General features: G+C 33.2%; 1 long non-coding RNA gene across 1 annotated transcript; it reads left to right on the top strand.

Moving 5' to 3' along the window:
- The first annotated feature begins 23,523 nt into the window (after positions 1-23,523).
- LOC145293356 (uncharacterized) lies at positions 23,524-50,370 on the top strand. Its single transcript, XR_013869719.1, has 3 exons — positions 23,524-25,020; positions 49,092-49,180; positions 50,263-50,370. It is a non-coding gene; the product is annotated as an uncharacterized LOC145293356 (long non-coding RNA).
- Positions 50,371-72,089: the final 21,719 nt, after the last annotated feature.

Genomic DNA, 72,089 nt, shown 5'->3' with positions numbered 1-72,089 from the left:
TCCTCTCTCCTCTTCCCTCTCTTTCAACCCTACTGTCTTCTATTTACTATACCTTCCTAAAAAATCTCTACTGTCTATATTCATAAACCATGCACCCTCCTTTTTCTTTCAATGTATAATCCACCCCGGATATTTCTTTATACAGAATACGAATTGAATAATGATTCTCGGTTCAATAATTTTCTTTCTTTGGTCTGTCGAGGTGGATCTCTTTAAATAAGGGCGCTACTGAAACATGTTTGCACATATATAACAAATAATGTTTGTATAATAAACAGACTATATATATATGTATACGTTTTATTTTTTATTACCGTATCTTTCTGTTAAGTTACATTATTGTTTCGGCTACACGGCCGTATTTTGGCGGTCTGTAGCGTCCTCAGACTTTTACAGAAATGTTCGCTATTTTAGGATGAAAGAGTGGAAGAGTGAATTAGGTCGGGGGGGGAGGGGTTGTGTAACCGAAACAATAATGTAACTTAACAGAAAGATACGGTAATAAAAAATAAAACGCGTATTTGCTCTACAACAGTATTGCCCACTTTCTTCAGTTTTTATTAATTACTATCTCCACTACACACACACACACACACACACACACACACACATATATATATATATATAAATGTAAAGTTGGTTCGTTCTAAACGAATAAAACCATATTTCTACGTTACCAATTTATTTGAAATTTTCAGACAACCCATCTTTAGAGTAAAGGTATGTTTTTATGTTATTAAAATAAATTTACCTCGCGAATTATAAAAATATTAAAATATTAAATAAAAGAAATATATTTTTTTTAACCGTTACTGCGAATCTGTTCTGTTGAAAAAACTGAACTTCCGGTTCGAGTCATTTCACAGCCACGAATTGACGAAAGATTTCATTTTCTGTTAACTCGATAAGTAAAAAAAAAAACAAAAAAAAACATAATTCATTTGTTTATCTTCCAAATTTTTTAATTTACACATTTTTTCTTTATTATATAAGGCCAAAAAACAAGTTTGTCGATTGCTTTTTGAGTTTTTTTTTGTTGCACCGCCAAAAATGGCCGAAAAGTCAAGTTGTTGTTGCTTTTTAAAACGAAATTACATTTATTAAAATCCATTATTTCTGAGTAGCTTTTTTTTCCAGAAAGATAAAACGCTTACTGTTATCATATAGAAAACAGAACAATGTAAAAATCTTTCTACTATTTTTACTTAAATTTTAAATGGTGTTCATTCCGAAAGCCGTTTTAACATGAGGAAGTTAGGGTGTTTATAATATGCTGGGGCGAGTCGTAAAATTAACGAAGTTGCTATCTATTATTTATTGCAAAAATTGCTTGAAATTTATTTATTTGACAAAAACGAATTACATTTTGGTACTCCTTGGGCGTTGAGCTCCATGGCGATCAGCAGAAAAAAAATAATAGTCGCTCCCTTAGTCCCCCACCTCACCCCGCACGTAACATATTTTATTTACTGACGTTGCCGTAACTAAACGATTATTTGTCACATTTACAAACATTTATTTATTTATTTATTTATTTTGAAAAAAGTTTTACTTTTTATGAATATTAAAATAAAAATGGGTACTCATGCAGAAAGTGATCCATGCTGAAATAATAACGTTATTATTTAAAAAGCCATTCTTAACATGGGGAGGGGAGGGTGTTTTGTACCTATTCTGTACTTTAACCTTGCAATTGAATAAAAAAAAACACGATTTAAAATATAGCGCGGATCACTCTCTGCATTAGCACCGAAAAATGTTACTAAACATTTATTAATAATTTCTCACTTTTAGAAACATTTGATTTTAAATTTCTTTTTAAATGACGACTTCTATCGACTTTAAAAAAAATATATCCCCCCCCAAATGGTGTTTATTCCGAAATCCGTTGTTAACATGGAGAGGTTGTGGGTGCTTATTCTGAAAGCCGCTCTTAACATTTGTGGAGGTGGACCTAATGTAATAAATAAATAAATAAATAAATAAATAAAAAATAATTTACTGATAACTTCTCACTTTTACAAATATTTTTAATTTACATGCGCGGGTGAACAAATTGTTGAATAGTGCGAAAACAAAACGTTTTTGCAATAAACTTCGGGATAATTTTTTTGGTAAATATTTACATTTAGGTCCACCTCCACAAATTTCTTTTTTAAATGACGACTTTTATTGATAAATTAATTTACTTCTCCGCAACTTTCATTGATAAATAAATCTACTTCTCTGCCACGGGCACTGAACCCCTCCTTCTTTTAAATAGTATTTTCGGGTGGGTATGCTGACAACAAAAATCACTTAAATTCTTAAAATAGCCCCCCTCCAAAAGTGGTGTTTAATCCGGAAGCTGTTCTTAAGATGAAGAGGTTGGGGGGGGTGATTCCAAGGTGGACCTAATCTAAAAAAAAACAAAAAAAAAACAAGTTTTTTATGCGCACATAAGCAACTATATTTTATTAACTTTTTTTTTACTTTTTTATTTAAAAATTAGTAAATTTCAATGAATAGAATAATAAATCATTTATCATTAATATGTGTTTTTGGTTTTGTGTTGAATGAAACTCTTTTTTTCATTACAACAATAATGAACCAATTTAAATCATCCGGCATGCGTTTAAGGGTTACGAAATTATCAATAAATCGTTTAGTTACTAAGCCAACGTCAGTAAATAAAAAAATGTTACGTGCGCATGCATTAGCCTTGACTAGGGGGGGTAAGGGAGCGACCATTAAATAATTATGCTGGTCGCCATGGAATTCAACGCCCAAGGAGTACCTAAAGTGGCACTTATGCACTTATGTTATCGTGTTGTTTTTTAAAATAGTATTTTCATGTTAAATTCAAATTTTACAATATGTTTTTCTTTTATTAATTTGTTAAGTGAAAGTACAGATAACCCGGTCGGTTTCTAATGTGAGGAAAATCTACCCCCCCAAAAAAAGGGGTACTCTGGATAATAACAAAAGATTAAAATTGCCTCAGTCTCGAAAGATTTCTTCTCTACTGAACGAGGAAAAAAACGGTGAAGTGCAGTTCACCGTCTGTTTCTCTCCCCCTCTCTCTTCCTCTCTTAATATCTCTCTCTATCCATCTCTCCCTTTCCCTTTCTCAATCTATCTTTCTGTCTATATCACCCTCTCCATCTCTCTTTGAACCCCTTTCTCTCTCTAACTCCCTCTATCTCTCTACTTTCCTCTGCCTCATCCGTCTCTGTTTCTAACTCTCCCCCTCTCTCTGTTTATCTATCAATCCCTTTATCTCTCTATCTCCTTCTCTTTCTCTATTTTCCTCTCACTTTCTCTATTCTATCTATATATCTTCCTCTCTATCTGTCCATCTCTAATCACTCATCCTATTTTAGTCTCCTAAATAAATTACAGTGAATAAGGCATTGTCAAAACATGGATAAATCCTATTTTAGTCACCTTATTTACTGACTGTGAGAATAGAAGTTATTTGGAAATTACTGCTACCTTGAACAGCACCAGAAGTAACTGGTAAAACCTTTCTAATTAAATTGATTTTGGCAGCCATTTGGTAACAAAATGACATAGCCTTAGCCCTTGCTGCATGAGGAATACCTGCAACCTTGCTGCCAAGTAGAAGAATTATTTATTCTACTTTAAAACATTCAATTTTTCAAAAATCTCATGTTCGACATCTCCAAAACATCCAATATGGGGAAAAATATTGCAAAAATGCAAACTTATTGTTTAGGATCAATGCACAATGGTACGCAAAAAATCACTTGAGGCTCTTGCTCGATCCTTGCAAGATTTGCGTGGCAATGTCAGACCATTTGGGAATGCAGTAATATTGCTTGCAGGAGATTTCAGACAAATGTTACCTGTTATTCTTCAATCAACACCAGCAGATGAAATAAATGCTTGCCTCAAATGCTCTACCTTTTTGTTCCATGTGAATACATTAAACTTAACTCAAAATATGCATATCCAGTTGCAGACTGTTCGATCCGCACAAAAACTTTTGCATCACTTGTGGGAAATTGGGTACGAAAATGTGCCAGCTGATCAGAGTTAAGGGCAAAATTCTTTGACTTTTAACTTCTGTAATTTCTGTAATTTTATTTCATCAAAAGAAGAGTTAGTTTAAAAGGTTTTTGCAGATATTCAAATTATAAGAATTCCATTTGACTGAGTGAATGAGCTATTCTTGCAGGTCAATACAAAGATTCCCATGAACTTAACGCTATTATTTAATGTAAAATTCCAAGTGAGGTAGTCAAATACAAATCCATCGACACTGTTGTGACAGCAGATAAAGTGGTTAATTATCCAACAGCTATATTTGCCAGGGATGCCACTACATGTATTGCAACTGTAATTTGGTGTACTAATTATCATGTTATGAAATATAAACCAATCCAAGCTTTGCAATGGCACATAGCTTGCAGTAAAAAAAATTAACAAACAATATCATAGAAACAACAATCTTAACAGGACCTTTCACAGATGAATATAGCTTCATTCCATGCATTCCTATGATTCTACCGGATACATCATTACACTTTAAGAAATTGAACTTTCCAATTTTATTGTCATTTGCAATAACCATCAACAAAGCACAGGGAACAATCTTTACAATTGTGGGCCTTACAGTTACACACTGACTGTTTTTTTACATGGACAAATTATATTACGTATTCAAGAGTCACCAAACCGGAAAATCTCTATATCAGCCAAGAAAATGGAACAACAAAAACTGTGTACCCATGCAAAATGGAAAATTAAACCTATAAGAAACATGCTTTTTCTCATTTTGGAACTTTTTCCATTGCGCCAATTTGAGCCACAGCGACGCGTGGCAGGGTACAGCTGGTATATATATATATATATATATATATATATATATATATATATATATATATATATATATATATACGTATATGTGTGTGTATGCATATGAATATATATATATATATATATGACTACTTCATTTAATCACATAAATTTATATACGAAAGTATTATTTTATGCGTAAACTTTAAGAATTTACTTCAACAATGCTAAATACATAGATAGAACTAGGTAGTAAGTTATAAAAATATATATGACCATTAAGCTACACAGAATATTCCGCGTCTCATCCACGCTAGGATTCGTCAGGATTATGCGAAGAGTTGCGCTTGAGACAAGCGCAACTCTTCGCATAAGCCTGACGAATCCTACCGTGGATGAAATGCGGAGTATATTGTGTAGCTTAATTGCCATATATATATATATATATATATATATATATATATATATATATATATCAGATGTTTACAAATTTTGTAATACTAATACTATAGTGTGCATGCTAAAGTAAGTTATTTCAAAGGATAGTAAATTAGCTTCAATTGTTTTTATTACCGGCTGTTGTTGAATAATATTAATATCTTCACTTGTATCTTGACTAGAAAATCTCCTGTTCGTTAGTTTAAAAACTAATATATAGCTGTGAATTATATACGAAACATGTTTTTATGGAAAAATGTTAAAGATATTGTGTTAATGGTTCGCACTGAATACGGCGAGTTTTAATATATATATATATATATATATATGTACATATTCTTATATGTACAAAAATAAATATTAGCCTCATATTAGAACCTATTGTGCTAATAAAAAGCTTAATACTAGTATATATTATATAGCGCAGTAAAACAAATGACGTAGTGAAAATAAAAATTGAATTATAATATTCATTAATTTATCGAAAATTTTATAATATGAATTAAAAGAAATATAAATAATTTTCTGTTTGAAAGTTAGGGAATAAAATAACATATCAGAAACTGCTAATGTTGAGTGTAGCATAAAAATTATTCATATTTGATAGAAAAACAGGATGATTATGAAGAAACATACAATTATTGCGTAGCAAAATTGTAAGCAGATGTCTAAAAATAATAATATTGAAAAATGTATTTTTTGCATACAGTAATCAAGAATATGAACATTTCTACTAGAAAATCCTTTGCGCTACCTGTTAGGACGTTACATTACAGAGAGGAAATCAGTAGTGACTTGTAGTAGTAGTAGTAGTAGTAGTAGTAGTAATTGATATCTCATGAGATTTCTTTTTCAGTGTCGCACGTGCGAATCATCTCATACTTTTATAGGAAATGCGTTGGAGTATTTTGTATGTATAAGTGTATACTGGCAGAGATTGCCGTAAAACAAATTTAAATTCCAAATAATGATGTGCTGCTATTGTTTAAAACCGCCTTCATTAATCATAACAGACCAGTAACGAAAAACAATTGCCGAGAGAAGGAATTACTGTTACGGATCATTAATTCAACGAGACTTCAACTTTCTAAGTAATGATTCGCACAGATAATCTGATGAGATGCAATACTTTCAAATTGACGTACTATAAAGTAATAAATATTCCATATTTTTCATATATATATATACATATATATACATATATATATATATATATATATGAAAATTCTTAAATGAAATGTTTTTACTATAGGCTTTAAAATAAAGGTACATCATTCTATTTGAAATTTATTTATCTTCAAAGTGCACGTTTATAAATTTTACAAAGTAAGGTATAAAAATTTAATTTAAATTGAATCAAAAAATTACCTTGGATTTATTTTATGTAATGTACATTCTGTTGCACTTTAAAAAAATCATTGATGTAAATTTTATATTTATATCATTAATTACTAGATGAAAGATAATATTTTTAAATTGCAACAAAATGTACATTACATGAAATAAATCCAAGGTAATTTTTGGATTCAATTTAAATTAAATTTTTATACCTTACTTTGTAAAATTTATAAAACTGCACTTTGAAGATAAATAAATTTCAGATTGAATCGCGTACCTTTATTTTTAAAGCCTATAGTAAAAACATTTTGTTTAACAATTTTCATGCCTTGGATAGCTTTTCTAACTTGCATCTTATCTGTTTAAGATTATATTTTAAAACTCTCCTCTCTATTTCAGTTTGTATTTCTCCTCACACCACCACTCATTTTTTCAACCTCCTCTTTGTATTATTACAGGTCTGAATATTCTCTCTGTTTCAGTTTGTGTCTCTCCTCACACCACAACTCATTTTTGCAACCCCGTCTTTGTATTATTACAGGTCTGAATGTTCTCTCTGTTTCAGTTCGTATTTCTCCTTACACCACAACTCATTTTTTGCAACTCTCTCTTTGTAATACAGGTCTGAATAATGTGAACATCTGATTTTTTTAACAAAAACTTTAAAATAACGTTTTTAGATTAAATTTTTTAAAAACTTCTTTCAGAATAGAAAATCTTTAAAATTTAATAAGGAACATATTTCATATAGGTTTCATTAACAAATATTCAGTACATAACGAGAAAAATAGAGATGAACATTTCAAAAGGACTGCATAACTGGTTACGGCCAATAGTAGTCCTCGTCAGCGAAAGTATTTGTTATTGTTATTCTATTATTATTATTATTATTATTTAAAACATTTTGTGTCCTGCTCGAGGACTAATATATATATATATATATATATATATATATATATATATATATATATATATATATATATACATATATATATATATATTCTCTCTTCTCCTTCACTCATTTTTAAATTACACCTCGGCAGCCGAGTTTATCACATATCTTATTTTTCTTTTAATAATATTATTGGATTTCTTTCCTCTTTCTCTTGTACCTATTTGTGATTTATTCCACAGATTTTGGCATTTGGATTATTTTGTCTTTTGGATTATTTTGTCCTACTTCCAATTACGCGATTTTCTTGGATTTTACTTGTGCGAATGGAAATTTACTTAATTTTCTTGGATTTACATTTTTGGATTTTACCGTCATTGAATACTTTACCTTTCACCAGATTATCCATTCACGAGAAATCACCTTTTTCTCCACCCTGCTTCACTTTTTGTTATTAAGTAAGATCTTTGACTTGCTTGTAGTTTCATCAAATACTTTTACAAGCCAAATCCGATCCCGCATTTTGCTAATTCCTACCCTCTGATGAGAAGGAAAGTATTTCTTCGAAACTCCGCGGATTAAGGACAATCCACTTATTTAGTGTTTCCTTTTCTAAATTAAATATGTTTTTAACTCTTTTTCAAAGTGTTTTTTTAACAGGTTTTAACTATTTACTCTTATATATATATATATATATACACACACACACACACATATATATATATAATGATGAGCTCTCTTGTCTATTTCGAAATGAGCTTCTGCCACAATTTTTAAGTTTTTCGATAATCCACACAGATGATTTGTTTATAGTGGTGAAGGTTTTGCGTAGAACCAACCACATTTTTGATATTACTGCTAATCTTTGTCGATGAAGCCGACTGCCGCAAGACAAAGCATGCAGTACAACACGGGTTTATGCATCAGTTTCCTGGTCCTAGATGCATGTCTAACTAAAACTGGGGGCGCATCGACCTCAGTGAATTAATGCGCTTCCAGATAACAACCTGGAAATTTCTACGGATCGGCACGGTACATACAGCGCTTAGTCTTATCAAATAGTCACCCATCTGGCACTAGGCGGGCTCATCCTTGCTTAACTTCGGTGATCTGCTTAAATCCAGTATGTCAACGTGATTGTGTCGTATCATAGTACTTCTAGAATAAACTCGATGATATTGTTAAGAAAATACATAACTAAAATAAACTTATGTCAACGTGATTGTGTCGTATTATAGTACTTCTAGAATAAACTCGATAATATTGTTAAGAAAATAAATAAATAAAATAAACTTTTATCGTAAACGCTGATAAAACTAGTAATTTCTATAGCCTTAATATATATATATATATATATATATATATATATATATATATATATATATATATATATATATATATATATATATATATAAGGAATGAAAAAATATACCAGCGGTGGTTGACGTTATGTATAAAGAAAAAATAGAAAAAACCGAATGAAATTATTAAAAAATCAACGTTTCGTCCTTGTTTCAGAGGACATCTTCAGGATAAATGAAATAAAAATGTGATAAAAGAAAAAGTCATAGATCGTGCGAAAAAAGACAGTTTTTTAAAATCCAACCCATGTCGGGAAAGGACGAATATGTGTGCGTCTATTGAATTAAATCTATTCTCGTCTATTTTTATTTCAATTATCCTGAAGATGTCCTCTGAAACAAGGACGAAACGTTGATTTTTTAATAATTTCATTCGGTTTTTTCTATTTTTTCTTTATACATATATATATATATGTGTGTGTGTGTATAGTGGAAATGACAATTAATAAAAACTGAAGAAAATGCTCAATACTGTTGTAGAGCAAATATGCGTTTTATTTTTTATTACCGTATCTTTCTGTTAAGTTACGTATGAGGAAGCTACAGACGGCAAAAAACGGCCGAGTAGCTGAAACAATAATGTAACTTAACAGAAAGATACGGTAAAAAATAAGACGTATATATATATATATATATATATATATATATATATATGTGTGTGTGTGTGTGTGTGTGTGTATATATCTTTATATATAGAGAGAGAGAGATAGACAGAGACAGAGACAGAGAGAGAAAATAAGAGAGAGGAAAGAGAACCAACCTTTGTAGATAAGTTTTTGATTCAAACAATTGAACCCTCTTTAAGAAACCCCCAAGAAACATTTCATGCAACTACATCAAACCTATTTAACAACTTCAGATTTTGTACACTATTTTTTGCTTAACATTCTATAATCGGTCAGTTTATTCCTAAGTCAAATTTTCTAAATAACATAATAACGTATCTACAATACTAATCTAACTATTCATATTCTGCGGAAGTATTGGCTTTTGCGTTTTTACAGCGGTGGAATATTAAAGAATATAATGAGCTAGTACACATAAATAATTAATATCGTTTGGATTAACATCATCAGAAAAGATAAGTCGTTTCTAATTGGGGAAATGAATGAAGCGGTCATTTTTAAAAGATAATAATCCGTATTAATTTGCGTGAAAGAAAATGGCGCTCCGGAAAAGTCTCATTAATGAGCACCGAAATCTCTATATAAGTCGCAGCTATGTTTCTCGTTTTTATGGGACGGACACTTTTACATTCGAAAGGAAACAAATCAAATGGAATAAAATATAATACAACGAAAGATACAGTGTATTGTAACACTAAGGAAAGAAACGAACAACTACGCACGAAAAAGTCAATTATTCCATTTATCTTTATTTAACATAAGAAAAAATATATAAATTATATAGAGCTCCTTTGTCTAGTCTCAATCGTTATTTCACATTGAAGTTTATTTGAATATCCAAAAAGCTAAACACTCAAAGAGCTACAGCCACTAGTTTAATTAAAACTGTGAGTGTCATATACGGAACAAAACTTCCCTGTGATAGGTTTACTTTAAAAAACTGCTCCAATTGCATATGGTTGCTTTTTAGCTGAATATGTTTTTATAATTCTGATGTTAATAACATTTTTTCCAACGTCATCGTCTCCAAACCTTAGAGTGTTGTCTCTACCATCCAGTTGACAAATACATATAATCAAGTGGGTTTTGAACTCTATTGATGGTGATTTTTTAGTACAAAACATTTAAACACATTATTTCACAGACACAAGTTAAAAGAAACGCTAAGTCTATCTTACTCAGATATAACATACACATGTTGCATTAAAATATTAGAGTTGATTGTATATTGAAAAATAGTTATGCAACTATATTACGAGGGGCGTGCAATAAGTAATGCCCCTGACATACTTCTCATAGCAGTAGAGCAACAAAACTTGGCACAGTTATTAGTCTTTCTCTACATAGGAACCACCCAGAGTTATGCATTTCTCCCATCGTTTGATGCAGCTCTGGAGACCGTTTTTGTAGAACACCCCAGGTTGATCCTACAACCACGGCGTTACTTCAGAAATCAAGCGGCATCATCTGGGAAACACTTTCCTTTCAAAAACATCTTCATGACTGGAAAGAGATGAAAGTCAGAGGGTGCAAGATCAGGAGAGTAGGGAGGATGGGAGATATTTCATGACAACACGCCCGTGCTTCTGATCTGGCGACATGCGGGTTGTTGAACGGAGCGTTGCTACCAGGAGGAGCTATTTTTGCTGATCTTGCCCTGCCTCTTGATGTTGATAGCTTCCCTTAATTTCCTCAAAGGTGAAGCATAATAGGCTCCTGTAATTTTGGTACCCTTTGCCAGGAAATCTGTCACCACTATTCCGTCCTGGTCCCAGAAGACTGTGAGCATGATCTTGCCAGCGGAGGGCTGAACCCTTGCCTCCTTTGGACGTGATGAGTCCAAGTGCTTCCACTGCATTGACTGGGCTTTGGTCTCTAGATCATAGTGATGGACCCAGATTTCATCCTGCGTAATCAGCCTTTTGAAAAACTTTGACTCATCTTCTTGGCACATCTGCAAATTCATTCTCGAGCACTCGACGCGTTCTCGCTTCTGGAATGGTGTGAGCAACCTGGGAATCCATCTGGGAGACACCTTATGCATATGCAAATGGTCAGGAATGATAGTTTCCACAGATCCTGTACTAATCTTGACATCTTGGGCTATTTGGCGAATAGTAATGCGCCGATCTTCCAAAATGGCAGCCTCAACTTGATGGACAGATGCCTCATCAATGGCAGAAGGGGGCGACCAGGTCTGGAAGCTGTTTCCACCGACTTTCGGCCATGTTTGAATTGACGATGCCAGCTTTTTACAAGGTCATATGATGAGGCATTATCACCATAAGTTTCTTTCATTTCATCAAAAGTCTCCTGTGGTGTGCATCCTTTCAAATACAAAACCCGGATCATTGCTCGACATTCATCAGGCTCCATTTCAAACCTGACTCAGTTCAAACACCTGTAAAACAGAAACCCCAATTATTTCAGAGTTGTAATTTGCCACATAACCCGGGGAGATATAAATCTTTGCACATGCAAAATTTCAACTAGATCAGACCACTATATTTGAAAGTCAACACCAAAATCTGATGATTCCCTGATAAAATTAGGTGGCAGCTAGCAGACTATGGGTGTGATAGCAGGACTCTGCGCCGGCCCACAAGTCCAAATAGACTCAGGCTTTGCTTCAGAAAGCGTGCTATGACTTTGTACCCTACTTTCACTTCCTCCCTTTCTCCCCCGACCTGAACCCGTTCGACTATTTCGTTTGGCTTTGCGTCGACAACATCATCAACATGATGTTACACAACACCAAAAACAGCCTGATCGTCGCCATCTGCCGACTATTCACAGAACTCCATTTATCGTTCCACTCTGTAAATAATTTAATGATTTGAAGTAAACTTTAAAGGGGTTTTCTAAAATATTTTCCTTTTAGATTTATTTTCAGGTGTGTCCACACTCACAGCAATGCCTATAACCTTTGTCAATATAAAACAAGCACGGTCTGTATGACCTTTTATTGTAATATCTGGTATCTACACCTGGATTTGGTGGTTCAGTTAACTGGACAATAATCCTCTAAAAGTTTTATTAAATAATCCTTGTGGAGAGTGAAACATTTTTGTTAGTTTTTGGCTCGGCCTCGTGGCTTCGTTTTGATGCTTTCTGCACGATCGACAACCGACTTTCTTGTATTTTCATTAGAAGCTTTTATTCTTGCTACAACACACATAAAACTTCATGATATTCAGAAACTTTGCAAATATAGCGATTCGCATCAATTAGTGTTGTCTCATATTTACTTGTTTATACCTTTCTTTTCCCCTCGTTTCTTCGTGATTGTTTGTAAAAATATTGTTTATAAAATTGAAAACTTCATTTTAAATTGATTCTTTTGGTTTTAATTTTAATGAATTAGTTTAAAAATTGAATTGTTGTTTTTTTTTGATTGGATGCCTAAGTTTGTTATTTAAATGCATAAGTTTTTAAATTAAATGCATACATTTTAAAATTAAATGCATAAGTTTTTAAATTAAATGCATTAGTTTTAAAATTAAATGCCTAAGTTTTAAATTAAATGCATTAGTTTTAAAATTAAATGCATAAGTTTTAAAATTAAATGCATAAGTTTTTAAATTAAATGCATTAGTTTCTAAATTAAATGCGTAGGTTTTAAAATTAAATGCATAAGTTTTTAAATTAAATGCATTAGTTTCTAAATTAAATGCATTAGTTTTAAAATTAAATGCATTAGTTTTAAATTAAATGCATTAAGTTTTTAATTTAATGCATTATTTAAATTAAATTCATACATTTTTAAGTTACATTCATACATTTTTAAATTAAATGCATTAGTTTTTAAATTAAATACATAAGTTTTTTTAATTTAATGCATACGTTTTTAAATTAAATGCATACGTTTTTAAATTAAATGCATAAGTCTTTAAATTAAATTCATAAGTTTTTAAAGTAAATGCATTAGTTTTTAATTTAAATGCATTAGTTTTTAAATTAAATGCATACATTTTTAAATTAAATGCATACATTTTAAAATTAAATGCATTAGTTTTTAAATAAAATGCATTAGTTTTAAAATTAAATGCATAAGTCTTTAATTAGATGCATACATTTAAAAATTAAATGCATGAGTTTTTAAATTAAATGCATAAGCTTTTAAATTAAATGCATACATTCTAAAATTAAATGCATAAGTTTTTAAATAAAATGCATTAGTTTTAAAATTAAATGCATAAGTCTTTAATTAGATGCATACATGTAAAAATTAAATGCATAAGTTTTTAAATTAAATGCATAAGCTTTTAAATTAAATGCATAAGCTTTTAATTGCTGTAGTTTTGAAATTAAATACATTAGTTTTTAAAGTAAATGCATTAGTTTTAAAATTAAATGCATAAGTGTTTAAATTTAATGCATAAGTTTTGAAATTAAATACATTAGTTTTTAAATTAAATGCATTAGTTTTTAAATTAAATGCATTAGTTTTTAAATTAAATGCATACGTTTTTAATTTAAATGCATACGTTTTTAAATTAAATGGATACAGTTTTAAATTAAATGCATACATTTTAAAATTAAATGTATAAGTTTTTAAATTAAATGCATTAGTTTTTAAATTAAATGCACTAGTTTTGAAATTAAATGCATTAGTTTTTAAATTAAATGCATAAGTTTTTAAATTAAATGCATAAGTTTTAAATTAAATACATTAGTTTTTAAATTAAATTCATACATTTTTAAATTAAATGCATTAGTTTTTAAATTAAATGCATTAGTTTTTAATTCAAGTGCATTAGTTTTGAAATTAAATACATTAGTTTTGAAATTAAATGCATAAGTTTTTAAATTAAATGCATAAGTTTTTAAATTAAATGCATTAGTTTTTAATTTGAATGCATTGGTTTTTAATTTAAATGCGTTAGTTTTTAATTTAAATGCATTTTTTTTTAATTTCATCGACAAAAGGTGTAGAAATTTATTGAAAATAAAGTAAAAAAGACAATGCATATTTGTCTATATGTCGTTAAAATAAAAGAAAAAAAGTAACGGAATACCCACAGCTTCAATTTTATGATTCGATATAATTTGGTTGTGTGTGTGTGTTTTTGTAGAATCCGTTCAAAATTTTTATTCGCAGACGATAAGTATTTTTTTAAAAGGAGTTTAATTTTTGCTGGAAGTCTTACACAACTGGGGACACATTTGAATGAAACAGTCCATTCTTTTCTTTTCTTTTATAAATTTTTCACGGCCGAGGACAAACACAGGAAACACTTTCTTATTTAAAGGATGACTGGAAATCTTTGGCAATTCTCGAGTTCATGCGTGATTCTCTTTTTTTTACCTATTTAATAAAGTAATAAATAATAGAATATTACTTGAGACATTTAAAGTGAAAATATGTATATCTTATCCTAAATTTGATAATATATTATTTTTCTAAAATAATCCTTTATTTCTGTAGTAAAGACAGAAAAATTTATGGGCTGCAGACATTGAATTAAATATACAAAGACACTATATATTTTTTTATTCGTCAATCGTTTGAATAAACGAATGTTAATTTTTGATGACACTTTAAATAATGTGACTAAAATACAAACATTCAGATTATTTTCCGATATTTTCAATAAATATTAAGAGTTTCTCAAAGTATAATTACAAATAATGACTTTTCGTCAAATATTCTTTTTTTCCATCTCTCGGATTCGTTCCAAAATAAATTCAATATAACTGTCTTCAATCCCTCCAAATAAAACATTGACTCTCTATCAACATATATTTTCTTGATTCTCAGATTTCTTCTAAGAAGTGAATTCGTATTCGACTTCACAATTTTTTTTATCTAATATATAAAACGCTATATGTCTGTCTGTCTATCTGTCTGTCTGTTTCTACATTTTCAAACTCTATCCCCGCCAAAACTAAAAGTCACAAAGTGGGACTAGGACCTTCAAGTGATTGGATTTTTTACGGACCGTTTTATTTTTTTTTGTGGGGGGGGGTTAAGCCGGTTAAAATAGTTTTTAAGGGGTCACAATAGGTCAAAATTAAAAAAAATCGTTATAAATTTAGTACATTCATCTTAGTTTATTTTTAATTTTTAATTTGTAATCAGTTTATGTTCCTGTCACGGTGGTACAGTCGTAGCGTCACCTGCTTTGAATGCTACAGTTTGGTTTTCGGTTCTCACTGATGACACCTAAACACTTTTTTTTACTTTTGAAATCACGATTGTATAATAATATATACGAAATCTGGACGAATTAAAATGTCGTATTAAAACATAGTTTACGCACGAGGAAAGCCGCCTTCTCCCGCTAGTAGCTTATAAACAACTTAAAATTACGTAATAAGAGATCATTTGTCTCAACTATTTTATATATTACAAGATATAACAAAACAAAGTGAATTCCGATATCTTATTGACATACTTATATCGAGTTCTCATAAAGAGAGAACACCTAATTTATTTACAAAAACACAATATACATAACATAAGAAAACTGTATTCACGGTCGTCAATAATACGTTGTTGATTGTTCAATATGAAAATTTCATCTGAGAAAAGAGCCGCTGAAAACTTCAAATTTATCTTCTGCCACTGTCTACAATTTAAAAACTGTCGCGTGATACAAATCAACCAATGAAATGGTGACAGAGATACAATCGTTCTAACATGAACAACAAATCGCCTGCCCATTATTTTCAAATGAAATCCAATAACATTTTGAAAGCGTTAAAAACACACATTTTACAAACTTTATTTAACCTGAGCTTTTTATTTTAAATTATATAAGACCATTAAAAATATATTTTGAAAATGTTCATGAATAAGTCAATTCCTTCTAAATTTTCCTTTCGTTAGTCAACCTGGGAATAATTGTGAGATATGTTTATATTTCAACTATTAAATAAATTATATTATGTATGCAGATCATTTGTTAATTAGTTTTTTTGTAGTTGCATATGTGTATCCCTTTTACATTGTTTATTGACGGTTTTGAATTATCTTTTTAAACACAATAACCAAGTTTCATTACATAACATTATAAATAGTGAATAATATTGTATTATATTTGATTGACAATCAACTTATTAAAATCGGACAAAACTAGTTAATAATGTCAAAACCAAAATGACATTACTTAAACTAATTCACTATTCAGTTTTATCTACACAGGATTAAAGTGCTTCTTTTTATCAAAATACAAATGTTGTATTGTGACGTCATAATGGTTTTGTCTTTTAATCCTAGATAGAAACATGCATTGAAACAAAACAAATTCTCCAAAATTTCCTACCGCGTTTACATATGATATGTATAGACACGCAATGACATTTGCAAGAAGTAGATACGCTAGAAAGATATTCTTTCGCAATAAAAAAGTCGACAGACTGCTGTCCCAATCATTATTACAGAGTCGAACGATAAAATATTGTCGTCATAGAGAAACATGACGTTATTCGATTTCCGTTTGATGTAAACCGGTTTTCGTTTTTTTTTTGTTGCAGACCATCAACTAGTTGGGCAGTTGTGTATAAATCCCAACAGCGATAGGAGCCTTCGATCATGTCTGAAAGCGACATAATGTTCAACGAGCGAGATCGAAGATGCGATGCTGTACAACTTATACTCTCTACTGATCCAAGGCATGAGAGCAGAACTATTGCAAGCACTATCAAAATGCAAACCCGAATGGTTCAACACTTAAGTGCAGAGCTCAGTAAAGTTTCCGGCCTCCGTTATGGGCTTTGGTGTGGTTTCAAGTGAGGACCACATCATGCCAACTCACATCTTCGAAGTCGGCTTGAAAGTCAACACCAAAATGTACCTGGATGTGCTGAAGAATGTGGTGATTCCCTGGTGCAATCAGGTGGCAGCAGAATTCGCGATTGGCCCACAAGTCCAAAGAGACCCATACTTTGCTTCGGAAGACTGTGTTGGATAAATACACGATAATCAAAATATGCTCTTGTCATAGCCCTACTAATAAACAAAGATATGATAATTAAAATGTACTGTCAACATAATGCTTGTTAACATCTTTATCCAATCGGATTATGCTTTTTATGAATTGATGTTATTCAAGTAAATTACTATTGTAAATTTTCTAAAAAAATAGAACATCTAAATTTACATGTGAATAAAATATTTATTCTGATGGCAAAAAATACTATCCAAGTAAATCAATTACATGATAATTGTTATTAGTACTCTGATCGGTCGAAAACAACGTTTAAAAATTGAGTAGTGGCTGTCTGAATTGTTGACAACGAAAATATCTGAAAGTGATACAATGTTTAACGAGCGAGATCAGAGATGCGCCGCTGTACAACTCATGCTCTTTAACGATCCAAGCTATGACAACAGGACTATTGCAAACACCATCAAATGGCATCACTGGATTGCTGTTACATTAAAAGGGCTGTCCCGTTTCATGTAAGTAAAAAAAAAGAGAATTAGTTAAATGAAAATGATACCAGATAAAACGAGGCTCGAACCCTGTCGATAAGTTTTAAAGAACAATAGGTTTTAAATGGAATGCCCAGTTAAATTGTTAATTCTTTTCAAATATTTTATAAATAAAATTTGGCTGGAAAATATATTCACATTCTTAGAAAGAATGCATAATAAAAATATCAGTTAGAAGATTAAATTCCTTTGTAAAACAAAGAGAATGGGAAATTTCCTGGTCGCCAGAAATGCTTTCAAAACGTGAAAATCGCGCATGTTTGAAACATGTGAGTAACAATACATGCTTAAACACGGAGGCATGTCATGCCATGTGTCTAATATGCACGTGTTGGTCATGAAATGACGTCATGGGTCTCAATATAGTCAGTCAAAAAAAAAACTCAGTCGGACGGACACAGTCAGGGGAGAAGAGAGGAGTCAGAGACAGAGCTGATAGAACCTTGGAAGAAGCGGAGGTTAGAAGAAGAATCATGTAAGACTTGAATTCCTTGATGCAAAACCATTGACCGGTGGAAATGGAATAAACAAACAACTTCATCTTTTTGTATCTGCTTCTTCGTGTTATGCATTCAACAGAAAAGGTATTGTCCATTTATATTATAAGAACTTGTGAAAATCATCATCTCAAAAATAGGTAAGAAATACATGTGGCAATGTTTATAGAAACACTTCCATTCACAGAACTGTCAAACGTAAATGCCAAACGCACTACCTCTCGGTCTATCTATTAATATATCATAAATCTCCTCTCATTGAATTACATGCTCCGCTCTCCTGTATTATCCTGTACCCTAACTCTTTATATATAAGACTGCTTCTATCTCATAATATGTCTCCTTATATATACAGAACTGTCTCTCTCTTTATATATACGCGATATATCTGCACACAACATGACCCTCTAAGACTCCTTACTAATACGTAACATTGCCACGAATTGCAGAGACGTGGCCAGGCTGATGAAAACAAGGTTTCATGTCACAGTTATGGTCGTTTGTTTGATTTCAAGTGAGTGCCATATTATGCCTTCTCACATCTTCTAAGTCAGCAATAAAATGTACATAGACGTGCTGAAGAATCTTTGATGCAACCAGGTGGCAGCCGGACTCGGCGCCAGCCCACAAGTCCAAAGAGACCCAGGCTTGGCTTCAAAAAGAGTGCTACGACTTTTCTACCCTTCTCTTACTGGTTTCTCTCCTCCCACAACCGTAACCGTTGGACTTCTTCGTTTGGTCATACGTCGAGAACATCACTAATATGATCTTTCACAACATCAAAGCCAGACTGATCGCCGCCATCCGCCGAAGTTTCTCCGCGCTTACGCCAGCGCGTGGAAAATACATGCTCCCAGTTCCGGACCTGTATCGCGGCGGAGATTGAGGTTAAAGGCGGCTACATTAATAGATGTCAGCTCTGCTCATGTTACTTGAATTGATTTTTGCAATACAAATTAAAAAAAAAAAAGCTGTAGTAATATTTTCTTTGGGGCGACAAATTAATCGTTTTAGCTTGTATAATTATTATTGCTATTATTTTTAGTATTAAAATATTTACGCAGAAAACCAGTAGACATTTGAGATATGGTTTTAGAAAATAAGCAGTATTTATTTAGGGAATGTAGACATCTCCTTGTTTGTTTTTAAACTTCGAACTTGATTGGGGGGGGGGCAACGTAAATATTTACGTAGATCAATAATACGTAGAGTCCAACAATGCCCCAAAGGAATAGAGTTTTTGTTTAAGTCAGAATTACTTATAAAAAGAAGCCAAAATGACTAGAGTGAAATATGAAGAGAGATAAAAAGACAGAACATATGTGCGGTTAGACATCTCTGTGGGTATCTGATTTTCACTTAGATGTTATATATAAAGTTCGTACACAACCAGCCATATATATACTAGTAGGATCTGTGTCCCAGTTTAACCCGGGTGGATTATACGTGCCACAAGGTTAAAGCAAAATATAGTTTAAAATTAGTTGGTTTATTTTACACAGACAAAACATGTCCATCTTACTCAGTGAATTTTTCATCATTCATTAATTTTCACTATTTCAAAATATAATACCGGTTTTATTAATTATTATTATTATTATTACTGAATACGTTACATCAACAGAATATATCTCTCTATATAATAAAATGGAAACGCTTTTTCCCCTGCCATTTTCAATAGTATGTAGTTATAAAGTAATCACTTTCTTTTGCGTTCATCACTTGTAGTTACTACTAAAGCGTGTTCCTGACCCACAATATATAATTTTGTCCCTCTTTTACATTGCCGGACGTCTCAAATACGCATGACCACTAAGAAAATAGCAAAGGCTTTCACTGCAATGGAAATTTCTTTTTTTCCGTGATTCAAATTCACCGCTTCCTTTCCATTTTTTGTATGTAGCCGATTTATTATTTGCTTTTCAGCATTTTACTATTTCATACATAATACATTAACGATTACAGATTCATATGATATATACTCGCTTATTCGTAATCGTTTATTAGAATAACAGTTTAAGCCAAACCTACCAGCTCACTATACTTGTTACGATTGCATACAATTAGTTTTAGGAATAGCAGAGGGTCACAAAAACGAACAACCCAACTTGCACCAATATGCCCGACTTTGCATACAAATAGCATGAAAACAAACTGTTTTGCAATATCGTCCTACTAGATTGCCTCCTTTAACTCGATTTCACAATGCCTTTAAAAAAGCTTACAAAATAATCCTTGCCCATACGTACACTACGAATACGTGAAGATTCTATTCGTATGCTTCTAAATACGAGCACACCTACTATACGGTGACAAGTAAGGTAGCCCAAACGAATCAAAATACTGTCTACCGGATCTCTTCGCTTCCACACGACTACACAGTGAATTTGGGTGTCTACAGATAACCTTGCACATTCACCAATAATGTATAAAACCGGGAACATGCTATATGATTCAGTAGAGAATTTACAAATTGCATTACATTTTTGGCAGTATTTTTCTTTATTACCTTGTTAGATTAACGTGCGCATTATGTTTCCATAAATAACGAAGAACAATGCTTTTTTTCCTGTATATCATATTAAGTTGAATTGATTTTTCATGATATTTTGATTTTGATCAGTTTAGTCCCATAAAACCAAAAAATGCTGCTAGGAATCTCCCAACTAAAACATTTATCTATGTAGGTAGAACAGTAATATATCTTGCCTTTGTTAACATTCATTTGTTGTATAGTTTTGTAACTTCTTCAATTGGCACACTTTGTTTCGTTTATTGTTAGCTGAAAGTACACATCTTTTGGCTATGACAGTTCTTCTATTTCCATAACAGCTTTCGAGACCATATCGTTATTTTTTTTAGAACGCTACGTCATCAATTAGAAAAGTATTTTTTATTTGAAACAAAACAAATAATATTTATTTTTTTCTGCCTAGCCGTTTTTTAGCCGTTCTCATATTGCGTTAATTTAATATACGTAATCAATTACTCACTATTTATTATTTTTTCATACTTACTTCTTGGAAAATCATTTAAAAGCTGGTGAGACGTACTAACCAACAAATAGTAGATTTGGATTTTTTAGGTGGGTGTAACACAATTTTAAAGGATTTTCCAGAATCTCCGGAATCTACTTTAATAGTACTTGTGTTCGCTACATAGTTATACAAAATTTCAGAATATACAAGTAGAAGAGTAACTTGTCTTGCCTTTAGTAACATTTTTTATAGGAAAGGGGGCAATATACTCAAACTTTACCTTTTTGGTGAGGGTTACGATTTTAAAGTTAACTTAATTTTTATCAGTAGTCGTATTCATTAAATTGTTAGATGAAAGTGCAAAATAGATAATTATGGAAAACCTTCACATGGTAAGAATATATTTTTAAATAATAACGTTATTTTAACATTGTCTGCCTATGAGACTAAATTATGAATAAGGTCGGATTATATATGATATTCTAGCTGAAGACCCTGGTAGTGTTAATTAGTGTCTCTAGCTCCATTTCGGTCCTAGCAAAAAGTTTCAAATCGTCCATGCACAGCAGGTGGTGGTGGTGGTGGTGGTTGTTGTTGTTGTTGTTGTTATTATTATTATTATTATTATTATTATTATTATTATTATTATGATGATGATGATGATGAATTTTTTTTACTTTGGAAACGTTTGCTGTGCTATCCCCGTCATTATTATTATTATTATTTTTTTTTTTTTTAAATTATTTACGCCTTTTTAAGAGATTATCTTGATTAAATGAAATACTATTCTTTTGGTAAATGTTACCCCGTACTCTTTCCAAGGGGAGGGGGTAGACTGAACTTTTTCCAAAGTAAAAAAATCGCAAATACATAATAATAATAATAATAATAATAATAATAATAATAATAATAGCAGTGATGGGGAGGGGGACTGAAGAACTCAAGGTCAAAACGAGGCTATCGTAAATTAGTTCAAGAAATGAGGGGTCGATATCATACAAGGCTGCATTTGAAATTGAACCTCCTTTCAAATCTTTAAATATTGATTTTTTTTTCAATAGTTTTTATAATCTGATAGCTTAGTGTCCAATCGATAATAATCCTCAGAAATATTTGAAAAACAGAAGAAGATGAAAACGATAAAATTTGAGGGGGTCGCAGAAAGTTCACATGAACTCCCCCCCCCCCCAATTTTTACTATCTGCTGCCTCGCGTCTCTTTGTGCTCATTCGGTATAATCCGTCGGTTTCCGTCGTTCGCCGGACGTTGCCGAGCGAAACTCACGGAAAAACGGACTTTAAACTGCAGAAGTTCTTCAACATTTTCCAATACTACTTTGCTATCATTTCATATTTGCATTGATAGAAAATAAGAGGATTCGGAAAAGTATTTTTACAAGTTGTGCTTCCTCTCCTCGTATTTTATTTAATAAAGTCTAAATAAAAAATTACAATTCTTCCGAATTTGAACAATATCTATGCTCAAGTAATTTTTTTATCCGTTAATAAACAATGCTTATAAACTGCTTCATAAAATTCGATCCAAATGATGACGTCACCGATGCTATAGCAAACATTAGAAGATCACTTAATACAACCGATTATAATTTTATTCATTTACGAGACTCAAAGAAGAATCAAACAGAAATAAGGGTCATAAAACATTTGGAGCATACATCTATATTGTTGAGAATTTTTTTTCGCTCTGACATTGATATTAAAAGCCTATTCAAAAACAAGTAAAAGAAACTCCTTAATATACTCAGTCATAAATAAGCGAGCAACAACATTAAGACGAATTAATTTGCATATCCTTTTAAAAAACGAACGTTAATTAATTACTTATTCAGTTTTTATGGTTTCTTAAGAGATGATTCGTTTCATTTTACTATTAATTTGAAATCTACGTATGCATAGATTCTAAATTTTGCAGAATTGCGTAGTATTTATGATGAAAAATTCCAGCACACGATAATATATATATATATGTATATATATATATATATATATATATATATATATATATGTATATATATATATATATATATATATATATATATATATATATATATATATATATATATATATATATGCCTTTCTGTCTACCTGTGTATAAAATTACTTTTCGGTCTATATGCAAAAAGTCTCTACTAAACTGTTCTCTGGATATTTGGTCAAAGAGTTGAAATTTGATATATAGTATATTAGGACGTGTACCATACTTTCGATTCGATTTTTAGTCGGGAAAATTGCTTAGGGGTCCAAATCCAAAACGAAACCGTTGAATTTGGCAGTAGTAGTCGACTAAACTTGTTTACACGCACATTCAGAAGTTAACCAGACTTATTTCTAACTGGTAAATAACCCCAGGACATTCTGTTATCAAACTTTTTTACGTATGGTCTACTGTATATATTTAAACATTCCAGACTGTACGATATACGAGTCGTAATCAATTCTGAAACTGCATAAATAAACAATTTATACACTGTTAAAAATGCTATTATTTCATACATCGATTTTCGTACAGCAGTTCAGTAAGCGCAACTGATATATCTAGGCCTCATATTTTCTGTTGCAAATAAACATGGTAATTATTGAAAAAGCTACATAGAACACCTGCGAGGGAAACAGAGTTTCTATGACTCCAATCATTAGGTTCGCGCCTCGTTGACCAGGACATTTACGACATCGTCGCAAAAAGCAGACTTATCAAAAAGGTTTATTTGATCGCAATGACAGTGCGAAGCGTAGGCTGGCTCCGGAAATTGGATATAAAATTGGAAGCTGATAGATTTTGCCATCCGGGAGACAACTGGGATGGGTGAACCGAGAGATGACTGCAAAACACACGCCATCTTTTAATAAGTATACGTTTCCGCCTCAACTGTTTGGTGCGCAAAACTCATTTTTCACATCTGCAAATTGCGTTCGTCGAACTCGGAAACTAAATAGAAAATATTCAATAATTTTCTCCAGCTTCCTCGGGAGAAATTACAGAGATTAAATTATCGATTCATCGGAACACGAATAAATTAACGAAGATGTATGGATAATTGTGATGATTCTGAATGTTCGTGGGAGTTGATCGAATCAATTATTTCCATTACGAATCATAAAAAGAAAAGATGTAAGTTCAAATAATTGGAGTTCAATCTGAATTTTGCGCAATAATAACAAAGCCGTAAGGTGCTTTTAACATCGCATAAACAGGCGGTGCCGGTAAAGTAGATACCTTGGCGTGGCAAGTTCGATTTCTACACAAATGTTGAAACTCTTCATGTTGTCTTTATTGTTGTAAATGTCTGTAAGAAAATGTAGTAGGCAAAAATCAGGAACAAAGATAGGAAATAGTCAGTTTCGCCTTGCACCGCCCACCTCTTGAAGAGAGGGATGTCTCGCAGATCCGTGGTTCGTCACAAAGAAGAATCCAACCGCCAGAACCATCTACGCACAATCTGCAAAACGCTCTCTGTCTGCTTCCCAGCGTCCTGCCTTTATAGCGGCCAGGAATTAGATATTTGCATAATCGCGCGAGAGCATACGCGATTCTGCGCGAATGGCATGGGGTCAAAGCCAATAAAAACCCATGGACGCCATCTTGGAAGTCTCTTCCGCTCGGCCTGCAACACAACAAGAGACGTATCCTAGGTAAGCTCTTTATTTCGCTCCATTTCGCTTATTGCCAATTCAGTTACAGTATCTGATTCTAGAAGGAACCAAAAACTATAATATCGAGAGCCGACTCGGGCCGCTATTTACTTGATCTTACAACGATTAGAGTTAGAGACAAGGTCGGTTGGAGAAAATCCAACTCCTCTAAAATGTCTATTCTGCATTGGCATAAAATCAAAAAGTGCCATTAGTTTATATATTTATCCGTCGCCACCTGATTACATAAGAAAGTAAAGCGCAGCATCAAATATTTTATTTAAAAATTATTCATCGTTCGATTATAACCTATTTGTTTAATCACTTAATTTATAATTCAGTTTTTGCTATAATTGGATGAGGTTCTTTTGTCATTTTATAAATAAAATTGTAAGTAAAATACAAAATATAAGCCGTAATAATCCATGAAACAACGAAATGTTTATTTTGTTTCATGCAAAAATAACATACATTAGCTTTGTTTTGAATTAATTTTTGTTTTTCTTTTAATATTGGATAATTTTCATTTTAGTATCATTGTTTCCCTTATTTTCTCCTTTTCAGTTTATTTTGTAATTTTTTCTATTTCTTTTGTAAAATCTCTCATTCATTATCGCCACTGATTGTTCGACAGATCCTGCTTCGTATACCTTACCTATGACGTCATTTTCCAGTGTCCAGGCCTGTTTTAGGATGACAGTCATAGATGTTGCCATGTTTATCGCCAGAAAAATTCGTAATTATTATGATGTAAATAAGAGTTATATGCCTAGTACACACTGTATGCTAATTACTATCATTGTTATTATTATTATTATTATTATTATTATTATTATTATTATTATTATTATTATTATTATCATTATTATTATTATTATCATTATTATTATCATTATTATTATTATCATTATCATTATTATTATTATTATTATTATTATCATTATTATTATCATTACTATTATTATTATCATTATCATTATTATTATCATTATTATTATCATTATTATTATTATTATTATTATTATTATTATTATTACTTACTAACTAGGTGTAGTCACATAATTCATCATAAAAGATTACTCTTTGAGAATAACTTGTTGTGTGTCCGAGGTCTGAGTGATAACAAGCCTCCAAAGATTTCCAGTACTCTTCACCCCTTTCAATAACCTTTGCAAAAGGATTTGCTTTATAGCAACAACCGTTTACCATTGCTTTCTCCTTAGCGGAGACCATTGGTTTTGACTGGTATTTTGGTGGCAATAAGCCACCCAAGGTCCCTGTCTTCTTTGCATTCATCCAGCAGAGGGCTTGCTAGTGCTTTCGCTCCTCGGTAATTCCAGCCTCCTTGACCCTCATTATTTGGTATGGTGCCCGTTCGTTGTGACATTTACAAAAACATAGGGGCTAGAGCGGCAAAATCTACAATCTGATAGGACTTTTCATTCTTATTATGACATCCCGTGTTCTTGCTTGGATGGGTTATCCGTTTGTATATCCATATCTCATAGAGCACTGTGACTTTCATTTCCGAGTACTGCTGCCTGTTATAATTTTTACCATCTGTTTGAGTGTTCCAGATGCAATTGTTTGCATAATTGAGAATGTACTGCCTCCCCCCCCCCAACTTGATCGTGTCTATTTTACAATCCTTTTTGGGCTAGTTTGCTGCATACACTTATGTTGCTTATTGTTTCATCCATTTTCCCACATAGTCTGCATTTGCTGTTTTCTTGTGTCTTGTCGATACTTGCTTTGATGTGGTTGGTTCTAAGTGTGTTATCTTGCGCAGCTGTTATTAGTGATTCAGTTTCCTGTTAAGGTTTCTTTTTTTTGTAGCCCTTTCCAAGTGTTTTCGTTATCCTCCTCTTTTGTCATCGTTATGAATCGTCCGTGTAGCTGGTTCCCTTCCTATTCCTTATTCCTTGTCTTATTCCTCGTCCCTTTTTTCATCTAGTTTTTTTCCTGGTCTCTTGCTGCAGTAATTATTCTTTCGACGTTATTTTTCTATTTGTGTTATTTATACATTCTTCTATACTGATAAGCCTTCTTTCTTTGTCTTTCATTTTCACATATAGTCGGTCAGCATCATCATTCGGGTGCATTGTGGATCGTCATGAGTTTCCTGGTCCTCTGATCGGCGATTCCTTCGTTATTCTTTGGTCCACCTTATAAACGGTACAGTGTATCTTATTAGTCAAACTGCTTACGTGTTTATTCCTTTAAGTAGGTTTCGACTGTTAATTTAGTTTCGAGGAATTTTCTTTTTCCTATTTTTTCTTTCGTTTCCGTTGCTTTGATGGTGTCTGCTTCCAGCAATCCTAAGTATTTTTATCTATCATGTCCAGATAGTGCTTTCATTTCTGTTTGATTGGGCAGTACAATGCCTCCTGTTGCTTCTAATTTCCCCTCCTCATGGGCAGCATTGCGCACTTTTTCTTACCGAATTCACTTTGGATATTCTGGTCGTTTTTACTAGTGTGTCTAGTGCTGTCTTTATTTTTTCAAACAGTTTCAGGTCATCCATGTGCATTAGGTGGTTCTTTTTTATCTGTATTAATAACTTGAAATTAGGAATGGAATTTCCTTAGGATGTTTTTCAAGGGCATCAAGACTATAATGAGAAGTAATGGTGATAAGGAATTACCTTGGAAGATCCCTCTTATATTTTAATTTCAGTTATGTCAGGTCTCCGTGTTTTCATTGCATTTTCTATCAGATTGGTTATATTACCGGTATTTTGTACATTCTTAGACATTTTATTATCCATGCTTGCGGGATTCTATCACATGCTTTCTTATAGTATATCCAGGCCAAGGCTAGTTTCTTTTTCTTATTTTTGAGCGAATTCAGAATCCTTTAATCTATGTATAATAGGTTGTGTGTTCATCCTTTTCCTTTTTCGCATCCTTGCTGTTCCCTTGGGAGTAGGCTGCGGTTATGACTGATAAATTTGTTCTCTCAGTTGAGGAGTAAGTATTTTCCACATTGTCGGTAAGCAGGTGATAGGTCTGTAGTTGCTGGAGGTGGTCCCCTTTACTGTGACTTTTTGCAATACTCTGCTCATCCATTCTGGTACATGTGTTTCGTTGATGTATCATTCCAATTGCTGAACTAGCCTTTCCTGAAGTGTTTGAATTTCTTGAGCCAATAAGTATTCTGCCATGGCCTCGTGTTCTCCAGTTGGCCATATTTCATAGGTTGTCTTCAGGGCTTTCTTCCTGATTTCATCAACTGTTCTATCTTCAATTTGCCTTGACTCTTCTTTCATTTCTTTTAAACATTTTGCTAATCTATCATAACTATTTCGTTCTTCCTATATCTGGCTCTAATAGCGTTTTATTCCAGCCGAGTTCGGTTGTTCTATTGTTGTTTTCATTCTGGTAGAATACGCTTTCGTTATTTTAAAATTTATCGAATATTTCTTAGTTTTATACTCGGAGGTATCTGAAATTGTTCGAAGAGTTCTACCATTTCACTGTTGACTTAGCATAAAACTGAAGGAAACTAACACAGTCCACATTATTAACATACATCTTTTTGCTAGAATTTATAATTATTGTTTAATGCGTTACGAATTTTATCTTGTATATACAAGTATGGATTGCGATATTATGGTGTTCTAATTTACTACTGATGACAATTGCTTTTATATAGTACCAATTCAAGTATTAGCTCTATGTTTCCGAATCTGACACAATGATATTCAATACTGTAAAGATGCACTTGATGTCGGCCCCAACTTATATAGATGGGAAATGCTGTGATTAATATAAACATGATGACAATATTCACCCAACTAGTCTCAATAACACATAAAAGAAAACCGTATATATATATATATATATATATATATATATATATATATATATATATATATATATACCGGCATTTTACATTGATTTAGAGTCTTGAAAATTCTGTATGTTGTTGCTATACATCTTATGAGATAACAGACCAAATTTTTTTCTGATTTCAGGTTCAAATAGATAGTTGCAGTAAAAAAGGGAATACGCCTGATTATCACAGCTGGTAAATTTAAAAAATGCTATCCGGACGTTAGGCCACTTTAGGAGAACGATATGCAATAGAATTCTGTTTGAAACTTGGAAAAGATGCCACAAAACGGTAAAAATGTTACAGACTGCATTTGGACCAGCTTGCATGACCCGGGAATCAGTTTCTGAGTGATACAAGAGATTTTAGGACAGCAGGGAGTCTTAAGGAATGATGAGAGACGTGGGAGGAGTAAGGAAGTCAGAAAATCAGAGTTGATTGGTCATATAAAGAATTTCATAGATAAGGACCGTCCTGTTTTTATAGAGACAATAAATGCACAGTTGATATCAGTGCGAGAACCGTATACACGCAATTATTCGTGAGGAACTGAAGATGCAGAAGATTTGCGCAAAGTTTGTCCCAAGTGTGCTCGGAGAAAACTAGAAATAAAGACGTTGTCATGACCTAGATGATCACCCTCTCTATATTCCGTTCCTTGATCCCTGTGAGTTTTGGAGTCTCTATTCCGATAGCCGTTCTTAACATGGGGAGGTTGGGGTGTCTAACTCGAAAGCTGTTCTTAACATGGGGAGGTAGGGGATATCCATTTCGAAAGTCGTTCTTTACTGTGTCTATTTCGAAACGGGTCCTGCTAGTTATTTTATAAATGACAGCAATCTAAGTGTTGCGCATTTCGAAACCATCTGAATGAAGTTTATTAATACAGAATTGTATTCTGATTTGGTAATATACAGTTCCAGCAAAGCAGTTGCGTGATAAGTATCATTTGGATTTTTGCATGATCCGAAACAAGGATTACAAGATGGTGTGTAACCCTACGGGCAAAAATTGTTCTATATATGGACATTACGCTATTAGCTACAGATTACGGCAACTAATATGATTTTCGAAAGCATTTAATTAAGTGTATGTCAGAACGGCCTGGCGGCGGGCGGCAATAAACCAGAATATCCAGCGAGAGATAGAGTCAATGGTTAACTTCCTAGACAGAATACGTTAGGAAAAAAATGTCGGTTTGTTTGATGGAAATTGCGTCATATATTCACCACAGAGATTTCAAGCAGTTTTGTGTCAACGAAGCCACGGGTTATCATGTGTCGAAAATGTAAGAAACCCAAGTGAAGTTCCTTCGATACCTGTACTTTCGTCGACCAATTATAAATTTAAGAAAGAAAATAAGTATATTAATATTTTATAAAGGTTTAATTTTCTAGTCTCTCAGCGCGGTAAAATCTCTTCGCAATAAAATCTTTAATTCTCCAACAAGTACCGTTGTGCTTCCATGCATGCATTTTTTCCTCCTGAGTTTACAGATGATTAAACACCACTGGATGATTTAACAGTACAGAAAAACGGTCATACATACATACATATCAGAAGGTGACGACCATTGAATCAGGACCAAGCAGTATATAGAAACGACTTTATAAATTTGGGTTTCTTGATTGATCCCCTTCGATAACTAACAGGTTATACGCGTTTGTTGCAACGCACAGATGTGTTTCTACGTCGGCATCAGAGGTCACCATCTGAAACCATGTTTACAGTAAACTAAGTAAGGAGTTAAGATGCAAATGTCTGTTCGCATTATATTATACCTTCTGCATGTTAGTAGACTCAGAGAAAATAAAACGGGGGTGATTTTTAAAGTTTAGCAATGTGAGACAAAAAGATCATAACGTGAAAATCATTTATATATCAAGCGATTTCAAAAGTGAAGAGGCGAACTTTTACTACTTGACTAGTCAGCAATATATCGCGAGGAGTCAAGTCCTATGAGTTCATTAAGGCACATTCCATTACAGTACTTGTAAAATAGGCGCAGATGAGGAGCATTGCGGCGATGAGACAGAGTTTCGAGCTTGTGGCCGTTATTGTATATTGAAACAGGCAGCTCTCGGTAATTAATTGTATTAAGTTCGAGGAAAATTATTATTAAAGGAAAATGCGTGAATCGGACTCGGTATTAAAAGTTAAAAGTTAAAAAGAATACATAAGATGCGGTTCCAGAAATGCAGTTAATTGTCTATTATAATAGAAATAACTATACGAATAAGTTATGTCAGAGCAGGTAGAATTGGAAAATGGAAATTAAGGAATGTTCATTGTATTGCCAGAACACGTGGTGGAAGCATATGCAATGTCCATATAGATCTCATTCAAATTTTTTCCACTTCTGACGTCACAAAACATATGGATTCAATATATACAGTTAAGTTAGGGTCCGAAATCAGTAAGAGTTGAGAGAGTAAGAGTTGGTAGTTGAGAGAGGAGAGAGAGTTTTCCTGAGCTCCTTCATGAAGAGGAGAGGAGGAGATAGAATGTAGAAGGGGGAAGACAAAATGTAGTAATATAACACGTCATCAGATTCTCATCATTCCCATCACCAGCTGAACATAAATGACTTCATATTGTTGTGTAAGCCTTTGTCTTTGTTTGTCATCAACCGCAAGGTCATGTGTTTTTGTCTTCGTTTGCCATGAACCGCAAGGTAATGTGTTTTTGTCTTCAGCGTCTTGTATAATGAACTTAATATAAAACTTCTTCAAAAGTGTTGAATATACCCCCTCATCAACAATATATATCCTTAAAGTTTAAAGAATTTCCATTATCTATTCACATATATCAGCCTCCTATTATGAATCTGAAATCCCCCAAGTTATTGGGTCGCTGTGTACCCTATTACATTACGTATCATCTGCCCCCCCCAGTATGAAACAGCCGTTTCTTTTTTATTGTGTTCTTACAGTTCTAACCTCTCGAACCCACACACTGTCTGGTACCGTTGAAAAGGAACAAACAAGTAAAACAAGAAAGAAATAAAAATCCGACTCTGAATTTCTTCAAGTGCAAATGAAATGCATTTATTTGTGCTCTTCCAAAACAACGCACTTTATTATATTTGCAATTTTTTTTATACACAAACATGTGCATGTTATTCTCCTCGCCACCTCATATTAGCGTTAGTCATCGCTTTCTCGCACTCGTATTTAGACGCCTATCTTCTCAGGCTCGCACTTTACCTCTCTCCTTGACCACGTGGTGTATTTTTTCTCTTTTTCTTTTAATTTGCTAATTTCGATACGTGCTTTAACAGCTGCTAATATTTACGCTAGCCAGCTAATATACAACTTCTGCTGATTTTCTCACACGCGCTTGTAAGCGCTCTGTTAAGAGTTCAGATATTATATGATTACACACCCTTTTAAACCTTGTGTAAGAGGGACCAAGAATTGATAGATGCACCAGCCCAGATTTGTCAAAGACATTTTATCCATTTGTGAATAGTGGCTTTGTGAAGATATAAGATACACCTTAGTATGAGTAAGTTTCTAGCACGGTATAGAGAGCCTACCTTTTTTGCAGCAGCTTTGGCAATGTTCTCATTGTCCGTGTTATTTTTTAACATTTATCAATATTATTATAATTCAAAATTTGAAAGAAATTTTACTCTTGTGTAAGCCTTAATTAAATTATAGAGGTTTATTAAGAATTATAATCATAATCGTCAACCCAACAAATACTTATTTTTTCGCATATAACTATCGATAATCATTAAGATTTATTAATAAAAAAACGTATGTTTATTAATAAAAACGTAAGACTTATTTTAATTGTTGCAGAAAAAACTAAGTAATAAATAATATTGAAAAAAAGCAAAGTATTCATTCGGAAATTTTTATACAAACCGGCGTCTCGAATTTCCTCTACAAAACAAACGCGAACATTAAAAGAAAAGGGGAAGCAAAAACGAAAGATATTGAACCGAATAAAAGAGTCTAAGTACTCACTAGCATGAATCAATCTCGTTGGTTTTCTTGCGGTAAACAGAATATTGGATTAAGAAGCCGGATGAAAGGAAAACAGTTAGAAGACTTCATCTTTCGCACAGGAAAAACCTAATGAGAATAAAGATATTCCGATGTCTTTCATAAATACTTAATGTAAAAAAATAATCGTGCTTGTCGCATCCAATCTCTATCAAATAGAGACAAATCAGAAACTGTTGATTATCATAAGTTGCAGATGTATGTAGTGTACATAATAGGTATGTTAAGAATTTTTTGCTGATTTTAAATTACATCTTGCAAATAAAAAAAAACTGGCTGTTTATGAAAATCTTTATTCTAAAAATAATGGTCTTCGCTCTCTATAAGTTGAGCCTATCTACCAACGAGCTTACAAATGTCTCACTTGTACACTCCTGTAAGTTATAATGTGATATATGGATCTAACATATATCCAATCTTTTCTCGTTATGTAAACATAAGTAATTTAAATGGTTTTGTAATACTACAAAATAAAAATTAATCTGATGGGGATAGGTTAGAGGAATATGAAGGATGGTACAATATTTCCCAACCAAATTCCTCTAAGAGATTTTGGACTATCGCATAAAATCATGAATGATATTTTAAGAATCTGGAAAAAAGTAAATGCTGATATGCTTAAGAAATTACAACATGCGTAAAATAAATTACATTGTTCTCGGCGTAATAGTTTTTACGTTGATTGTCGTCTCAGTGTGCCGATGTGACTTCTATCAATACATTTTTATGACTTATATTAAACCCCTTAAGCACTTTTTGTTTTATTTTATTTCTTTTGAAGTTCTCAGAAATCAAGGGCGCCACTACCTGTGGCTAACACTTGAAAACTATATGAAATACATAGATATTAGAATGTTCAATTAAAGTTCTTTATCTCTCAAACACTGAGTTAGTAAGGAAATATAGAACACACTTTTCCTCTCCCCAATTAACCATTTTCATATGTTGTAGTATATATTTCGTTTTGATCTCTTGGTCTTACTGGATTCCAGGACAAGAATTTATCTGGTCTTGTGGAGTATCCAGCTTCGTGCAGTTACTTGAGGTAACATCACAAGGAGAAGGTGCACTATTCCTCGTAAAAGCTAATGTGAGTTAGCCATAGTGAAGAGATCTTATTTGGGCTGCGAATACTATGTAATTTTTAATATTTAGTCAAGCTTTACTTCTAGGGAGAAGTATCCTTATGCCAGTTTCTTCTGACAAACCCCTGTACAGAGAGCCCTTAGACACATTTGAGGATAGTGTCTATTAGTCATTCATTTTCTCTCCTCTCTTAAGCAAAGTAATGATTCATATATGCCTCGTGATACTTACTATGTGGCCAACCCCTCGTTGCGTCTAACTTCCTCTAGTTTGTTTTTCATATTTGTCTGGACCGTTTCTAGTGCTCATACAATTATTACTCTTGCAGTGTTCTTTTTCATGCTCTATCTAACATCAGGCTTTCTGACAGTCTTTGTATATTTGCTTAGATATTCTATTCTTATTTTTTATGTCTGTTAGTAATTTTCTAATGGGTCATTACCAGTAAAGTTTCAAATTGCAATGTTCTACATGTTACTCCAGTCGCGGTTTAGATGCTACTATATCTCCTTGATTTGTTAATTCTCCCAAAATCCTCAGGATCATTTTATTTTATCCCAGTCACTTTACTATTATAAATCATAAAATCATACTTGATTTTCTTGTTGTTTTCTCGCAATTGTGAGGAGAATATAATCTCATTATGTAACGACGTACATTGCCGCTATCAATGAGGGGCCATTATCTATAGAGTAGTTCCTGTTCGGTTACAACTAAAAGAAAAGCCTTAGTGTCCTTGAAACTCCACGATGTGAAAATGCTACAGGATCGACGTACTGTTATTCTTAGTTCTTCGTTCAACCGGTCTATGTGTTGTTTTTATGAGAGATGTGCGAGTGAGAGGTTCATGTGTCGCTATTCTATGGCAGAGAAAAGAAAGGATTATATAAAAAAAGGAGAAGCAACGCTCGATGTCAGCAGCGATATGTGTGGCAAGGATCACACGATCCGTCAATTTGATTTTACAAACGCGCCTATTTAAAAACAATGTCAAGAGTTCACGGTCAGTTCGGTAACACAAATAATAATATGGGAAAAAATAATTAATAAAAAGAAACTAGAACAAAAGAGATGTATTAGTGTTTTTGTATAACAGACTTATTGACGGACGCCAATAATTTTTCTCCTTTTGTTTTTTCTCCTCAGACAGAGAGCGGAGTTGGTCCCCTCCTACACTTTAAGAAATCGAGTTCTAACAATCGTTTTATTTGCTTTTCTGGTGGTTCTATTAGCCTGACCGACGCATTCCAGCTTTTCAGTGTTCTTTTACAAAGATTGGTTTGGTTGGTTGTTTTTGTTTTACGGCATATCAACCCTTTTCGGGTTATTTAATGCCGAATCCAAAGATTTAAGAATTTTTTTTTATTAAAATATATTTGTTGTTTTCACGTCAGTTTCTATTTAACCCATAGTTGGGACCCTAACAGGTACTACCACTCCGGGTCAGAGTGGACCTGGGAGCAATGGTAATTAAAGTGTGGCTCCACACTCCCCAAAGCCCAAAAGTTGGGGCCTCACCACTGGATATAATTTAAGGTCATATCCAGGACCCTCATTGAGGGACTTTTACCCTCTGCAGAGGGGCAGTTGGCGTATTCTAATGCCCCACCTTTACAAAGATTGAGTAAATATATTAGCTGCTTCTTGTGTTGGGTTTCTAAGTTGCTATTTTTCAAAGCGGTTTCACGAATTTCCGCATATCGTCAAGACGATTTCATCTGTGCATCTTTGCTGTAAGCATCAACTTTCTCTGTCACACACTCTCTCTCTTTCGTTCTCTCTCTCTCTCTCTTTCTCTCTCTCTCTCGGGTGTATCTCTTAAACTGAAGAAAAACTGCTGTACACTCTAATTAATACTACAGGGGTTGGTTATAGGAATGCGATTATCGTTCATCTACCAAACAATGTTTGCCAAGTCGATTCTTGCTAGAAGTTGATTGGTCAACCGTCTATGTCGGACCGACTAACCTCAGCTTGCCTTTTTAAGGACAAATGTGATTTCCTCTCTAAGCTCTTAGCGAGGCAACGAGTCAACACTCTTGGATTGATATTTTATTTGACCATCAATGGAAATCTTAAAGCGAATCGGCACTTCCTTTTCGCTCGGGAACTAATTTTAATTCTAAACAATTAATTATTTCCCATTTTAATTAGGGATTGCATTCAATCTATTATTCAGCCTATACACATACGCACCCACCTTCGATATCTACTAGTGAGTGTATCCAATGTAATAAAGGCTTGTAGGTACCTAAGCAATTAGCGGGCGGCTTCAGTCCCATCCCGCTTGAGCTATGGTTGGATTTTCCGGGGATAGCTACAAGGATAAGGCACCGGGATTTTATCTCAAGCTGTAGCATAACATTATACACATTGCAATTAGAACCTTTTATAGTTTTCACCGTCGTTTCATCGATTCATAACATCAAATAGAGTGTTATTAGTTGGAGTCAAAAATTGCATAGTAACGACAGAGTGGGAGCGAGAAAGAGAAAGAGAGAGAGAAAGAAAGAGGAAGAGGAAGAGAGAGGAATTCAGTAGCTCGTTACAGGCTTACAGAGAGAAAGAGAGAGGGATTATTATTATTATTATTATTATTATTATCACAATTCTTATTAATAATATTGTTGTTATTATTATTATTATTATTATTATTATTATCATCACGGTTATTATTGTTATTTTTATTTTTACATAGAGGTCACCACTTATCAAGGCCCGGAAGCCACTCGGGGATAAAGGTTATTGCGTGTACAGTAATCAAGGAGATAGTATCGTAGTAAACATTAGTATTGGATATTTGATAGGGCGTCTTACTTAAGAGAGCTGTTTGTCAGGAATTTGTTTATGTTGGACTTGAAGACATCCAAGTTGTAGTAAGGTGGGAAACAGGCAAACAGAAGAGCGTTCCACACTCGCGCATTTCAAAGAAAGAAGCTCTACTCATGGGATCTACGTTTGGATTTAGGCACAGATAAATAGTGGAGAAAATTAATGACAGTAGTTTCAGCTAGACGGGTATTTTTCGTGAAAGATTTGCGAGGGGAGACCAGAGATTAAAGCTCGGACGAGCACTTGCCATGGAAATAACGATAAGCAAAGACAGGCTTGCAACGTCTCTTCTGTGGGAGTGAGGCTGCGGGGAAGAGAAAAGGGCATCCCCCACTAAGTCACGAAGTCTATTTTGTACTCTGTCAAGGTAGGATAGGTTGCTTTTAGCAGCTCTTGCCCAGATGTGGCAGCAGTACTCGATTCTTGGAGTACTTGGCTTTTATACAGATAGAAAATTGCATTAGTAGTGAGATATCTTCTGGAGCGGTAGAAGAATCCCACCATTTTCCCAGCGTCCTTGGCAACAGACCTGATGTACGTGTTCTATTTCAGATCAGGAGTAAAGGTCAAACCCAAAAGCTTGTCAAAACATGGATCATTCCCAAGACGAGACTCATCCATTTCAATTATTGCCAGATAGGGATCAGAGTGTTGATGATGTAAAGATAGAAGCTTGGTTTTGGATGCATTAAAAGTAACTAGCCATGTCTTGCTCGACTGTACCACGTGCTCAAGATCAGAAGAGCGATAATCAGAGAGAACTTTGTCATTTAAAGCCTTTGATGTGTTGCCATAGATGGTCGTGTCATCAGCATAGATGTCAACGAATGATTTAAGTATATGCTTTGGGAGATCATTGATGAAGATCAGGAAGAGAGTTGGCCCCAGGATGGACCGTTGAGGGACTCCAGCATTAATACTGTGGACCTCTGATTTCTGCCCATCAACCACTACTCTCATGAACCTATCAGAGAGAAATGATTTAATGATTGAGAAAACATTTCCAGTGATACCGTAGCTGGAAATCTTGTGAAGTAGGCCCTTTTGCCATACCTTATCGAAGGCCTTCGATATATCAAGAGAAATTACCCTGGAAAGGAAGCATTTGTCAAGAGATTCACTAATCCTATGAGATATAACCGTTAGCACATCTGCTATAGATTTTGCGGAGCGAAACCATATTGCATGTCACTAAGAAGGTTGTTTATACTAAGGTGGTTGAACTACTTCTTTATTTAATATGGATTCCAACAACTTACTAATGCCTCACAGGAGACTTATTGGTCTGTACTGAGAGAGATGACTTTTCGCCTGAAGTCTTAAATACAGGACATACTGATGAGGTTTTCCATGGTGTTGGAAAGGACTTCTCCTTAAGGCAACGCTTTAACAGTTTTGTAAGTATGGGGGCAAATTCTGGTTGGAGTTTTTTCAGCACTATAACTGGAATGCCGTCAGGGCCAGTTGCTTTACTGGAATCAAGGTTCTTGATTAGCTTGGCGACCTCACGCATAGATATTTGTATGTTGCATTGCGTGTTGTCTGTAATAGGAGGAAATACGAGGAGTTGAGACCTTCGTCGCTTAGGGTAGAATTAGCTGCAAAGTTCTTTGCAAATAGTCTGGCCTTGTCTGATACTGACGTGATGACCTGGGGTCCATTGATGATGGTTGGGATAGAATGCACGCTTCTGTTAAGGATCCTGTTTGCTATTTGCCAAAACTGGTGGGAAACACGCCGCTGCTCAGCTACTTTGGATTTAACGGACTGAGCATATATTATTATTATTATTATTATTATTATTATTATTATTATTATTATTGTTGTTATTATTATTAATACTATTATTATTATTAATATCATTATTATCACGATTATTATTATTATTATTATTGTTATTATCATTTTTAATATAATCATTATTATTATCATTATAATTATTATGAAGATTACTATTATTATTATTGTTGTTATTATTACAATATTTATTCTTCTTCTTATTTTTTGTTGTTGTTATCATCACATTATTATTATTACTATTGGTATTATTATTTTTCTTGCTATTTTCACGATTTTTAATTATTATTGTTGTTATTATTATTAATAATATTATTATTATTATCACGATTATTATTATTATTATTATCATTATTACTATTGGTATTATTACTTCTATTGCTATTTTAACGATTTTTAATTATTATTGTTATTTTTCTTGCTATTTTCACGATTTTTAATTATTATTGTTGTTATTATTATTAATAATATTATTCTTATTATCACGATTATTATTATTATTATTATTACTATTGGTATTATTACTGTTATTGCAATTTAAAGATTTTTAATTATTATTGTTGTTATTATTATTTATAATATTATTATTATCACGATTATTATTATTATTATTACTATCGGTATTATTATTTTTATTGCTATTTTCACGATTTTTAAGTATTATTGTTATTAATATTAATAATATTATTATTATCACGATTATTGTTATCATTATTATAATAATTACTACTACTATCGCTATTATTATTTTTATTGATAATTAATCGATTTTTAATTATTATTGTTGTTATTATTAAGAATATTATTATTATCATCACGATTATTATTATTATTATTATTATTATTATTATTACTATTGGTATTGTTACTTTATATTGCTATTTTAACGATTTTTATTTATTATTGTTGTTATTATTATTAATAATATCATTATTATTATCACGATTATTATTATTATTATTATTACTATCGGTATTATTATTTTTATTGCTATTTTCACGATTTTTAATTATTATTTTAATTATTATTATTAATAATATTATTATTATCATGATTATTATTATTATTATTATTAATATTATTATTATTATTATTATTATTATTATTATTATTATTATTATTATTATTCGCACATGTTGTGCCTGACTGTTGTTATAGCCGCTTTCATACAGCTATACGGATCATTCTCTTTTCCCAAGCCTCTAGTATCTTCTGCATAATTCTGGTGGTCCCCAACAAAGCAAAGTATTCTTAAACAATCAAATATTGCAATGGTTCTTAATTTACGCAATCATCTTATCAAATCCTTTTGTCACACTCCCCAAAAGACTCTCATCATTACAGGTACAATTTCAACTTTCTTCAATTTTTACAATCTTTTAGCTCCCTATTCAAGTCTTGGTACTTTTCAATCTTCTTTTCATTTCGTCCACATTCACGTCAGTTGGTATTGCTGCACCAATGATTATTAAAATCTGTTCTTTTATTTCTAACGAGATTGAATCTAGTCTACTTGCTTCAAGAAAATTATTACATTGGATATTCATATCTTACAATAGTTACACATTATCACACTCCAGTACTCTTCCTGAAACATGCTCTTACTTTTCTTACTGTATTGCCACCCTGTATTTATATATTGCGTTTGTCCCAATGGGCTTATATTGTTACAAGTTGTACTCTTTTCATCGAACTTCCTAAACTCACTGACTATCTTTTACGTATTGGTCTGCTCCTTTTAAACACTCCAAATATCACTAAACAACTGTGTGCATTATTTTGATTTTGCTATTTTATATTATTTGAACTTTTTATAATCTATTCTATATAAACTGCCCAATTAACTCTTCGTATTCTTCTACCTTTTAACATTTAATACTATTATTTGCTTTATTTCATGTACGACAGTTTTTATTTCTATTTCCACTCTACACTTTGCATTCAATTGTTCGACATCCTGTGTCTTCTTCACAGTAAATTGTCCTTTGAACCCTTTTGCACGCAAGTTTAGATTCTATTTTCATTTCTTTATATTATTCTCACTTCTTTGTTACCATCTTGGTTTATTTCTTTTATGACTCTCACCTCTTTTCAATCATTATTTTCTTGCGACTGTGGAAAAGCGTATATTTTTATCTAAATTTCCGTTTGATGTATTTTGTATTCATAGTATTTTTACAAATACTCTGCAAAAATGTACACCATGCAATCGAAAATGTGCAATTCTTTTCTGCAATCGAACCATGTTTCGTACAATTAAATCTCACCCAATGCCTAACTTATCCATCAAATTCCGACCATGGATGTTCAAAAACATTTGCCGTCGTTTGATATACGCAGCTGATACGACGAGTTAACTTGTCAATAATTCGTACACACATTTTTTCTGATACTACACAGATATCTTCTGATAGACGTTTCTGTTAAGGGATATATGCAAAAAGCATTTGGATAGGATGCCACCTATATATCGTCTATAGAATTCACGCTTATTTCTGAAATTGAAATTTTTACTAATGAACTTCAGTATACGCGTGACATGCCCACCAAGTTTCATAAATCTTAATTAATGAAATTAATGTGGCTCCTCTTACAGTGTTCATTTTGTAATGTTCGCTACTCATCCCTCATAATATTTATTTGGTATACTCCTCTTCATCATCGCATTTATCATTATTGGCTCACAAGGAGCTTTCACACATGTCATCAAGGAATAAGCTGTAGTGTTTCCTGGAAGCTGAGTGACCACAAGTCTATTATTATTATTATTATTATTATTATTATTATCATTATTATTATTATTATTATATATTAATACGATAGCGTGTGTGTTTTTTGTGTATTACGCTTTCCGGCAAATTTGATTGGTTGAGATTTAATTCTAGAATAGACATTTAATTGTTCTCACCGCTATATTTGTTTTTAATTCTATAAAATTTACGGTTTCATCTTTCAAAAGAAATAATTGATTTTAAATTATTCCGTAACAAAAAAAACTATAACTCTCAGCTGGCGGTGGCAAAAAATTGAGCAGTTATTTGTTTTTTTTTTCATTGTTTATTTTTTACATTTGTTTGTTGAGAGAGAGAGAGAGAGAGAGAGAGAGAGAGAGAGGGAGAGAGAGACTACTACTAAAACATGTAAACAAAAGCCTATATACGAAACCTCGAAGTTAGCAACACGTTATTAGCTAAACGAAACTTGTTTTGTACATAAAATATTTTTATAAAAGCATTAAATCTATCAATCAATCTATCTATCTATCTCTCTCTCTCTCTCTCTCTCTATATATATATATATGTATATATATACATTAAATAACGGATCGTTTTTGTAAATAAATTCTTTTTATTATAACATTGTTTTAACTAAAATAGTTTCATGAAAAATTGCTTTTGGTACATAAAATATTTTAATCTATATATTAATACGATAGCGTGTGTGTTATTTTCTGTATGCCGTTTATTTTTTTTCTTCTGAGTGCCTATTGTTTAATTGTTATGCCTTTCCATTTCTTGCAATAAATAATTTTACCAAAAAATCAGTTTTCGTTTCAGTTTCGATTATAACTGAAAGAACTAAAGTTATATATACACATATTCCTTTTTCCTTCGTAAGTTTTAATTTCAGTTTCGATTCACCTAAGCTATGTGGATATATTTTTATTTTTGAAATCACGTTTAGAATATATAAGAATGGATCGAAAATTGACTCTTATAGTAATATATACGAAATCTGCATAAATTAAAATACCATATTTTAGCATATTTTACGACCAGGCTATGTTGGGCATTCCTGCTAGCTTAGATATATACTTTTGCAGTTTTAACAAAAGAACTACAATAATATCAGGGTGCCTCTATTTACGCTGAACATCCACTAAAATGCGAACATCATTATATTACATATGAAAGAGTCCACTGTGGGATTTCCACGGGTTCTGCTAGTTATTATTATTATTATTATTATTATTATTATTATTATTATCACATTTTGTGTCTGGCTGTCGGTATTGACGAGTTTATACTGACAGGCGGATCATATCAAATGAATATACCCTATCAGCATTTTGTTTAGAGAGTTTTCCAGCACTTTCCACAAGATTCTGGCGTTTTCAAACAAGACAGAATTTTTAAGTAGTGAAAAATTACAATTGATTTTAATTTTCTCAATCCACTTTCAAATCCTTTTGTTTCTCCAGGTCTCCCATCACAATAGGTAGAATGTCTTCCTTCTTCAACTTCTACAATATTTTTTATCTCATTTTTTAAGTCTTTGCACTTCTTGACCTTCTCCTTTTCTTTTCACTCCACATTTACACTAGCTGGCACTGTTATATTAATTATTATTGCCTTGTGTCCTTTTTATTTCCAACAAGACTAAAGCCGGTCTCCTTCCCGCAATCACATTATTGCATTGGATATTTATATGTCAATAATTTTACATTATCACTCTCCACCATGCTGGTATCATTTTTCACTTTATTTCAATCCTCTTTTCTTGCATATATCTTTATGGACATTTTCCGCAATATTGTCATGCCGCCTCTTGTATTTCTCTTGAGCTGACTTCTTTCAACTACTGACGAGGTGTTGTAAATTTTCACCTTTCTGTACACACTGTCGACATAGGGGACTTTCAACCGGTATATCAATGTGATACTTCACATGATTCATTCTGAGCGCTGGCTCCTGTGCGGCACATATAAGAGCTTTTGTCCCAACTTTCAAGGCACAATTTGACAACTATCGTCAGGTATTTTTCTTTGTCCACTGCCTCTGGTAGATCTCTACTTAACTCGTCTTGCATCTTCTTCTCAATCTATAAGTATTTATTGCCTTAAATTCATTGCGTCTTATTAGTTCGCTCTCGTGCAACTTTTTAAATTTTGACACGCCCTTTGTAAACCTTTCCTAACAGTTGGAGATGTAAACTTCTGAACTATATCTTCTTTTACACATCGTTCTACACCTCATTAGTCCTCGTCCCCTCTCTTTCCTTTTCACACATAACCTATCGAAATTACTCTTTGGGTGAAATACTCCATTCATTTACATCATTTTTTTCTTGTCTTCCTGTCAATATCTTTCACTTCATTTTCTTTCCACTGAATAACCCTCGCCTCATCTCGAAATATAGCTACTGCTCATATGTTTACTGTGCATATTTTGTTTCTTCCATTCAATTTTGACCTAAGAACCAACCGTAGTCTTCTCTTGTATCCTTTTCCTATTATTCCCTTCATTCCAGTTTATTTTATTTTATCTAATTCCACAATTCCTTAGTAGGTGTACCATTCGTATCACCTTTTCATATTTACCCTTTCAAAGGTTTTATCTCTTTTACTTTTAACAAATTTCCTTTTTTTTTCAATTTCAAGTTAACACACTTCCCCATGCTAAATTCCATGCCTATGTCATTACTGAACATTTAAGCATTTCTTATGAGCATATAAAACTGATATTTGCATAACACTTTAAGTCATCCATAAATAATAGACAACAATGGCGATTAACTGTCCCCTTGAAAAATTCCTCTCTTCGCATGAAATTCCCCAAGATCTTCTCTATTCGATGTTAATGGCACTTTCCATTGTTTATTGCTTCCTTATTTCCAAGAAATCCGACACAATCACCGTTATTTCAAAGATTTCCATAATTCTTAGTCAAGCTATGTGGAACCAGATCATATGTTTTGCAGTAATCTATCCATAGCATGCATAAATTTGTGGATCTTCTCTTACAATCCTAAAGTATTGTTTTATCAATAAGCAACTGATCCTCTACTACACCGTTTATATATCCTTTGTGCCTCAGGTAAGATCCCTTGCTGTTCCAGATATTTGTAAATTTCATCTGCCAAAATGTCCGTCAGCAGTTTCCACATCAGTGGAAGGTAAGTGATGGGCTAATAGGTATTAACCGCAGAGCTTTTTGAACTATCCTTCCGGCAGAGCACTATTCTTTCACGCGTGCCGCAATTAGAAATTACATCTCCTTTCAACATTCAATCAATTTAAGAAGCAATCCTTCAATTCAAGGTGTGTAGGTTTATAGCCAATACTCCTGTAGATCCTCTTGTTCAGGAGATTTCCAATTTGAAATTTTCTTACATTGTTTACTCACTTTCTGCTTGCTCACTTTCACTACACATTAAGATTGCTTTAACTTACTTTGTATTTAATTCTTTAAATGTCCTAGTCATGAAGCATTTCTATTATGTTTCTTTTTTACATTCCAAATATCACTCCAAAACTTTGTGCTTCTCTTCTAAATAACCTATTCTCTTTGAACTGTGTAGTTTTATCTTCATATCTCTTCACTTTCGCACTTTTGCTAGGATTCTTTTGTTTGATCTCTCTACTTGGGAGAGAATTTAGAGTCAGGTGCTTCACTTTAGAAGGCTTACCTGTAAAAATCGATACAAAGCTTCTATAGTTATCTACTGAGTAGGCATGCATTATGTTATAACATACCTATGTCCAATAACTTTTTTTATAAGATGTATACTTATTAGCCAAAGTTTGTATTTATATTTAAAATAATCTATATCAAATAGAAGATATATATCTTTTTTTTTTGATGGACCAAATACTGGGGATTGTCTTTACATTAAAACTAACACATGAAGCTCATTTCGAATCGTACTCCAAATCTTTATACTATAATTTTTCCATTGCATTTATTAATCAACAAGCCATAGCTAATCCTTGCTGAACTCTAGTAGATATTTACTTGAAATCTATACCTCATACTCGTGCATATCCCCTACCCGCCTTTCCATTGGAAACGTGTGAATAATCACATCTTCCAATCTTAATCCTATTTTGAGGAGTGTAGATATTAATTATCTTTGATAATAACTCGATTAATCCTAACTAGACGTGTAGGGGCGTAGAAATACCTGGCTTTGAAACCAGGCTACCCCTCTCAGTGCTGATGAACCTTGTAGATCTACTCAGTTCATCCATCTAGGAAAAGAAAAAACTTCGATGTTAAACCTGTATCAATAACCTCATGCGTCTTGACACCAAACAGTGGAGGGCGAATTCCTCGGTCCTGGTCGACAACCTTACTAGACCTGGTGACTCGATGAAAACACCGGTTTGCGACCCTCAACTGCTTAAGAAATAGGTAGGCTCTTCTTATCGCCTGGCTTCCATACCCATTCTTTGTCCCTTAGCTAGGAGCAGAGATGCAATCACAGGACTCATTAGAGACGCCCAGTTCTTACCCTTGTTCTTTGACTAGGGTAGTTAATGCCGTCGCCCACATCTGCTTAATTCCCTTTCCCTAATCCTGGGCATTTGAGGATGCATTTTTACTATTATGGTAACATGATAGGACTGAACAACTCTTGTCTGACAGGTTTAATGGTACTGATTCGACAGTTTTGTAGCTGCTGTATTCAGACTGATAGTACAGGTCCCTTACTCTTTGGTAGCACTTAGAGCAACTGCTATATGATCAGTTTATAATATCGGGATATTTGTAGAGCCATGTCGCGCATGGAAAGGGAATCTGCACATCTCCCTGGGCACATCCGAGGCTACATTCCTGTAGAGGAGGAGTCGAATGATGGTTTACGTGCATTGCATGATGGTGTCTATGTACATCTTCTTTGTATGACACCTCTCACCCTAAACTGAAAGTATTAAATCAAATAAAGTTACAGCTCAATTCAAAATAATGATGAAACCAGACACAAACTTGAACAACGATTCGCCTTCTTCATTTAGGTTCGTATTTACAAATATCCGTGGACTTTTATCAAACTTAGACGAGGTCGAATCATTTCTCCTTGAGTACCGCCGTGATATCTTAGCACTAACTGAAACTAACTTGCACTTCTCCATCCCAACTAACCAGTTGAACATGTCTGGATATTTTCCACTTAGTCGTAAGACTAACAGATACATGCACTGGCTTTGGGTCTATATTCGAACCATTCTCCCCATGACTAAGGAATCGAAACTAGAATCAGATGACCTATCTATGGCTGTACCCTACTCAATCATCTCTGACAGCACAGATGTAGCATTTTCCCTTGATACTAACGCCCAAATGAATGTATTTGGTGATTTTTATGTCCACCACAGTTATTGTTTTGGTTTCTCTAATGACACGAATACAGCTGGTAGTATCACCTGTATCTTTTCTATATTCCATTTCTTGACACAGACAGTAATGTTCCTACCTGCCCCCCAGATTGTCAGTAGCAGCAAGCTTCATTCTGGACCTATTTCTGACAAGAGTTCCTGACGACTGTAACAAATGCTCATTGCCCAGTCGGGAATGCGGATCATGCTGTGATAATGATAGACATCACTCTAAACTCTCGTCTACAAGTTGAAGAGCCATTGCTTAAAACGACTAAGTTATACAATAAGGTTGACTGGGATGCCATCAGAGATCACATCAGAGTCATCCCATGAGGAAATATATTTTCCCCTCCTGCGGACAGTGCGCACATGTTCTTATACGGAAATTCTATCAATCTATACTCCTATAAATTCGTTTTTCTTTTGTGTGTACTGATATTCATATTAAAACTTTCTTTTCTATTTATTTAAAAACAAAATACAATTTTCTCATATATGGGTCATGGAATTTAATTCATCTGCAAATTCGCATATTCTTTTAAACATTCGTTTTAATTAATTCCCTATAAGGTGCTTCGTTTTTTAATGGGATAATAATCTTTAGTTAACTATTACCTGTAATTATATTCATGCAGATATTCTACATGAATTATACTTGCATAATATTAGCGAAAAAAGTTGATAGTAGACAAAATTATTTCCATATATATTTATGTATACGTATATATTTTTGTTAAACAAATCTATCTATCTCGCCGAATATTCAGTGTAGCTTAATCGCCATATATATTTTATAAATTACTAACTAGCTCTAGCTACGTATTGAGCACTTTTGAAGTAAATACTTAAAGTTTACGCATAAATCTATACTTTCGTATATTAATTTTATGTGAGTAAATTAAGTAGTTATATATATATATATATATATATATATATATATATATATATATATATAAAAGTGAACGTGTCTATGTGTCTGTGTACATTTCCCTACACAATAACTCTGTCAATTTTTAGTCTACAGGCTCGAAATTGGATATACAGGGTACTGAGATTTGCGAAAATCGACGTAATAGGTTTTCGGTCAGAAATTTGGCGATTAAAGGGGTCAAAGTTCAACGATTTGACCTTTGAGAACTCTTCCGAACTCCTCCGACAATTTTGTGTCTAAACACATGTAATTTTAGATATAGGTTCCTTGGACATGGATCTAACTTAATAACTTAACTTGGGATTAAAATAACAAATTTTAAGGGGCTATAATAGGGGTCAAATTAATAAAATTGATCATTTTTTTTTTTTTTGCTCAGCGTACACCTCCAAACACCCGGGCACGTCGGGTTACCCATTGATATATATATATATATATATATATATATATATATATATATATATATATATATATATATATATATATATATATATATATGATTTCCGAAAGGATGACACACTAGTGTCTGTAGGTATTTAAATACTTATTATAGTCATAATTATGTCAGACCCTTTAAGAGTGCTGTCCTTATTGTTGCACACGAAACAGTCGAAATGAAAGTTGGTCACTTTAGCTTGCGTGCATGCAAGCTAAAATGACATTATTATTATTATTATCATTAGATCACTACGGATGGACGTCTCGATATTTAAAAATAAGTTTTTACATTTTAATGATATTTCTCGCAGTTAAAGTTGATCGTGTGGGTTTATTCTTTGTCACCGAGTTCAGATCTTCCGACCGGCGGTAATCGTGGAAGGTTACTCTGATGATTACGAAAGGATGTACTACTAGTGTCTGTAGGTATTTAAAACCTAAATCTTTTATAGTAATATACATATATATATATATATATAAATATATATATATATATATTGATGTATACTAATAAGTAGTTAAAATGAACATTTTAAAGAAAACATGCGTTTAAAGCTCCTGCAATTAATTGTGTAATTGCCTCAATCGTGACTTTATTAATTGGTTAAATTCTGTTGTAAGTTACACTTTTTTATGGTAAAATCAATGGCGACACCTTGAGAACATGCTACACCCATGGATTAATAATTCCCGAAAACCTAAATGGTACCAAATGAGGAAAATAATTGAAACAACTGTAAAGAAAAAATAATGCACCCACATTTTTTTTAGAATTTAAAACATCATTTGTTTTTGTTTTCAGTAGGAATTTAATTCCTGATATATTTTCTGTGGCGTCTCGTTTCTTTTCAGAATTCTTCATTGCACGCCTTTTGAATACACTCGCTATTAAACGCGCTCATTTCTAAAAATAAGTTTAGGAAAGATCTTCAGCATTATAAATATATAGAACTATAAATATTCGAAGAAATATTTTTTTTAAAATACAGAATATAACAATATTCCTCCCCCTCTTTTTTCCTTTTCTTTTTTTTTTTAGAAAACCGCGGAATTGGAAAATCAATAATGCCCAAATGAAAGAATTCTTATTTTGGATATTTTAAGGATTGGAACGAAAATATATTACATGTATGCGTATGATCTTTTTTTATTTATTCTTTTACATCGAATCATAAACTAAAACAAAAATATTTTCCATGAAATTTAATAATGTACGAAGCAAAGTGATTACACATACGAAATGGGTGAGGTACGAACTGAATCAATTTGAAACATTAAAAAAACTGATTATTAATTTGGGTGGCCTTGAGGAATAAAATGAAAGTAGGTTAGAAACAATGAAAAACTTAAAATGTGACGAAAAATGGATTCATGTGCCTCATTCCAAAAAGCAGATTAAAAAGTGAAAAGGTGTTGGCGTGTAGCTCTTTAATTAGACTTAATCCCCTCTTTCGTCATATCAGTCTCTGGTTTATAGTGTATTCGTGACAAACATTCACTCATGTGTCTAAAAGTCTTTTTTATAGGTGTAGAATTGGCGAAACTCTAATAAAACCCACTTGAAGCAAGGTCATGATTTTTATCTCAAAGATAAAAATCTAGGCGTCTATTGTCTGGTAAGTACGAAAGCCATTTAGAAATCATCAAAGGCTCCACATATATCACTCAATGGCCATATACTAAAGATTGTTACATATATAAATAATATATATATATATATAACTGAAAGTTGCTGAACAAGTCAAGCATAGACTATAGTTTGTTTGTAAAAATTATAGTAGAATTTATGAAAAGATCGTGAATTTTAGTTTGGTTTTATGAGTCACATTACATAGTGTATTGCATATAATTTTTATCTCTATCTCTATCCAGTTGTGGCACTATATGAGGTAAGCGTAACTGCTTTCAAATGGCACAAGAGCTGGGAGGTAATTTGGTCACCTGTGGAGGGATATAGGGGAAAGGATGCAACAATGCAATTCGCCAAAAATCATTCTCTTTTCGTAGCCGACAATTTTTGTCCCTCTGTAAAAGTGGGGAGCACCCGTTCTTCATCAGTAGTTAGTAAAGGTTGGTTAGCTTTTTAAAAGTTTAATTGTTATGAGTTGTTAATTGTTTCCAGTGTAAAATATTGTGAATATTCCATGTAAAAATAAATAGTAATGGTTTTCTTATATATATATTACAATTTGTGTTGCGTTTTGTTTAAGCTGTTTTAAACAACAAGAAGGGGTCTGCCATTTTCTCAGCCATGAACTCAACAGGAGGAGATCTCCTTGAGGAATGGAGAACCTATCGGGAAAAGAAAACCACACTTATTCCAGGTATGTTTTTACGTTTTATGAAGAGGACTTCTAAGTAACTATACATATAGTGATGTATGGGTTGGTCACTCATACAAACATATCTATCTTGTATTATATGGGTCAGTCACTCAAGCAAACGACTCATAGTGTTACATATCTATCTTGTATTATATAATTGGAAACTTGTCTTTGCGTGTGTTCGTATGAGTTCGTATCCTATAGACTCCTAAACGGGTGGACCTTTTTTTATGAAATTTCATTAAATTATACTTAATGTATCTGACAATGTTCTTAGATAAGCTTTGTATCGAAATGTCTTCAATAAGTATCAATAATCGATAATTGAAAAAATCCAATGAAAAAAGGAACAATCAGTTTTAGGCAAAGTTAACACCTTACACAACCTAACATTACAAGTTCATTTGAGAAGTTTTATTACCGCACAAGCAGAAAGACCCGGCATATAAAATCAACAGTGTGTTCTTTGGTATGATAGAAACGTATTCGAAATGGATGTTTCTGTTTAAAGCATAATTGAACCATGAAACTTGACTTTTTAATTCAAGCCATTATCACTGTACATTCAGAAAGGACAGCCATAGTAAATCAACAGTGTGTTCGTTGATATGACGTTTGAAATGATTATTTATTTGGAGTACAATTCAAGCATGATACTTGACTTTTGTATTTACAACTTTCATTCAAGCCATTATATATAAAAGTAATTTATGAAATAAGAGTAGGTTCTCTACATTGCACTGTAGACTACAATGTATTGTGAACTAAGTCAACGTGGTGATGTATGTGAAGCTTTCATCCCGTTTGACCGCGATAAGTCTCCAATTAGAGCAGCCAATCAATCGATTTGATTGAAGAATTGGTGATTTCACCGGAAGGAAAATCAAAATACGAGAGTATGATAAACATTCATTGATCATCATTCAATCCCATGAAATATCGACCCTCCCTCCTACTAAGGATATAAATGTCAGCTACTAATAAACAATTACAAACTGGTCACAGACACGTCACTATAAAGGAGCATCTGCTAAGACTTCTCCAGTAGGGCAGGTCGATTTGCAACTTTTTCAGAAAATCAACATGGCACTGGTGATGATAGTTGGGATTTGATGTGATAAGAACAGATACCAAAAATTAGATTCCAATCTTGAACAGAAAATTGAGCATTTAATTTTTAAAATCGAGTAGAAAAAAGCTGAAAAATCATTCATTTTCATAGCATTTTTCACAACACTGACTTTGAAATTTCACTATTTTTATAAAATATTCAATTAAAATTGATATATTTATATGAAATCCATTGAAAGAAAAGTAAATACATAAATTCTAATTTTAATTATGAACCACAACTAAAAAAATATCTCAACTTTTACTGCATTGATTAAACAAAATTTAAAAAAAAGCTTATTAGCAACAAAGTCTTTTAAATTTCACAATTCAAAAAAGATATGTAGAGATATATTACACAATATAACAACAAGTTACAGAACCATGTATTTTAATTTTTTATTAGAGGCAATAATATAAACATATAATAGAACTAAATTGTTCTGTATAATTTCCTTTTGAGGAAAATGAAGGTCTAATTTGCTAGCACGATGACTTCATAATGATATGTCTATGTCTCGCTTCCTGTCCATATACAACTTTTTGAGAAAAATCAATTAAATTTGACCAGTGTATGGCTGCAAAATTGATAGCAGTAATCTTTTTCATTTTTTTTTCTGGGAGTTGTTCACTATTTCTGGCTTCCAAATCACATCCTTACATCATTCGTAGACATTTTTGCTGATGACACTACCATCTATGGTAGCACATCTAAGGCAGTAAACGACCAAGTTCTCTCCGAGTCTCTCTCTTCTGATCTTGATCACGTTGTACAATGGGGAAAGGAGTGGCTGGTTACTTTTAATGCATATAAAACCAAGCTTCTATCTTTACATCATCAACGTTCTGATCCCCATGTGGCATCAATTAAAATGAATGGCTCTCGCCTTGGGGAGGCCTCAAGTTTTGACAGGCTTCTTGGCTTGACCTTTACTCCTGATCTTAAATGGAATACGTACATCAAATCTGTTGCCAAAACCGCTGGAAAAATTGTAGGATCCTTCTATCGATCCAGTAGATATTTCACTGCTGATGCAATTCTCTATCTATATAAGAGCCACATACGTCCAAGGGTGGAGTACTGTTGCCACATATGGGCAGGAGCTGCTAGAAAAGACTTGTCCTGCCTTGATAGGGTTCAAAATAGACTTCGTGGCCTGGTGGGAGATGTCCTTTTCTCTTCGCTGCAACCTCTGTCTAACAGAAGAGATGTTGCGAGTTTGTCTCTGCTTTATCGTTATTTTCATGGAAAGTGTTCAACTGAGCTTCAATCTATGGTCCCCCCTCGCCAAACTTTCACAAGAAACACTAGACTAGCTGAAAACATTATCAATAATTTTCCCCACTCTTTATCTGTACCTAAACCTAAACATAGATTCCATGATCAAAGCTTCTTTCTTAGAACTGCACGCCTGTGGAATTGTCTTCCGTTTTCCTGCTTTCCAGCTTTCTATAATATGGTTGTCTTCAAGTCCAACGTGAACAAATTTCTGATGAGCAGTTCCACTTAAGTTAACAAATTTACCGAACTTCCATTACTATCGATTACTATATTGTCCTTTTGACTACTCTACACTCTTTAACCCTTATCCTTGAGTGGCCTATCGGCCTTGATAAGTGGTGACGTTTATGTAAAAATAAAACACAACACAAAAAAAACACTTATTTGAAAACAATTATTTGTTTTGTATTTTTGTGATGAAATATGAATGAAACTGACTATTTTATGGGTAAATTGAGAAAACTAATAAAATTTAATGGATAAATATTTATTTACCTAATGGGCAAAATCATTTGAATGTCCTCTTCTCTCACCTCCAATACATCTGAATCTATTGTCGGTATTATAATTTCCGGATGTAGTGCAAAAGGACTATTTTTGAACAGTCTAAAACACTAATTTGGATTGCAGTTTACTGTTTTGTTCTCTGAATCATATTAAAATGTACTGCTGTTGGGTAAAAAAAAATATTGTGGGTTTTGATCTCAAACCAACTAACTGCATACACTTGGATGATAGATTTGATCAACATAGTGTTTGAGGATAGACAACTCTAGTCCAGAAACACATTAATCTTGTGGCTTATGTAATTGCAATTATCTAAGTTAACTTCTCCATAAGAAATGCCAACAGCATACTCAGAAAGTAGCCTCTAATCTTCACACTTAAATTATTTGTTTCTTCTGCTGTCAGATAATGATAATCGGGAGGGACACTAATTTTTAAGAATTCTACTTGAGGCAAATCTTGATAATTATTGATACAAAGTTTCCCCAAAGGATCAGTAAATGTTGTTAGGCTTTTTGTTGTTCCAACAATTAATTTAAAAATTGCTTTAAATAGCAGTTCATCTAGTGGAACCTGAAAATGGGAAAATTTGCATGTTTAATAATAGAGCCATATTACATAATAAATACCAATATGTTATTTTATTTTCCACAAAAAAAGGAACATAATTGCAGGTGAATCTATAGAATTAATTTTACCTCCTTGTTAGGAGGACAAGTGCAGATTATGTGCCTTGTTTGACAATTTTCTGTCTTGCACTTTACTGCAAAGTCATCTCATCTCAAGACAGAAAGTTGACAGCTACAAGAAGATATATCAAACAGTCTGTCTAGGTGTTCCTTCATTCTTTTCACTTTGATTGCTGCAAGAGATTTCCTATCAATCTGTTTGGCCCTCTTATAGCAGAATACATTGATCGTCTGTCCTATATAATGTTACCTTAACAAAGGCAATTGTGGATTGACTGCTTTCCAAATACTAATTAATTCCTTGGTAATTAACTTAGAAATCTCACTATTTCTTAAGTGAGGATAACTGTTTTCGAGGAAATAACTAAACTGGATGACTTGTCGTGAAATTGGAGGTACTGTTTCATCAAAATGACAAGGTGGACCAGCAAATTTTGTGAACGACGGGTTAAAACTGAACGCCGTGCTTTTACTGACATTCTAATCTGAAAAGTAAAATAAATAAATGGATTATAACCGAAGAAAACAGTATTAGACTATCTTCCAGTTTCATACGTAAAAAATAAGTGCTAGTTATAGAAGTAATGAAAAACTTTGTAGAGTTGAATTAGATGCATTGAAGAGAGGGGACCAAACCAAATCGGAGGCATAGTAGTGTTTAGTTTAGACATTTTTAGCAGATTTTAGCTCCTCCTTCGATAACATAAATTTATCCATAAAGAGATTCAGTCTTACTGTGGCTGTGTCATTTTAAACAAGTGTTTAGAGTTTGAAAAACCAGTGCGTGTGCATCTATGTTACCATGCTATTTTTAATAGTATTTTCAAGTTAAATTTAATTTTTATAAAATTTTTGTTTATTAAATTTTTAGGTGAAAGTACAGAATAGTAACAATACAACCTCCTTCCAATATTAAGAATGGCTTTCTAAATAACAAAGTTATTTTAGCACAATAACATAGATGCACAAATAACAAAAACACCTTTAAAGGAGTTTCCTTATTTACTCGTATTAATCTTTGTGGGTTATCTGATTTTAAAACTATAATTTTAGAAGAAAAACACTGTTTAAAACCAATTACTCCCTAAAAATAAAAGAAATTAAAATTTGACAATAATTTTCTGCACATTATTTTTTATCAAGTAGAAAAACTTGAAATTTTACGCGGTTAAAATTGTATGGACTATTTTTTTAAATATAAAACTGGAGTATTACCATATTTTAATAAACATTTCAAATAGGATTTGATGTGAAATATTAGGTTGGTGCAAAAATAATGTTTTTGACGTTCATTTGAACGTCAAAAAATGCCATTATTTTTGCACCAACCTAATAGAAAAACAAATTAAAAAAATAAAATAAATATGTTTAAATTCACTGCAGACACTTGAAATGTAATAATATATATTTTAAACAAGTCTTTTCCGTTTTTCCTTTCGAAATAATTAAGCCTAAATCGTAATGTTTTCAAATTAAATAAGTAAACGTTAATTTTCAATATCAATAACGAGCGTGTTTTGCGACGGTGAAATCTAAAATGTTTCCACCCCAAAAAGTTCCTGAAATGAAAAAGCGAACTTTGGTCGTTATTATTTAAAAAAACATAATTTTGCCTTTACAGTTAATATTTATTTTATTAATTCATTATCCTCACTAATTTTATTTAAAAATGTAGTTTAAAACATATTGTAAATAATGATTCCATTTTCTTAACAGTACGGATTGTTTTGATGACGGGGCGTTGTTAACAATTCACCGAAAAACGTTTATCGCTTCAATTTTTCAACTTTTAAAGTTATTTCCTCAAGCAAAGATAACGATTTTGAGAAAAATATTTCGTGTAGGTATTTTCTATGTCAAACCCCAACTATCATCACCATTGCCTCACCCTGATTCCAAAATCGACCTGCCCTCCATTACATTTTAATTCGATTGTTTTTCAGATCAGAACTGATTATTTATATTATTTACATTGTTCTGACTAATGCGATAACCTTGGATGTTAATCTCATATTCTTTCAATCGATGTAACCTTCAACTCTCTCCAGGTGCATCTTGCCGAACTTGTATATTTGTCCGGAATTTCAAACAAAACATTTTCTTTAATCCACGGAAGTAAATGCTTGCCATTCAGTCGGACATAATTGAGTTGAAATCTTAAGTAATCGTATTCTTAGTATCTCCCGCACCGAGGATTGAACCTTCAACCATTAGAATTGTCACTTAGGAATGATTGTTCCTGTGTACTTACATCCACACAGGGGACGTGTTTTATACAAGGTCGGTTTTTTTATGTGGAGAAAATCCAGCTCCCCCCAAAATGGCATACTGGAGAGGAACAAAAATAAAACTTGCCTTAATCTAGAAGGATTTCTCCTCTACTGATCGCGGTAAGAAGATATGTAGTATAGTATCAGAAGAGATACTACTCTTTGCTCACAACAGTAGTTCGAATAATCAAAATAATCCTTTTCCAGAGCAGCACAACCGTTCCACCGAGCAAGCCTTCAGGTTTTTTTTTTGCGGGGGGTGCTCTGTTTTATAATAAAAGCACTCTCGAGACCGTATATTTATATTTACGAAATTTCTTATAATCTAAAAGGAATACAGAGAAAACGTTAGTAAGCCTCGTTAATTACTCGAACATTTTAAAATGAACTGATATTTCGGATAGCATTTAACCGTGCCAGTGTACTTGTTCTTTGTTTTTCAGATAGTTTTAAGAGAGCATGGAATAGTTTAGGAAATACGTTACGTCATATTAAGAAGTAAAGTTCAAATAAAACGTTGAGCTAAAATTTTGTTGTCAAGCGGAAGTGTAAAAACTCACAATAGGGATATGATAACTGATTATTCTTATTATTGTTTCGAATCTCGAGTGCATAATCGACATAGTTAGACCCAGTTAATCAACCGAGAATCACATCACTCTATATAAAAGCATACGATATCAACGGATACACACTCGAGATTAAAAACAATAAAGATAATATGCTGTTGTCCTTGCCCTACTTACGACTAACTAATGTCCTTGTTCTAAGCATAATCTGGTTTACGACTATATTTACGCTGAAATTTAAAAATCACTAAGATGGTAACTGGGACAAATCATCCCGCACTATCCTACTTTTTTAATATGACAACATGTGTGGGCCACCTAATGCAAATTATTACATATATTAACACATATTCCGATTAAAGAAGCAGACTCAGCATTTTGTTTGCAGAACTCTAGAAAATTATAAAAAGAAACATACTTATATTGGAACGATACATCACTGATGCGGGGCATAGAAAACACTTTTAAAGGTTCAACGTTAAAAAATTTTACCAGTTATATAAAATGATCAAAATAGAGAAATAAAAAGTTACCAAACGCAATCATGTAAATAAGAAAAGAAAAATAAACACAACTTTTATATAAAATTGATAAGATCACGTAATCCAATATTCTGCTATTTGTTTTTGTATATATATTTTTTTAATACGTCCATTTATTTGGGAAAAATCTGTTAAAAGATTATTTATGGTTATGATGGCGAATGAATCAAAATGTCATTTTTTTTAAATTGAAATCTGAATTGGTCAAATTAGAAATATTAGCCGAAAGCAAAAATGATTACGACGGATATATTTAGATGTTTATTCTTTTTTCATTTTATTTTCATATCAGTCCAATAATTGCGTTAATCATGTTGGCTTCATGGATGGACTCGTTCCATGGCAATTAATGCACATGCCTAAAAATGTTTAATAGATTGCAGCGAAATATGAGATTCTTTTACTTTTTAAGAACTTAACTTTTTAAAGATTTTCAATTTCAAGTTTCCTTTTGAACCAGAATGTAGAGAACTAAAAATGATGAAGAAAAAAAGGAAATAAAGTAAAACCTCTAGACGAGAACATGGATTAGAAAAATGAAAAACATACAGAGTCTCTCTCACACACACACACACACACACACACACACACACACACACATATATATATATATATGTATACATAAACAATTTATTCTTTTAGCATTCTAGCTGCTTCCTCCAGCATTTTAAACTATAATTCGATACTTTTAGCGTTCCAGATTCTGTTTCCAGTATTAAACACACGCACACACACATCCACACACACACATCCACACACACACACACACACACACACACACACACACACACACACACACACATATATATATACCTATTTAAAGGTATTCAAGAAGTAAAACTTGTGAATTAAAGCGTAGTTATTAAGAGTGCTCAATAAAAAATACAAAATGTAACCACCCTTCTTTTTAAAATTTAATATATAATATATATTTCATTTCGTCCATTTGATAACCATATGCCTTCAGTGGTACATAAGCTTTATTACATCCCCTGGCGAGGACTTTTGGTTCTTGTCAACCAATTAGCACGTTCACTGTAGCGATTATGTAATATTTGCTTTGTAAATAAAAATATTATATATATATATATATATATATATATATATATATATATATATATACACCGTAGTGTATGTATACCTACATGTTAACATGTAGACACTTAGATCTCAACACGCTGTAGATTGTTAAAAAGAAAACCAAGACAAGGAATAACTCAGTTCATTTTTTTCCCAACTTTTAAACCAACGACATTTATTTCAGGTTATTTTCCCGATTAACATCTGCTCCTTGGTCTGCGCATTTTTTTTTTATAATTTTCCTTTTCTTCTTTCGCATCATCCCACTTTGCACACGGTTCAGCTTTGTATACAGCCGCCATATGCGCTCTGTAACACACACACACATATGTATATATGTATATATATTTGGTAAAACTGGTAATTAGTAAAATCCTGAAGAGAGTGCTCAATACCATTGCAGAGCAAATATGTGTTTTATTTTTTATTACCATTTTTCTGTTTGGTTACATATGTTTCGGATGTTTGACCATGTTTACGATCCAACAGCCTCATCACATCTTACAGAAATGCTTGTTAGTATTTGGAAGAAGTGTTTCAGAAGAAATACAAAAAAGAAAGGGTGTGTGGGGTAGGAGATAATAAAGGGGAGGGAGACGGGTATCAACAATATTTCAGTTTTGAAGGTTAAAATACATTAGATTGTATTGTGTGTGGGGGATAGCAGATTCAGGTAGGCGTGGGTTGAGATATATTGATATTGGGAGTGGGATGTGGAGAGACGAAGGTAAAGAAAAAAGATAGGGGGTAAGGAGTATATATACATATATGTCTACGTATATCTGTATATTTATATTTTTATAAATATGTATATTTATGTAATTCTATATACGTGTATATGGGTACATGCGTGTGTATATATGTATGTATGTATGTTTGTATATGTACATCTTATGTGTTTGTGTGTATGTATGTGTGTGTTGGGGTGGAGAGGGCTCCTGTAAGCCGTGGTGAAGGCAACCTTTCTAGGAGAAGCAAATATCTGATTAAAAAAAAAACATAAAGCGGGAGACCAGTACCTGCATTAAGCTGGTCTGCAGTTTAACTTGTTGCTGGCTATCTTGCTCTTGCTTGTTACTGGATCTCAACATTTTGAACCGAGAGAGAGACTTAGCTGTCGTACAAAGCTAAGACTATGTAACATCATCTGTGTATAGATACTCCCTCAGGGATTTGTTTATAAAAATGGTCCTTTGGCGAGAGAAGTTATTTTTTGGCTCATGGACTTTAAGTGTCTGAGGGAGTGGCTCTCGTCTGACGACGTTGCAATCATCATATGTACATCTACTTCTTACTGAAGATCTATATTTCCACGTATATGTATATAGGTAGGTTTGTGTGTGTATATATATATGTGCATATGTGTCTATGTATATATGTGAGTATGTATGTGTGTATAAGAGTTGTGTGTATGTGCGTATATGTCTGCATATAGATGCAAGTATGTCTGCATGTGCATTGTTTATATATATGTGTATGTGCGTGTGTGTATGCATATGGATGTGTAGAAATGTGCATATGTATGTGTATGTATGTATGCGTATTTGCGCGTGCGTTAGCGTATGTATTAATCCTTAACTTCATAAAAACAACTCATTGTTAACCGAAATGAACAAGTCGACTTATTGCGACTACCAAAATTTCAAATTGAAACCTGTACTTACCAAACACATGGCATCTACACTAACCCTTTCTCTCCTTCTCTCTCTCCCTCTCTTTCTCCCTCTCCTTCTGTCTCTCTCATCTACTTAATATACCTTGCTGAACAAGCAAAAAGAGTCAAAATTTAAAACCTAAAAATTGAAACTCCTTCCCCCTCCCCTCCTTGCACCCTTCTCTTTTTTCTTTACCTTTCTCTCTCCACCTTTCCCTCCCTATCCCCACACACAATGCAATCTAATGTATTTTAACCTTCAAAACTGAAATATTGTTGATACCCGTCTCCGTCCCCTTTATTATCTCCTACCCACACCCTTTTTTCTTTTTTTCTTTTTTTTTCTCGTATTTCTTCTAAAACACTTCTTCCAAATACTAACAACCATTTCTGTAAGGTCTGATGAGGCTGTTGGATCGTAAACATTGTCCAACATCCGAAACATATGTAACCAAACAGATAAAACGTTAATAAAAAAATAAAACATATATGTATATATGTTATGTAGTAGGTGGTATTTTTAGAAGTACCAAATACGGCACCAAATATTCGTATATGTTATGTTTTTTTCTTACTAGAAGATAACTGATTTGTTGTTCATATTTGTGAGAGTCTTAGAGTGATAGACGCAATCTTAGGAGTGTTCATGTGTTGAGTGTTCATATGTCTTAAGATGTTCATGTTGTAAGAGATAGCATATTGGGGACATACACAGGTATATATAAAGAGACAGACAGTTCTGTATATATGAGAGACAGGATACATATGAAGAAAGAGGAAGTTCTTATATATAGAATAGACAGTGTACATGTTACTACACAATGAGAGGTGAGTTTATATATAGATAGATAGATAGACCAAGAGTGCGTTTGAAATTTACGTTGACAGTTGTACATTTTTATAAACACAAAGTGCATATTAATATTTGTGAATATCTTGATAGAAAAACCGAGAGATAGTGCTTTTCACATTTACGTTTTGACAGTTGTGCATATAATATAAACACGTTACTTTTCTCGTTGTAATGATGAACACAGAAGACGCAGATACAAAACTACATGGTGATACGTTTATTTTTTTTTCTGAAACACTTCTTCCAAATACTAACAACCATTTTTGTAAGGTCTGACGAGGCTGTTGGATCGTAAACATGGTCCAACATCCGAAACATGTAACCAAACAGATAAAACGGTTGTAAAAAATAAAACACACACACACACACACATATATATATGTATATATATATATATATATATATATATATATATATATATATATATATATATACTGTAATACTGTGTCAATCGCTTTATTGCACCAATTAGTAATATATTAATATTTTACTAAATATACATCACAACAAAATGAAAATTATATCATCAAAGGACTGCTTTAAGGTTAATTATGTCCAAAATTTTTATTCAAATTCATGTGATATTCCCAAATATTATAATATTTTATTCTTTATCGAAGAATTTCCACTGTCCATCGCTTTATTGCAGGTTTCTTAAAATGTTCTTTTGAGGCAAAAATAGGTATTTTTTGCAAATTTTACTATTTATTATATTTTTCTGTAAAAGAATAATAAACAAAATGTTGGGTCTTCCGGGAGTGTTTTGTAACTCAAAGACATGAATTGTTTACAATACACTCCCGGAAGACCCAACATTCATCTATAAAATAGAACTCATAAATCTTATCAAAAATCTTACTCCTTGTATCTCCAAGATAATTACTTCCCTCATTCCCACAAATCCTAACGCAGCTAATTTTTAAACTACTCCTAAACTACACAAACTTCACAAATTCATAAAAAAACACAGACACTACCACCGCTACACCTCAAACTTTGGCCCTCAACCCTGACAACATGTATGAACTAGCGAAATCCCTTAACATCTCACTCCCTGGTAGACTCATAACATATCAGGTGTTGGCACCCTGTAACCCCTCCTTGTAAAGCTGGGTTAGGACCCTTATTTATCTGGAATTCTCGGCTCGTGTCGTCTAGTCTTCTCTGAGGGTTGTTACATTGAAATCCTGTATGCTGAAAGCGAATATCGAAGCCGCAGGCAAGAAGAAAAACAGACTCGTGTACTCTAGTCTACAGAGTTAATTTTCAAACTTATGTACAAATGTTTTTACAAATATCATTCAGTTCTTAGTAAGTTTTTTCAAAGTATCGAATTTCTTCACAGACAGCGACAGACGGGTGGATGAGGAAGGTAGAGGGGCCCCTCTCCAGGGAGCTGCGGTTTCTATACGATCTGTTCTCCCCGAAATCAACAAACAATCTGCTTAATTTTAGAGCGTATCGATCCGATGTGGGTGGGGTGGAAGTCTCCCCAGCCAAGCAAATCACGCTAAACCCCAACGATCTGAGACCCAATTCAAGATTAAAATCCCATAACCTTGAGGTCCTCAGCCATCACTCGGCCAGTACAATATGCTTCAAGTTCCTGTCATGAACTTTTAGCAGCAAAAATATATTTCTCTGGTTTCAAACAATATCTATTTTGACATGAAATAATAAAAATATATTTATTTTCTCCATTTTAAATCCTCGGGTTATCTGGCGTCACCCGGGAATGGTTAGCTATCTCAGTGTAGTTAAAAAGCTCCCCAATGGGGGATTACGTTACAATCCTAACAGAATATATATCTGGATATATAGATAAAATTCTAATCCTCTTATTACCCAACATCCCTAGCTATATTAAGGACACCACACATTTTCTCAACACTGTTGGACAAATTGACAATCTTTCACAAGAAAATATTTTAGTCACATTAGACGTATTAGTTCTATACACTAACATCCCTCATGACGAGGGAGTAGAAGCCTATAGAACATTCCTCCTTCACAATAATTTCCCCAACGACAAAATAGAAGACATTTTTAAGCTTATATACTTCATCCTCACACATAACAATTTAAAATTTAACAATCAAAATTATCTTCAAATAAAATGGCCCCTAGCCATGCCAACATTTTTATGCATATGCTAGAAACTAGACTCCTTGAAAACTTCCCCTTCAAACCGCCTCATTATTGCAGATACATTGATGATATTTTTTATATGGGCACATGGACTAACCAACCTAAAGAATTTCCACAGACACATCATTAATTCACATAACAATATAAAATTTACCATGGAACACTCATACAACTCAATCCCATTCTTGGACGTCACTATCATATTCCATAACAATAGACTATCTACGTCCCTCTATATTAAACCCACTGACAATCCGACATTATTATTATTATTATTATTATTATTATTATTATTATTATTATTATTATTATATAACTATTGTCATGATTATCAATACACACAGAGTGACTTTCGAGCCAAAAGCACATACATTTAAGTACCTGCTGTGATATTATTCTCGGTCTGTGTATGATAATTCCTTCGGGACTGAGAAAATTTTCCTTCACGACAGAGACTATTTGTATTCTCATTTAATTATTAACTAATATTTATTTTATTGATTTCATTATTATTATTATTATTATTATTATTATTATTATTATTATTATTATTATTATTATTATGATTATTATGATTATTATTATTATTATTGGCTCACATGGAGCTTTCACACAAGTCAGCAAATTATCTGATTTAAAACCTGTGGTGTTCTCTGGAAGCTGAGTGACAACAAGTCTCTCCAGACGTCCATCTCTCTCCTCCTCCTTCGATTGCATTTGCATATAAATTTGCATCATCGCAACAGCCTCTTACCATTGATTTCTCGCTGGCAGTCGCCATTGTTTTGTACTGGAATTTGAGTGGCACTAAGCCTCCCCAAGATCACAGATCTCTTCGCACTTGTCCAACGGAGGTGAAGCCAGTGGTCCCTCCTCGGTCTTTCCATCCTCCTTGGCCCTTCTCGGCTCTTTGGTATCAATCACTTTTCTATTGGGGGGGCGGTGGTGAAACAATGTAGGGATTCATGATGTAGAGCATGTAGATCTGCAGCTTCGGTGTTCTTCATTCCCTGTAACGCTTCTTCGTTATATTGTCTTATGTTATTCTCCGCATTCAAGGGTTTTCCTTAATATTTTCAGCCGTTTTCATTATCGTTAGGCGTTGTATTTTTGCAGCCATTCCTCTGATTCCAATTTCTGCCATTCTTTTTGCCAGGTTTTTCGGTATTGTTCCTAGTGCTCCTACTAGTATCGGTACTATTTTGATTTTCTTCATCATCCAAATCCCTTTTAACTCTCTGGCTTGTTCTGTGTATTTGCTTCGTTTCTCTTTATATTTCATACTCACCCTGTGGTCAGCTGGGACAGCAAAGTCTACGATTTGACAGGATTTCTCTTTCTTGCTACGATTTGACAGGATTTCTCTTTATTGTTATTATTATTATTATTAATATTATTATTATTAGTAGTCGTAGTAGTAGTAGTAGTATTCATTTATTTATTTATTTATTTATCAATGTTCGTCCCATCTTTATTGATGAAGAGACGGAATTTACTCACCATTAAAAAACCCGACATTGTCTCTAACTCTGCCCTCTTCAGTAGTTTTATTATTATTATTATTATTATTATTATTATTATTATTATTATTATTATTATCTCTTACTCACCATTAAAAAACCCGACATTGTCTCTAACTCTGCCCTCTTCAGTAGTTTTATTATTATTATTATTATTATTATTATTATTATTATTATTATTATTATTATTCATAACTAATAATTATATTATTTTTTACCGTTTAACAATTTCATTTCTATTACATTATACATATTGAAATCAATTGCGTCTCATTTTTGCCGTTTGAATTAAACGCTTTTACGTTGCAACATTAAAAATATATTAAAAAAACACATCTTCTACAAACGGCTAAAATAATTCACGTGAACTTTTTCGAACATGAACGCTGTCCACGCTACAAATCTCCAGTTCTTTTAACGATTTTCTTTTTCTTTTTCATTTCGATACTTTTTTTGTGACCAAGAGCGGAAGTCCGCTTGAAATATAAAAAATAACAATAAAAATATTAAATACAAAATGTAACATCGTTTTTCATGCTTCAAAAAACCTCTCATAACCTTTAAATCATTATCATGGAAGCATACTTAGGGGTTTAACACCAGTGGTGAAAAAACCGGACTAGAGTGCTCAATGTGTAGCCAGAGCAGTATATAGGAAATTTATTACTGTGAGTCCAGAATGAGTTTACATATTGTTTCAGCTAGAGGAAGATCTTCAAAGAGAGGAAATATCCAACTAGCATCGTCAGAATTCATAGATGGACTAAGTTATAAAATCAAATAAGAATGGAAAAATCGTAGATGAAGGGGAGTTAGAAAAGAAGGGGGGTAGAAGGGAGAGGACGTTGGAATTTAAAGTAGTAGGAGTGTATACGATAAGAGAGGGGTTTATAATTAAATATTAATTATGTGTTAATTCTTATAAACGTTTTTTTTGTTTATAACGGTTTAAAGTTAAAAGACGCTATTCTTATTCATAAGAACATTTATAATAAGCAACATTTATGTTGCCATGGTGATCCTTTAAATTAACTGTTACTTATGCCGTTATAAATATTCTATACGTGTACTTGACACATTGTGCATTTCAGATTCTGCTTCCAGACTTTTAAACTATAATTTTACTCTTTAATCATTCCAGATTATGTTTTTTTTTTACATAGGCATCTCCACATTATCAAGGCCCAGAGGCCACTCAAGGATAAGGGTTAAAGAGTGTACAGTAGAAATTGGACAATATAGTAATCATTAGTAATGAAAATTTGGTAAATTTGATAACTTATATGGAACGGCTCATCAAGAACTTATTTACTGTAGACTTGAACACAACCATATTGTGGTCAGCCGGAAAGCAGGAAAACGGAAGACAATTCCACAGGCGTGCAGTTCTAAGAAAGAAGCTTTGTTCATGGAATCTACGTTTAGGTTTAGGCACAGATAAAGAGTGGGGGAAATTATTGATAGTGTTTACAGCTAGACGAGTGTTTCTTGTGAAAGTTTGGCGAGGGGGGACCATAGATTGAAGCTCAGTCGAACACTTTCCATGAAAATAACGATACATCAGAGACAACCTCGCAACATCTCTTCTGTGAGATAGAGGTTGCAAGGAGGAGAAAAGGACATCTCCTACGAGGCTACGAAGTCTATTTTGAACTCTTTCAAGGCAGGACAAGTCCTTTCTAGCAGCTCCTGCCCAGATGTGGCAACAGTATTCCATCCTTGGACGTACCTGGCTCTTATATAGATAGAGAATAGCATCAGCAGTGAGATATTTACCGGATCGATAGAAAGATCCCACCATTTTTCCAGCGGCCTTGGCAACAGATTTGATGTACGTGTTCCATTTAAGATCAGGAGTAATGGTCAAGCCCAGAAGCTTGTCAAAACTTGAGGCCTCCTGAAGACGAGAGCCATTCATTTCAATTGATGCCAAATGTGGATTAGAATGTTGGTGATGTAAAGAGAGAAGCTTGGTTTTAGATGCATTAAAAGTAACTAGCCACTCCTTTCCCCATTGTACTACGTGCTCAAGATCAGAGGAGAGAGAATTGGAGAGAACTTGGTCGTTTACTGTCTTAGATGTGCTACCATAAATGGTAGTGTCGTCAGCATAAATGTCTACAAATGATGTAAGGATGTGATTTGGAAGATCATTAATGTAGATCAGGAAAAGAGTTGGGCCCAGGATGGACCCCTGAGGGACACCGGCATTAATACTGTGAGCTTCTGATTTTTGCCCCTCAACTACTACTCTTATGAACCTATCAGAAAGAAATGATTTAATAATTGAGAAGACATTTCCAGCTATACCATAGCTAGCGATCTTATGAAGTAAACCTTTATACCACACCCTATCAAAGGCCTTAGATATGTCAAGAGCAATTGCCCTAGAAAGATTGCCATCGTCGAGAGATTTGCTAATCCTATGCGATATAACTGTAAGCACATCTGCTGTAGATCTAGCAGAACGGAAACCATATTGAGTGTCACTAAGAAGGTTATTTTTGTTGAGATGGTTGATTACTTCTGTATTTAACACAGATTCTAGCAACTTACTCATGACGCACAGGAGACTTATTGGCCTGTACTGAGAGAGGGATGAGCGATCACCTGAATTCTTAAATACAGGGCATACTGATGAGATTTTCCAGGGAGATGGGAAACTATTCTCCTTAAGACAACGTTTAAACAGTTTTGTAAGTATGGGCGCTAGTTCAGGTTGAAGTTTTTTGAGTACTATAATTAGAATATCGTCCGGGCCAGTTGCTTTACTGGAATCAAGGTTTTTGATTAGCTTTGCAACATCACGTACAGATATACGTATATCACATAGCTTGTTTTCTGATACAGGAGGAAATATTGGAGGTTGGCGGCCTTGGTCGCAAAGGGTAGAATTAGCTGCAAAGTTCTTGACAAAGAGTTGGCTTTGTCTGATGCTGACGGGATTACCTCAGGTCCATTGATGATAGTTGGGATGGAGCACACGCTTCTGTTCAGGATTCTGTTTGCTATTTGCCAAAACTGGTGGGAACCAAGCCGCTGCTCAGCTACTTTGGACTTAACAGATTGAGCATACAACTCTCTTGCCTTCCTTATTACTTTCTTACAATGGTTGCTGGCAGACCTGAAAACGGCTTTAGTTTCCATACATCTATTACGTTTGAAGCAGTGGAAAAAGTGATTTCTGTGCGCAATAGCAGCAGCACATTCTGGAGAGAACCATGGCTGGCTGTTAGGTTTTTGCTGAAACTTTTTAGAGGGTATGAAATGGTCAATACCTATTATTAACCATTCCGTCAGGTCTAATACTATAGAGGACACATCCTTTTTAAACATGAAATGCAGAGGTAGATCAGATATAAATGTACGGAAGCTATCCCAGTCAGCCTTAGTGTATCGATATACTGTACGATGGAGAGGTACGTCTGGGGACTTATTACATTTCATTTTTATCTTAATTGATACAACAGAGTGGTCGGAAGATCCAAGAGGCGACAGAACAGAAACTGAACATAGTTCAGGGCAAGTTGTGAGAAAAAGGTCTAGTAGGCTCGCATACTGGCCGTCATTGTCGGGCACACGGGTGGGTTCCTGAACAATCTGAGTGAGGTCATAGGCAATGGAGAAATCATGACAGAACCTCCCCTCATCATCGGTCTTGTTTGAGTGGGTCAACCATTCGACGTTGTGAACATTGAAGTCTCCACATACGTGAATGTTAGCTGAAGGATAAGCAGATAGGACTTGGTCAATTTTCTCAGATATGCTTTGAAAGATAGTAACTCCGCTGTTGTGGGGGCGATAGAGAGTAAATATAAATGCAGTCGTGTGAGCTAAAGCAACCCGGAAGCACATATAAGGTAAGTTAGGATCTTCCCTGGAGATGTCCCTCCCACTTTAATATAGGCACATATTCCATGCCCATGGCGATCTTGGGGGTCAGATTTAGAAGTTAAGTTAGAGTATCCTGTAATTGAAAACTCTTCTAGGGAAATAGCCTGTCCAATGCCAGATTCACTTAAAAATAAAAGGTCTGGTTTAGTCTCCTGTAATTGGGTTTCAACCTCTGGAAGGTTAGAACGAAGACCCCTGATGTTGGAGAAGGAGACATAAAATAAAATCTGACACTTTTATGTTCTAGATTCTGTTGTCAGTATTCTTAATGTGAATTTGGGACTTCTAGCTTTGTAGATTCTGTTTCTTGCATTCTAAACTTTATTTGGGAACCGTGACTAGGTACAGAAAAACAGGTTTCAAAATTTTAGCTTTACAGTTTTATTTTTATCTTTTCTTTGGGATTTATGGTGATTTTGCTGGATCTGTGTAATATTTCAGTCCGTCAAAAAGGGGCAAAAGTTTACTTAAGAACCGACACTTTATACAAAAATAATGATATCTTATGGTTACATTTGTCTTCATTTTTGCATTAAATACTGCTCCGTATTAATCACAATTAATCCTTAACCGTGCATCGAAAGGAGATAATTATGCTAAGTTTTCTTTACTATATCGAAGGAAAATAGAAAATATCAGTCAGGTCTGCTAAGTAGTTTCCGAAAACACTTCTAAACTAAATGTGGCAATGCGTTGACAAATACCTATGAATTTTTTTTGATCACTGTTAATTCCTATTAATCTCAAACTTCGCAAACAATGTATACCATAATACTTAATTCGCTGCATCTTATCAAAAATGTTCACACTAAATCTCAATCAGATCGGCATCGTAGTTTTGGAGAAAAATCTTTACAGTAAAATAGTCTGGGTGCCTGATGACTAGTTAATCGGAAAAAGGGGATGACTTTCGAAAATACCGACAAAAAACGCAACCCCTCCCTGTGTTATGTACTGTCTTATTATTAAAAGATGACGTATGTATTTTTATTGTTCTTTGTGAGAGTCTTACGAGAGATTAGTGTTGAGTAAGAGATTTTCATGTTGTAAGAAGAGATGAGAGATATTAACATTGTTAGAGAAGAAATGTGGACATTAACAAGTATATATAAAGAGAGGGAAATATAAATACATTTAGGAGAAGATTTGATATCTCGATAGATAGACTGATATTGAGAGGTTGACATTTATGCTTTTGACAGTTCTGTGAACGGGAGTGTCTCTATAACATTTATACTCTGACACATATACTTTCTAACACACATTTTAGATGATGATTTTATCAAGGTTCTTATAACATAAATGGACAATACCTTTTCTGTTGAATAACAACACGACGACGCATTTACAAAAACACATGATGATACGTTTATTTCTTCTTCGACCGGTCGAACATGATTTTATCTCAGGGATTCAAAGTTGTTACATGGTTATTTCTAAAAGCCTCTCACTTCTAGAGGGCGCCTCGACTCTAATGGAGAATCGATCTGAACCTCTCTGCTTCTCTCCACTCTGATCCCGATTCTCACTTATCTAACTAAATTCATAACTCATGACGTCATTGCACAACCGAGCACGTGTATATGAGACCCATGGCATGAATCCTTCTCTAACCTAATCTTACGTAACTCACTTTACAATAACATTTTCCATTCTCTTTGTTTCATAAAGGAATTGAACCTATTTGTTAATTCTGTAACCCAAATTTCTATTATGTTTTCTTTCTAAGCATGTAAATAGTTTCCATCCAAATTGTATTATTAAATATTTTAACAGAATCAACAATTTAACTGGACATTTCATTTATAACATTCTGTGTTTATTTTAACTTATGATTGGAATTCTCAATTCCAAGTATAGCTCCGCAAGTTCGAATCCTTGACTATCCTATTTCATATTTACATTTAACTGATACCCTATTTTTATGATTATATGAAAAGGGGACAGCCCTTATCATGTAACATCTGTAGAAAAGTGTCCCGTTGAAGGTGACGGAAATAATGTTTTTAACCAATTTTTCGATATTTGGCGATTGAAGGGTCGAGCTTCTAAACGATATCAATCTCGTGGAAATGCGTCGCCTCCGTCGAAAGATTTAAGCAGACATACAAAAAAAAAACATACATATATTTAAACAGACAATTGATATTATATTATAAAAGATGGTGTTTTTAACTGACTAATCTTTATTAATCTCTAAGTTTGTATCAGTTCTTAGTTTGCTGCAACGTATCCTTCTGAATTTCAATAGAAAATCGTAGCCAGATCGACCCAAAAGCTTTTGTAAAAAAGTGAAACAGACTGACCCATACGAAGACAAAAAGCAATAAAATATCGATATTTAATTGTTTTCTCGCGGCAAACGAATAAGATGAGTGAGTGTGGGTTCAAAGAGCCCGTGATTGGACGGAAATTGCATAAATTCTCTGATTGATATGTTGTTTATTCCGCTTATGACCAAACATTCAAAGTATTCCCCAAATGCTCAATTGAATTCAACTCAGAAGAATGAGTTGGCCAATTAAGAGTACTAATTCCATTAGTTTCAAATAATTCATTTTTAAGTTTTGCGGTATGTTAAAGATCATTGTCATGTTGAAGCACGAAATTCCGACCATGTTCTCAAGAAAGTACGTATTTTTTAAAGTTATTTCCTAGAATCTCTCTGCACAAGTCGCAATTTATTCTACCACGGATAACTTGTAACTTATTTGTGCCCTAGAATTAAAAGCATCCCTATATCATAATGGAACCATCCCCAAACTAAGCTTAAGAGATAATATTGTGCTTGTTAACGACGTGATATTATTTTCGCCAAACGCATGTCGCTGTGTTTCATCCGAATCGTTCAATCATCATATCAGATTATCTTTTTCACAAACTTTCATAAGTTTCCGAAAATTTTAATCGGTCTTTGACATGTTTGGTTGCATGAATGAAAGCCAGTACGATATAGAGCTCTACTAATGATATTCCAATACCCTCAGAATGGAATGGAGTTTTTTTTTTCACATAGAAGTACTCTCATTTATTTTTCTTGTTCTTACATTTCAATAACGTTTCCTGTTCTCTCGCCATACTCCTTATGCCTTCCTATGATATTTGCTACGGTACGTAGTGTCAGATTCATTTCAATGTTAATTTTCCGGTAATTTTGTCCTCCTCTGTGATTTTCACTGATTCTATCTCGCATAATTCGCAATAATTATTTCGCTTATGCCATTTTTAATCCTTGACTTGCAGAGTGCGTATCAAAGAATCAGATGATTAGTATCTCTATCCTGTAAACAATAGTGTGATTCCCTGGTTGGTCAGAGATAGCATTTCAATACTAACGAAAACTGAAATATTTTAGGATGCAAAGTTTGGATTGTAAAATTTTAAAGAAAGGCTATGTATCCAATAATTTTACAGATGGTAATTTTGAACATTATTTAAAACATGGCAAAAATAAACCAGAGTTATGACAGAAAATAACATGTATCCAAATGTTCCTGCGAATCGGTGTGTTACATTTCACGATGATGATGATAATGATGATGATGATGATGATGATGATGATGATGATGATGATCATCATCATCATCATCATCAC

The sequence above is a fragment of the Euprymna scolopes genome, chromosome 14 (genome assembly GCF_053919585.1).
Source record: "Euprymna scolopes isolate OS-2025 chromosome 14, ASM5391958v1, whole genome shotgun sequence".
In the NCBI taxonomy this organism is placed as follows: domain Eukaryota; kingdom Metazoa; phylum Mollusca; class Cephalopoda; order Sepiida; family Sepiolidae; genus Euprymna; species Euprymna scolopes.
This window is presented reverse-complemented; position numbering and strand designations above follow the sequence as displayed.